Genomic DNA, 51,640 nt, shown 5'->3' on the forward strand with positions numbered 1-51,640 from the left:
CAGTAGTCAAAGGGTAGAAACAACCAAAGTGTCTATCAACAGATGATGAATAAACGCTACGTGGTCCCTCCACGCAGGGGACCATCACTCAGCCATGAAAAGGGGTGAAGCCCTGACACTCGCTACAACGTGGATGGACCTTGAGAACACGATGCTCAGTGACATAAGCTAGATGAAAAATGACAAATACTGTCTGATTCCACTCACAGAGGGTCCCTGGATGAGTCACATCCACAGAGGCAGGAAGTAGATGGTGGGGGCCAGGGGCTGGGGGAGGGGCTGGGGAGTCCAACTGAAACTTCCCAAGTTTCAGTTTGGGAAGATGAGAGAGTTCTGGAGATGATGGTGGGGATGGTTGCACAGCAATGTGAATGTGCTTAATGTCACCAAGCTGTGCATCTATAAAGGGATACGATAACTTGTATGTTACATGTATTTTACCACAATGAAAAAAAAAAGCCAAAACTATATTCTGTGTATTGGGTATGCCTGAACCAACGTTAGGAGTAAATTCAGGAAAGTGTGCACATACCCGTTTTTGTCCCACCGTTTGCCCTGGGGTGGGAGGAAGGAAGTGAACGGGGAGGAGGGAAAAGCAAACTGTCAAGTTCATTTTTTAAAAAAGATCTGAAGCAAACGTGACAAAAACGCTAACATGTGTTCGTTTCAGTGCCAGGTACATAGCTGCTTGTTGTTTTAGCCCTAGTAGGTGTCTGTAATTTTAAAAGTATTTTCTTTCTTTCTTTTTTTTTTTTTTTTGCGGTACGCGAGCCTCTCACTGTTGTGGCCTCTCCCGTTGCGGAGCACAGGCTCCGGACGCGCAGGCTCAGCGGCCATGGCTCACGGGCCCAGCCGCTCCGCGGCATGTGGGATCTTACCGGACTGGGGCACGAACCCGTGTACCCTGCATCGGCAGGCGGACTCGCAACCACTGCACCACCAGGAAGCCCTAAAAGTATTTTCTTTTTAACAGTTTGTGTCTGCCTTCCTTCATTTGACCACATCCTGTGCATGTCATTCACGCCCTTCGTGGTTTATTTATCCTGTCACCAGTGGATGGACATGGGGGTTGCTTCCAATTTTCTGCTATTCTAATAGTGAAGTGTGAGCAACCTAGGGCGTGTCTGTCTGACTGAGCACTTGGGCCGTGCTCCCCCGCCCCCCCCAGTGGGGAGCCAGCCCCCCCACCCCCCGCAAGTGTTACTGGTTTCTTCTGACCAGAAAAACTTCACAGAGCCCCCAGGGGGAAGACAGAACACCTGCCCAATGCCACCTGAGGCCACTCCTTTCCCCTCTGCTGAGCCTCTGCTTCTCACCTGTGAATGGGGACTAATAAGTTACTCTCCTCTGGTGGATCTGATGATGCCAGTGTGCTTTGCAAACTGTAAAGTGGCCAAAGTGAGGTGTATTTTAATGTTTTATGTTATACTGTTTGCCTGTGACCTGGTTCCTTGATTCCTCACATTTGTTTCATTTTATGGTGAATCAGTTATATTGTCAGGCCACCAAGAGGCTGAGAAAGTGAGTGGAAAGTCACGCAGCACAAACCACCATCTGACAACACCATTCAGGTCAGCTTTTATTATGGTCCGTGTAGACCTGGGTTTCTCCACCTTCCGTGTTGACGTGTTGGGCAGATTATTCTTTGCTGGAGAGACTGTCCTGCCCATTGTAGGATATTTAGCAGCATCCCCAGCCTCCACCCACTAGATGCCAGTAGCACCCACCTCCAGTGGTGACAACCAAAACCGTATCTCCAGACATGGCTCATTGTCCCCCGAGGGGAGAAGGAGGCTGAATCACCCTGGGTGAAAACCACCGGTGTGGACAAATGAGGGCAGGACAATCCTTGGCACATGGCAGGGACTCAATGTGTTTTCATAATCATTGCATCTACAGCCAACTGTTGGATTTGATTCCAGTTCTTTCCTTAAGTGACCTTGGGCAGGTGAATGAGCCTCTCTGACCGTCTGTATCGTCTTCTGGGGGCAGCGGGAGCAGTCTAGGCGCAGGAACCGAACGTGGCGCCGAAGCCTCCCGCGGCCCGGCGGGGTGCGGGCGTGGCCTCTTCCCACGGCTGACCCCATGCGTGGCCCCGCCCCGCACTCGAGGCTGAACAAGGAAGCCGCAGCCGCGCCTGCGCCCCGCGGTGCCTAGCCCCGAGCGCCCGGCCGCGCACGCGCCCCGCGCCGCCGCGCACGCACGCACGCTCGCAGCACGCGCACGCACGCGGCTCGATCCGAGCGCTCTCCTCCTCGGGGCGGGGCCGGCGCCGGCGCGCGGGACTCCACTTCCCAACGTGCCCCGCGGCGACGCTTGCTGTCGCCGAGGAGGAAGGCCGTCGCGCGGCGGCCAAGCGGCGGCGGCGCGGGCCCCGCCGCACGCACGCACGCACACGGGGCGCACCCCTGGCTCCGCCCCCGGAGGCCCCGTGCGGGAGCGCGCCCGGGCGAGCGCAGGGCGGCGGCGCGGGCGCGGGGACGCGCGGTGACCGTTGGCGCTGAGGGGAGGAGGCAGCGCGGCCGCCGCCGTTGCGCAGATCCGGGCCGCGGCTGTGGGGAGGGCGCCGGGGCCAGTGACCTTCCGGAGGCGGGAGCGAGCCAGGGGGCCCGGACGCCGAGCGCCTTCGCCGCCGCCGCCGCCATGAACAACTCGGGCGCCGACGAGATCGGGTGAGGACGCGCCGGCCCGCGCCGCCGCCTCGGCCGGCCCCCGCCCAGACCCGCCCGGCCCGTCAAGGTCACGCCGCGGGGCCGTGCCGAGCCGGCGGCCGGGAGCCCGGGGGCGCGATGGGCCGGGGGCCCCTGGGGGGACCTGGGGGTCCGGACGCCCCGCCGCCTCGTGGCCGGGGACCCCGAGCGGGAACCGGGGGTCCGGGGAGTTCTGTGGGTCCGGGCGCCCCGCCGTCTCGTGGCCGGGGACCCCGAGCCTCAACGGGGGGATCCGGGGAGTCCTGTGGGTCCGGGTGTCCCACCGCCTCGTGGTCGGGGACCCCGAACCTCCACCGGGGGATCCGGGGAGTCCTGGAGGTCCGGACGCCCCGTCGCTTCCTGGCCAGGAACCCCGAGCCTCACCTGGGGGGTCCCTGCTGTTTCCTGACTGGGGGAGACCCCGCCGCCGAGCCGGAGTTTACCGCAGGGAGACCCTCGATCGGGAACCCGGGGTGTGGGGGGGTCCGGGGCACCCTGTCTGCCCCCGCGCCTGGATTTCTCGCTGGGCGGGGGGGGGGGGCGGAACCGTCCCCGTGCTCGTGCTTTTCCTCGGGGACCTCGAACAGGAACCTGTGGGGTCCAGGGAGCCCCTAGCCCGTGCACGAACTTGGCGGGTCAGCGCACGTGGCGGCCCGGTCGGTGGGGGGGGGGGTTCCAGTTCTGCCGCCGCCCAGCTTATCCCACTCGGGACTCAGCGAGTGCCCACTCCACCATCTACTCTCCTCCCAAGTGTAGTTTCGCAAACCGAAGGCCCGAGGGCCAAGGTCATGGGGGGCCGTCCCCGGTCTGCAAGCAGCGCACCCCGCAGTGTCCACCATCTCAGCGCCTCCGCGCCACCTGATGGGGTGTCTGCAACTGTTGTTTTTATGTTGCTGGAGCCCCTTCCTGCTCAGCCCCCACCTAACCCCCATGGGCGGGTTTAAGATAAAGAGAAAGAGAAACTTGGGAGGTGGACAGACAGGCTTGCTCCTGAGGTCTTTCTCCTTGGTGCAACTGTTAGGGAGAGAAGGTTTGTTATAGCTAAGTTTCCCTTTTAATTATAGTCTTGCCTAATGCTAAACGAGCTGGAGAGGAGAGTGATCCCACAGGAGCTAGGAAATCCCATTCTGCCCTAGTGTAGGGGTTTGGTCTAGTTTTCTTTGCAGAGACTGGTTTCTACAGCATCAGCGTAATTTTACGGTTAAATTCTTTTTGCGGAGATGGCAAAACAGCCTGGGCTGGGTTTCCGAGGCCTTGTGTACATTTCTCCGTGCACTTAGCGTTGAACAGATGTGGTGTTTACAAAACGCTTGATTTGGTGAGTAAGTCATTGTTGGCTGGTGGGTGGCTGGCCTCACTGAGCCCCTGCCAGGTTCCCGCAGCACGTTACACCATAGGACATAAAGTGTGTTTTGTGGGCTCCCCCTCCAGAACCCCACAGCATTTAGAGGACCAGAAAGAAGGCGTGTAGCTCCTAGCCTGCTTTGTTTAGGAAAGACGTACAGGCACTGGAAGTCTGAGCTGTGTGTCGGGTAAGTGAAAAGTTGCAGCGCTTCCGCTGGGAAACTAGGATGTGGGCAGAAAGAAAGTTGCGGCGAAAGGGGCAGGACCTGAGGGAGCGGCAGCAGGTCTTCCACAGCCACATGGGCCTCTTTTCCTGACAGCCAAGCCTTTTGCGGCCAAGAGGCTGACTTCTTTAGGCCTGGGCTGCCTTTTCTCTCGCCTGGGAAGGCAGGGAGCCTCCAGATCCAAGAGGCCTGCCCCTCGGTGTGCCCTCGAGGAGACGGCCAGAAAGGGGTCCCTGGCGGTTCACCCCTACAGCTTGTACCAACCCCTGGGAGATGGTGGAGCAAGGATCCAAGGCTGGGTCTGAAGGGTCCCACCCTTGGCACCGCAGACCCACCCCAGACCCATAGGCAGCTTGGGGAGGCCGCAGAGCAAGTAGCAGAACCAGGATCAGGATCAGGGACCTGCCTGGCCGCGTTTCCCTCGCCACCCTGGTGAATGCACCCAGGTTACCTGAGTTCTAAAGTTGTAGATGTCAGGTGTCCCAGAAACTTTATTGCTTTGCCCCAAAACATTGGTCAGTTTCTGTTTTCTGTGGGAGGCTTGTTTCCGTTTGCTGTTGGAAGTCCGGGTCCACCTTGACTTCCTTACTCTGTGTGGCTGTTCTAGTTCAGTGCTCGTGACCTCATCCGGCTCCCTGGTGATGGGCCCTCTTGGAGTTTCCCGTGGGGGGGGAACCACCGTTGCCCACTTGGGGTGGTCACCGTGTGGGAGCGTGCGTCATGCTCAGACGAAGTGGTAGCTATGTTATGGGGATGTGACGGTCTCACTGATCGCTGACGACACCCACCCTCCCCTCAGACTTCCTTCGCTTTGGTGTCTGGTCAGCCCCTCCCGAGCGGCTCCCAGGCCAGAGGGGCGGTTCCACTGTCGAAGGTACCTGCATCCTCAGGAAGTGGGTGGATGCCTGGGGTGCCGCCCCATCGGGGATCTGCACTTTTGAGTTTGAGCCTTTGAAGGCAAAGCTTCCCTGCGTCTGGACTGTACAGGGGCTGGTGAGGCCACTGCTTTTAGTTCATGTTTTCGTCATCTTGGTTGTCACAGTGGCCCGAGCAGAGCCGGGGCGGGTCTTGAGGGCAGAGGTCCAATAGGAGCAGCAGGTGTCACGTGTGGCCTCGTGGAGCCAGGTGCCACGGGCGGGCAGATGTCCTCCCTCCTGGGCCGCCCGGCGGGACAGGTGCTCACCTTGCTGAGGGCCGGGGAGCGGTCAGGGTTGTGTCCCGGTCTCCTCCGTGGCCTTGGAGAGTCAGCTTAAAGAGGGGTCCCCGGACTGAGGTTCTGGGGGCTGACGTGTCATGGAGCCGGAGAGGAGTTTGAGGGGGGTTTTATCTGGCAGATGTGGTTCTGCTGGCGTTCCCCCGGGCTGGTGAGACAGGGACCCTTGGATGTGACTGAGGGGAGGGGAGGGTCCCAGGGCGAGGAGGGACCTGGGGGAGGGGAGGGAAAGCAGCACTGGGTCTCTGGAGAGAGGTGTGGGCACGGCTGCTCAGGACAGAAACGCGGGAGGTGGGTGATGGGGGGGGCACATGAGGGCTCAGGTGACTTAGCACTGGAGGGGTCCTGGGGTGGAGCCTGTGGGTCCCTCATGGGCGTGGCTCTTTCTGGAATGGTTACTTGCGGAGGCTTTGAACGCAGAGAGCCTTCTGTTGAGCTCTGGCTGGCCCCGTGGGTGTAGACCGGGAGCACGCAGGGCCGAGCTTCCTGAGGCCTGTGGGCGTGAGCACACTTTGGGGGGGCTGCTGTGTGGTGGGGCAAGAGGTGTCTCCTGCCCTGTAGGGGTGGGGGTGGAGGGCGTTTTCTCTGGGGCTTCTCTCTTGCATTTTGGAGCTGTCTTGGGCTCTGCAGGGTGTGGAACAGCATCCCTGGCCCCCACCCCCTCGATGCCAGAAGCCACAGATGTCCCCAGACGTGGTCCAGTGTCCCCTGGGGGCAGGATTGTCCAGGTGAGACCCCTGTTTGGGAGCATTTGCTCTTTGAGGCCTGGTTCCCAGTGTGTCCATGCCGCTCGCTTCCGTGGGTTAGGACGTGTGTCCCAGGGCTGTTTGGACGCCTGTACAGTTGGCTGTGAAGCTGGGGGTTGCTCTGCTTGACTCCCTTCTGGTTCTGGCCGTTGCAGTGGGCCCAGCACCTGGACCTGGTGGCGTGCTGCCCTCTGTGCGGGGCCCCTCCTCAGAACCCCTGCCCTGGGTTGCGCTGGACCTCTGTAGCTTCAGCTCTGACCCCTCCCTTGGCAGGGCACACCGAGGCTTAGAAGGGTCAGGGGACTCGGCCAAGGTCACTCCCAGGGTGGCCAGGCTAGAATTGGGGGCACCCCTGCAGGGGAGCGCGGCTGTGTTTCGGCAGAGGTCGCTGTCTGGGGGACTCCGGCCGGCGGGGGTTGGTGGGCTGTGGTGTCTTTTGGGAGCTGGCGCGCCTCCCACGTGCTCAGCGAAGGTCAGCCCAGGCTTTCCATGTGTTGTGCGGCCCCATAGTTTGTGAGAGGTGATCTCACCGGCCGGTGGAGGGAAGCCCGGCCTTCGGAGTGAGATCCCTGCCCCGACCACTGTCTTTGGGGTGTCCAGTCTGTCACAGCAGAAGGACTGGAAGTGGGGTGGCTCCCTGGCTGCAGAAAGGCGTGAACACAGGCTGTCGAGGGGAGGGCTGCCTGCCGGACCGTGTGAGGGGTCCCGGCCTTGGCCCCCTGTCCTCCTGGGTGCGGCATGTGGTGCCTGCCATGGGCAGCCTGGGCCGGGGAAGCCACCGGAGCCTGACTTTCTGGTGTACATACCACACAGTTGCCCTAAAGTACCCAGAGCAAGGACAGGGGAGTCATCCAGAGCAGGTTTCCATTCAGCAGCCGGAAGAGGGTGAGTGTTTCCCAGACCCCAGCACCCAGTCACTTGTGCCAAACCCCTTCCTGGAGGAAGGCAGCGATCCCATCCTGGCAGTTGGGGTGCATACCCCGGCAGCCAGCGCTGACTGCAGACCTCCTCTTGGGTCTCCAGGGATGGAAGGGTGTGACAGAGCCAGGAGGTCCCCTGGGGGCGGGGCGGGGTCTGTGGGAGGGCCCCCCAGTTTCCAGCTTCAGCTGAGTGATGACTCTGGCACCCTTCATAGCAGGGAAGGGCTGGAGAGAGGCTGCCACGCAGGGTCAGCTGACCCTTCATCTGCTGAGTTGTGTGTAAACGCCCAGAAAGGCCTGAGGTCATCTGGTGCCAAGCAAGTCTGTCTGGGCCACCCCCCGACGGCAGCAGGGTGGGCAGAGCCCAGCGCCCTGTGCAGGTGTGTTGGCTGTGATACCGGCGATGGCGCCAAGTCTGCCTAGAGCCCCCAAGTCCCTGCCACCGCGAGTCAGCGAGGTCTCCCTGGGCCTTCCGGAACCTTCCATCTGCAGACAGGGAGCAGGAGGAAAGGAAATATATAAAGCACCCAGCACAGCGCTGGCATGGGGTCTCCGGTCACATAGAGCTCTCTCCTGTGCCAGCTGTGCTCCTGGCATCTTCTCAGGGGTGAGCAGCTTTCGCCTCCTAGTTTATATAACTTGGGACTCGCAGAGCAGTGACAGGAGCGGGGGCACAGTCGCCACGATCTCCTCACGCCGGCCCCGCTGCATGCTTTCCATGCCACGTTCCAGCCCTGTGCGCCTCTGGACGCTCCTGTGTGTCCTGTTTTCCAAGAACAGAAACATTTTCTAAATACAGCACAGTGATAAAATCAGGAAGCACATATCAACACCATATCATCATCTAATACACAGGGCAGATTCCGGTTTTGTCAATTTGCACAGGTGATGGCCTTTCTCTCTCTTTTCCCCTTAACATCTGATTTTGAAATTTAAACGAGGGCTGGAACCTGGACTGGTCAGACCGGTTCCTTCCTCCTCAGCGGCATGGGGGTTGGGTTGCTTGGAGGGACTGGCTGACAACCTTCCTGTCCTGATCACATGCAGGCTAAACAGAGGTGGGTATTCCTCTAAGTGAGTTGGCGTTTGTCTCAGGTTTTTTGAGAATGCTCCAGCTCCTTTGTTTCTTCAAGCTGCTTTTCCACAGCAAACCCGTTTGTGCTTGTGCCCAAGGCCTGGGCACAGAGGCGGTCCATTGCCAGCCTCAGGGCCCTTTGGTCATTGCCTGCCTGGGTGCCAGGCCCTGGGGCAGTGGGGCATAGCTGCGGGCTGTACTCCCCAGGGTCTCTGGGAGGCAGGAGGAGCCTGGTCTGACCTCGCAGGGGTGCGTAGGGGACAGGACAGGAAGGTCACGAGGCCCAGGTGTGAGCTGGCCTCCCGATGCAGAAACGCGCTCTGTGTTGGGGGACGGGGGCATGTTGAGGATGGCAGGGGCCACCTGTCTGGGGTGGGGAAATTGTTTCTTCCACACTGATTTTCTCTCCCCCAGGCAGAAAGCCGCAGTGGGAGGGACCCCTGAGTGCGGCTAGGGCCACTGCCCTGCAAGGGTCTGTCCTTGCATCCCGGCTGCCGGTTTTCGGGCGCTCGGGGGCTCAGCGCGCTCAGCCTCGGGGGGCTGTTTTGTCTTCACGCCAAGCAAGGTGGGGTTGGCTGTGGATGGGCACAGTGCCTGGGTGCTGTTCCAAGGGTGACGGTGTCATTCCTTTCCCCATGGCGGCAGGTGGGATGGAGAGCCCCGTCCCCTGCCTGCCCTATCACACCTGCCCCGGATCGGGTTGGGAGCCTGCAGCACAGGACACCTCTCCGTTCACTTAGGCCCAGCCAGCCTGAAAGTGGCGGGCAGTGGAAGGCTCCTGGGTTCTGGACCCGCCCTGGGACTATGTGGACACTAGGCAGGGAGGCCACCGGAAGTTTTCCTCTCAAACATTCTAGGGCACCTGTCCAAAAGGACAGCCCGGGCCACCCTGCCACGTCTGAGCTCCAGGGACCTCCCCAGTGATTTGTGGGTCCTTACTTGTGACCACGTGCTGCATATCCCAGCTTTGTCCTAAAGCCCTCATCCCCGCTGTCGTCTGAGTTTGTTGCGTGGGATCTCAGCTCTGGACTTGGAAACCTTTGGTGTTTGCTGAGCAGTTGGGAAGCTGCCCCGTGATCCTGCTCCCAAACTGGCACGGTAGGGGGTGCCGTCGGTCTCTCTTTTCTTACTGTGGTTGAGGTCAGCGTGTACATGCGACTTGGGATGTTCTAACTCTCACTCCCGCCCCGTGGGCAGATCTTGGAGGCCTCTTTCATGCCTTTGACTGATGAGGCTGGGCCATGGCCGTGCCCCGGGTTACCACCTTAGGGTAGGCCAGATGGTCGGCACCTTGGGCAGAACCCTCTTTTTTTGCGGGGGGCGCTGTGCCATGCAGCCTGCGGGATCTTAGTTCCCCGTCCAGGGCTTGAACCCAGGCCACGACAGTGAGCGCCGAGTCCTAACCACTGGATCACCGGGGAGTTCCCAGGGCAGAACCCTCTTGACCCTGAATGTTTTCTCGTTGCATTGCAGGAAGCTCTTCGTGGGCGGTCTTGACTGGAGCACCACCCAAGGTAGGTGCGAATGGACCTCGGTCTTTGGATTGTGTGAATTGTCTTTAATTCCTGACTTATTTATTGTCTTGGTTTCTGGGAAGGGGCACTTGATCAGGAGTTGATGGGGGCAGAGATGAATGATGGTGGGCTTTGGAACTTGATCTCGTCCTGATGCTTCATGGTCATGGTCATGGTCACAGTCGGGGAGGGTGGCCAGCTCTGAAGGCAGAGGCTGTTGGCGTGTGGAGGTGGAGCCAGGAGGGCTAGGGATCCGCTGGCTCTGCCTACTTAGCTGTGGCCTTTTTTCTTCCCGCGGAGATGGGGTGCACCTTCCCTTCCCTGGCGCCCCGTCCTTCACCCTCTCTGCTGCCCCCATGTCAGTGGATCAGCCAGTTTAAAGGTTACTAGTTGCACACTTTACAGGTCAGGCTGATGGGCTGGGAGTGTGTGACCTGCCTAATGCCCTGCTGTGCATGTGCGTGTGTCTCGATCTTTGAGCAGAGACGCTGCGCAGCTACTTTTCCCAGTATGGAGAGGTCGTGGACTGCGTGATCATGAAAGACAAGACAACCAACCAGTCTCGAGGCTTTGGGTTCGTCAAATTCAAAGACCCAAACTGCGTGGGCACAGTGCTGGCCAGCAGACCACACACCCTCGATGGCCGAAACGTGAGTGCCGGTCCCCGAAGAAAGCTCTCTGTCTTGTTGTGTGTGGCTCCTGGGCGTGCCTCTGTGCCCGAGCTGTGGTGTGTGTGTGTCGAGGACTGCTTTCCCGTGGGGTTGGTTTGAAGGGGTTAAGGCTCTGAGCTTAGACTGGGCGCTGGGCCAGGATGCGGCCCGGGCCACCTGATGGGCCCTGTGCCCCTGGCCCTGCTGCTCACACCTTCTCTCTGGGGGAAGCAAGCCTCCTGTTCACTACTGCTCCTTTGAAACTTCCAACAGATCGACCCAAAGCCCTGTACGCCTCGGGGGATGCAGCCGGAGAGGACGCGGCCGAAGGAAGGCTGGGTAAGGGGCTGGGGGCTCCTGCTGGGTGTCCCGCAGCCGCTGATGCGAGGGGAGCTGTGTCTCCGACCTGGGTCCTTGCTCACTCAGACTGAGCAACAGGAGGGCTTCCAGCATGAGGTTGAGCAGCTGAGAACGGCTCGGGTCGATTCGGTGTTGGAAGTTTTTTATCTTGTAGCCGAGAAGTTTCTTATTAGTCTACCTTGCAAACGACGGCTCACAGCCATCTGTCGTTAGGAACCTTCCGTTGTATCCGCGCCGACTGCTCCTGGCCCCCCACCCCCCACCGCTCAGCGCTCTGCTGACTGCTCCCCTCCAGGGAGGAGGCCTGCTGAGTTCAGAACCCACCTTGGGACTCTGAGCTGCGTGTGCCCCCCGGCGCCAGGCCAGCCGTCACCCAGAGTGCCCTGTCCTCGAGGAAAGCCCTGCTGGACGGGCTGGCCTGGGGGCTGTGCGGGGCTGGGGCCTGGGCACCTGCACTTCCATCAGGGGCCTCAGACCAAGGGCGTATTTTTCCCGCTTTCTGTTAGGAAATATCAAATACAGAAAAAGAGTGGTACAGTGAACACCTAAATAAAACACTGCCCAGATTCATCAGTGGTCAGCATCAGTGATCTACACAGCCGTCCCTCGGTGGGATCTGCGGGGACTGCTTCCAGGACCCCCGAGGTGACCAGAATCCACAGACGCTTAAGTCCCTTATGTAAAATGGCCTGTAACCTACGCACGTCCTCCTGTGCACTTTAAACCATCTCTGGATGACTCATGGTACCTGATACAGTGTAAATAGTTGGCTGGTGTGCGGCAAATTCAAGTTTTGCCTTGTGGAACTTTGTGGAATTTTTTTTTCTGAATATTTTTGATCCACGGTTGGTGGAATCCAAGGACGCAGAACCCGTGGCTGCGGAGGCCGGCCGTGTGTGTACCCACCTCCGCGCCTGCCCCTGCCACTGGCACCCTGCCCCCACGCCCAAAAGTGCAGCCTCTGCGTCCCCAGCTGCTGGTGTCTGGGGGGGTGGGAGGAGGTGGCAGCGCGGGGTGTCCACAGAGAGCAGGGTCCGGGCCAGAAGGCGGAAGAGGTGGCAACTGAGCCTCAGTTACCAGAGCTTTCCCCTCTCCACCGTCTGTGCGTCACCAGCTTACACACTGCCCCTGGAAGCGAGCCTGGTCTGCCAGTTTGGTTTGTGCAGGCCACCCTGGTACTCGTTCTCCCCTCCTAAAGCCCTGGGTTCCACACCGCAGAGCTGGCAGGCGCCATGGGTGGGCGTGCTTGGGGCGCCCCATCCTCTGTCGGCGGGTGGACGCGTTCATTCGTACAGCGGCCGTTGCGGTTTTCTGGACTCACTGGGCTCCTGGGGTGTCTGGTCTGACCTTCAGAGGCCATACCGTGCACAGCAGCGGGGAGTGTTAGGAAGTTTCCCCACGTGAACTAACCATCTTCTCCTCCTTGAAACAGCAGAAAGGACCCAGGAGTGATAACAGTAAATCAAATAAGATATTTGTCGGTGGAATTCCTCACAATTGTGGTGAGACAGAGCTCAGGGAATACTTCAAGAAATTCGGAGTGGTGAGTTCTCCCTGCACCAGCAGCAGGTCGGTCAGGGCGGGAGTGGCGCAGCCCTGTGTCCTGGGGAGGCTGAGCCTGGCACAAAGCAGACCAAAGCCCCATCCATTCCCTGCGTGGCCAGTTACCATCCCAGGAGAGGACTTACTGTAAATGGGGCAGACTGACCTCCTGGAAGGCCCTCGGGTCGGTTGTAGCCACTGTGGTGGGAAGCGCTAGATGGTGTCAGGAAGAAGGGGCTGGGCTTGGGTGAGGCTTCCGCCCCCTCCCCTAGGATGGGGGGCGGGTGGGTTTGTTTTCTGGAAGAGGCTAAAAAACTTTGGGGAGCTGAGTTCTAGCGGGGCAGACAGGACACAGGCAGGACTTAGGGGGCCAGTGGGCTGGGAGGCTGTCCCCTCATCCGAAGCAGAGACACGAAGTCCCCCCAGGCTTCCACCGGCCACGCGTGCCCCGGCTGCAGCGTGGTTGCCTGGTGGTACCTGTTTGTACCCAGGGCCTGGCAGGAACTTGTGCGGAGCAGACGAGGAAGGGAACGTGGTGGCCCAGCCAGGCCAGGGACTCTGATCCCGGGTAGGAGGTCCTGGCTCTCGTCTCCCCACTGGAGCGTGGGGCCTGGGCCCCTGGTGACCCGCCACCTACCCTGCCCCGTGAGCACCCCTCGGCCTGCTCTCGGCCCCGTGGGTCTCAGAGCCCAGGAAGCCGGCCTTTTGCCTCGGAACTTCCTGCACTCGGCAGGCAGTCCCAGGCAGCGGGGGCCGGGAGTGTTGTAGGCAGATGTGCCTGTGCCACCTGCAGACCTGGGCCCTCAGACGCCCATCTCCCTTCCAGGTCACGGAAGTGGTCATGATCTACGACGCGGAAAAGCAGAGGCCTCGAGGTAAAAGAGATGGAGTTTGTCCCTGGCCTTCCCCTCAGATGGCAAACTATCTCACAATTAGGTGGTGGTTGTAGCGAGCCTTGCCTCAGGAGAGGGTGGTTTGGAGACTGAAGTCCATTCCCACGCAGCCCCAGCCTGTCTGCTTCCCAAGGGCAGGCGGTACAACCTTTTTTTTTTTTTTTTTTTTTTTTTTTTTTAAGCTCGTTCTTTTGAAGTTTTTACAACTTGGCATGAATTTCAACATGGTTTATGTTTTTAAGGGTGTCCCGAAAGATTAGTCTTTCTTTTAAATTGTGAACTTCCTCAATTACGACCATCTCCTGTTTTAAGTTCACTCCAGCGAAGTCAGGAGTCTCATTTCATGTCGTCAGGCTAGGTCTGCCCCAGCTCGGCTTGAACGTGGAGTTCCCTTGATCCATCCCATGCTTTTTTCTTCTTTTCTTGTTCTTTTTTCCGTAAGTCCCCTAAGTCGGCGGGGCGGGTGGGAGGAGGGCAAGGAGCCGCCCCAGCGCACCCACACCAGCCTCCCCCAGCCGCCACCTGCACGTCCACTGTGGTTTGCGGGGCTGGGACACTGGGCGCCCAATTTCCGTGCCCTTTGTTTTTCTTTCTTTTTTTTTTTTTTTCCCCCTGGCTGCTGCTATTTGTCCCTGCCTCTGTCCCTGTTTTGGTTCCTGAACCGCTTTTGGGCCGGCCTTGTGAGCTAGGTGCGCCAGGCCCTACGGCCCCTGCCCAGCCCCTCGAGGCATCCAAGCGTGGCCGGCGCCGCCCACAGCATGCGCCCGCCATGCTGGAGAATAGTTTGCCATTTGAACCTCATCCTCCTCTTCCTCCATGATTAAGTAACGTATCCTCACTTCATGTCGATTAAGCTGTTAAGTCTTAGTCTTAATTTTAATGTAGACGTACATGCTTAGTGACATACTTAAGTGTTTCATAGTAAAGTACAGTAATGTTAAGTAAGTTGTTTTTCCTTTTCTCTCTGTGAATTGTTTGTGATTAACGATATCTCTTTAGATTTCTCTTCTCCAGGTGCTAAATTATATCACACAGGTACAGGCCAGTCCCGCAGTCAGAGGAGGGAGCGGGCTTTGCTCCAGTGGGGTGTAAACGAAGTTTCAGTGTGTTTCTGTTCCGCTTCCTCAGCGGTGATGTCGCCTCTTGACAGACAGACGCATCCCTAGAAGCCCCGCCCCGGGGCTCCTTCCCCACGACTCACCGCCTCTTGCACTCTAAGGACCGCGAGCCCTGTGGCTTCAGACACTCCTGCACTTGGAGAAAACGTTCACTTTTTCACATGCCGTTCATCACCCATGTTGTGTTCCACCATTTGCCTCTGATCTTGGGACGCCTTGGGACGCGGGGGTCCCGAGGCTGCTCTTAGTCACCCCGTGGGCCGCCTGTGGTCCTCAGCCCGGGCCCGGGGGCGCCAGGCGGCTGGGGCGGGGTCTGGGCAGGAGGGGCTGCGGGAGAGCGCTCGGGGCTCGCCCCTCGGCCCCGTTCCCGTGTAGCTCCTGCCATCATCCTCCGCCGTGGGGCTTGGCGAGTCCCCGCGCGGCCCCCAGTGCTAGGCGGGTGGAGTGTGGGAGCTGCGCCAGAGCCAGCAGTTGGTCAGCGGGCTCCCCGAGAGCTCGTCCCTACTTTCTCTCCTTCCTGAGTCTTCTCCGAAGCCTCCCTCCCTCCCTCCCTCCCTCCTCCCTCCTTCCCTCCTTCCCTCCTTCCCTCCTTCCCTCCTTCCCTCCTTCCCTCCTTCCCTCCTTCCCTCCTTCTCTCCTCCCTCCTTCCTCCCTCCTCCCTGTCCCTCGGTCCATCTGAGGCTCCCTGTCCCCGCCCCGGGCTCAGTCCCCACACACCTCAGCCGCTGCCTTTGCTCCCTCATGCCCTCCCTCGTGCCTGCCACTGCGGCCTGTCTCCTCCGGTCTGTTCACATTTCCTCCCCACGCCGTGTGCAGGTCCTGTGTGCGTGTGTCACGCTCAGGCACGCGCGTGTGCGGAGAGGGCGCGCCTCCCTGAGAGGCTGCCGCCTACCGTTCTGAGCTGCCTTCCCTCCTCCATCCTTCTCCCACCACAGTCCTGCCAGGAGTCTTTCCACACGGTCCACACAACTGTGCTTCCGCATCCTTCTTTGCTCAGCTTGAGAGGCCTGGAGGCAGCTGCTCCTTCCTGGGCGCTCCCTCCCCTGCCGCCAGGGGCTGCCCCCGCCCCCTGCGTCCACCTCCGCGGTGCTCCGTGCCCCTCCCCCCACACCCATCTTCCGCCCCTTCTGGGCCCTCGTCCTTCCCCTGGCCTGTCCTTTGTTGTTCGGGGTCTTCCGGCAGCTGGCTGCCTGGGGGGCCTGTAGTGCTCAGCACAGATGGGCCCTGGGGAGCCAGAGCAGCAGCCTGAGGGCTGGACACTCCATGCTAGCCAGGCAGCCGCGCTCACCAGACCAGCAAACTTCGTTTATACTGCACTCTCTTGTGTTTGGGAAACGCTAAATTGTTTTTCCCTTTGAAATTGTCCTTTTGATGACATGGTGCCTCTTGCTCTTGCTGCCGACAGCAGTGTTTGACCTGCTGGAACCCACTGTGGCCTGTATCTCTGTGTATTTATGCAGCTACGTATAGATAGACACCTGTATACATACGTACGTTACCTTGGCAGGACTCCTCGGGCTTACCCAACAGCGTTGGGCAAGCTTGGCGAGGCTCTAACTGGTAGAGACGTACCTCTGTTAAGGCGCTAGAACAATGTACGGCTGCTGTCAGCACTAGCTGCAAAGCGACTGCCAGCCGAGGGGGAGGACCCTGGGTTTCAGAAAAGCAGAAGCACACCCACGACACACTTGGGGCTGCCCGCCAGCCGGGCCCTCACCGCCCTGCTGTCCGGGCTGCTGCTAAGATGCGCCCCTGTGGTTCCAAGGTCATCTCTGTGGAGGAAGCGGCGTCTGGGCTGAGACGTGCTCATGCCCCACAGCCTCGCACACTTGCTTCGCTGAAACCTTCGGTCGATCCCTCGGCCCGTCCCTAATACTGTTCATCATCCTGTTTTGTGTCACAACACCCTGCTACCTTGATTCACTCTTCGTCGTTGGCTAGGTTTTGGATTTATTACTTTCGAGGACGAACAATCAGTGGACCAGGCTGTCAACATGCATTTTCACGACATCATGGGCAAAAAAGTGTGTAGTTGTAGTTTTATTTTACCTTAAGACCAAACTAAGTCTTAGGCAACCTAGGGATTTCACTGGAGAGGAAATCCCTTGACAGGAGGAGGGCCGGGCTAGTCATCCCGGGACCCCCAGCTGGGGGTCGGACCCGGTTCTGGGAGCCCCTGGCTCTAGAGCCCCTGGGGGGCAGCCGGCGGGGCGGGCAGGCTGGCGTCCAGTGAAGTCACGGGTTGCCTCAGGCTTGGTTTCAGTGACCACTCCTTCAGATGTGTGTCCCCTCCCCTCCCCTCCCGTCCCACGCCGGCCCCGTAAAGTGCCGGGCCGTGAACCTTTGAGAACAGGTTCCGTGTAAAACTGAAGGCAACGTAAACATCCTGAAGGATTGGTTTCCAAATTGGGTCACTTACTGTGAACTCGGTACCGGCCACATGCTCCTGATAGTTCTTAACTCCATGCAGTCAAGTGACCTCTGGTGTTTCATCTTCATACTGTGTTGCTGCCACGGAGGGAGCCTCTCGGGAGGTGGCCCGACCCCTCATTTTCCGGCCCTGAGCTTGCTGAGAACTCGGCTTTCACCTGAGTAACTGGTGGGGGGCTGTGCAGTCGGCCAGGCTGCCGCCCCTCCCAGGCCCTCGGCTTGTCCTCGTCCCCTCGGCAAGCCCAGCCCTTCTGCCGGAGCCCTGCGTCGGCTGAGACGTGGAGGGAGTCTGGCCCCAGGGGCACCCCCCCCCCCGCCCCTTCGCTTTACAGATGGGCGGCTGACTCAGTTCCACGCGAACCTGACTGTGCAGGAGACACAGTCATGCTCTCAGTTTGAGACGTTCATTGATGCTCCTAGTTTAAGGTTAGCTTGCAGATTCCAAGGGTGTGCGCTGTTATGAACACACGTTCAGAAGAGCCCGTGTCCCATGTTTTAAGGTCCTGTGGCGTTTACAACTGGGGAGAAGTGAGGTCCTCCTTCAGGGACAGAGAGGCCCGCTCAGTGCACGGATCTGCTCCCAGGGGGAGAGTCCAGCTCCAGCCCCGTCTCGAAGGGCTGGGGCCCACCTGTAATTAAAAGCTAAGGGCAGAATAGGAAGACTAAAAGAATATATATACTTCTTAAATCACAGGGCTGCTTTGCTTTGTAAGCAGGAACCAAATTCCCTTAAGGAAAGTGTGAAGACTCATTAATTTGAGTTCTTTGAAATGGGTCCTCTGGTCCTGCTTTCGCACCGCCCTGAGCTACTGGGGATTTTGTTCCTGTCCATGGAGCATCCTCGGGGCATCGGAAGGTGGGGTCTTTGTGCCTCTGTCCCCCGCCTGTCTGTCCTCTCCCAGGAACGCCTTTAGGTAGAATTGATGGGATTCTGAATACAGGATGCTTGGCGCACCAGGCTGTGAGACCCCAAGGACGACTCCAAGTGAATTCATTGTCTCTTTCTCCTTGCTAAAATTTATCCTACAAACAAGAATAACTGGGGATTCTAGAATGCTAACGCAGCCCTGGAATCGGGGGTCTTTGCTGTCAGTCGGCCCACATTGGAAAGGCTGTGTAGGCGGGGCTAGGCCTGGTGGGATGGGTACCTCGGTCCCCTTGTCCCACCCTCCACATGCTGTGGCTCCTGGCACGTCCAAAAGCGGAAGGGTCCTGGGCTGCTGACCTAACACAGTATGAAGATTGCTTACTGATTCAAATGTCCATTTTATTGCATGTTTGTTTACTTTTTTTGTTAGATGTAATGTAAGATTCTCTTATCACATCCATTCCCTCTGACATTATTTTGAGTTAATTGAGATTCTTTAAGCGTTAGCCTGGGGAAGGTAAGTCTTTATCTTCCATTAGACATTTTAAATAAAAAACCTAAGTAAACCAACTGTGTTTCTCAGGTATGAGCTGAAGGGCGAAGGCAGGGCGGGGGCTTTGGAGAGGGCCTGCACGGCTGGCTGGGGGGGCCAAGAGGAGGGCCACGATGGTTGGCCTGAGCCTGACCTGCGTGAGCCTGGGTTGACACTGCCCCTTAACTTGACTGAAAGGCCCCTGTCACGCACAGAACTCTCTGCGGACTCTTGGCCCTCAGCCCTGCTCTGCAGTGGGTGGGGCTTCATGTGACTTACAGTTGGATCTGTTGTACCTGAGAAACATTTTTTAGACAAAAGAATTTTAAAAACTTTTTTAAGAAAAAAAGTTACTGGCCTAAATAAGGTTTATAGTTAAGTATTTAGTTTTAAGTCATAATAAGATGCTAAGTGTAGTTGTAAGTTATCTGAGGGTGTGTCTGAAGGGAAGGGGGTCTGAGACCCTCAGCATCTCCCTAAACCAGAGCTCGATTTGTCTAGGTGGAAGTTAAACGGGCCGAGCCACGGGACAGCAAAAGCCAAGCGCCAGGCCAGCCGGGGGCCAGCCAGTGGGGCAGCCGGGTCGTGCCCAGTGCCGCCAACGGCTGGGCAGGTCAGCCCCCGCCCACGTGGCAGCAGGGGTATGGCCCGCAAGGTAAGGCTGGCGTCCCTCCCGACGGGCCCATCCACAGCTGAGATGCGCCCACTGGCACGCGTGCGGGCTGTGGGGGCCGGAACCTGCGCCAGGGCCCCTCCCTGTCCAGGGCTGGGTGGGTCTGTCCCATCTGCCGCCCACGGGCGCTGGGAGTGCTGGGCTGGTGCCTCCGGCGGAGGTCGGAGATGTGTCTCCAAGGGCAGGTGCCACGAGGCCGGAGTGGGAGATGGACGTGGCTGACTGTCTCGCAGGCTCTGGTCGGAGGCTCTGGGGAGAGCGGGGTTTCCACCCAGCGGGGAGGAAGCATGGAGTCCTGCCTCTTGAGCCCTTTGGGTCTATTCCAGCTCCCTGGGCTGTGGGCCCTCCGTGTGGGGCTGGCAGAGCTTTTACGGACAGCTTTGCGGGGAGGCTTGGGGTGGCCAGGGGCCCCGAGCCAGGATCCAGGAGCCTCCATTCCCTTTAGAAACCTAGAGAAGGAACACTGTACAGGGAAGGGCACCGGGCGCCCCCAAGCTCATAGACCCGTTTCTGCATGGCCCCAGGCTTTATTCCTGGTCTCTCCAGGGCTGGCTTTTAGAATGGTTTTTATTGCAAAACAAGCCACGGCTGTAGGGGACCATCTAGTGAGACCAGATGCCCTCACACCCACAAGCAGGGGAAGAACCAGCGCTTGGCCGGAGGCCGCCCTGGCTTCCTGCCTCCCAGCCTGAGTCCCACACATGCGACTGAGTCCCTGCTCTGTGGGCGTCCCCGCCCTCCCGACCGAGGGGCTGCTTGGAAGGGCTGGGGCCATGCGACCCAAGGAAGGCTCCCCTCTGACGTCTCCCCTGCACCCGTGATGCGTCAGGACACCAGGTCCCGCGGGGGGCGGGGGTCCCCAGTCCACGCCACGGCGCTGACGCAGCACCCACCCCTCTCTGTTTTCCCCGCAGGGATGTGGGTGCCAGCAGGACAGGCGATCGGTGAGTCCCTGTTGGGAGGAGATGGAGAGAACAGGGTGTGAAACTGGTGGATGGGGCTGGGGGCTTCTGCCCGCCCTCATCCTGCTCTCTGTGTTCCAGGTGGCTACGGACCGCCCCCCGCAGGAAGAGGAGCCCCCCCGCCGCCTCCGCCCTTCACCTCTTACATCGTGTCTACCCCTCCTGGAGGGTTCCCTCCTCCCCAGGGCTTCCCCCAGGGCTACGGCGCGCCCCCGCAGTTCAGTAAGTGGCCGCGGGCCCTGTTGGGGGGTGGCGGGGGCGGGGCTGGGAGTTGTCGGGCACAGAGACCCTCCCCCTCCCCCACCCTCTTGCTCACCTTAATCCCTTGGGACCTGCTCTCCGTGCTTCACTTGAGGGGGCTTGATTCACTTGCTTTGTGCCCAGCTGTAATTGAAGAGGCGCCCCTGGAGGGCTGGGGCGGGCCTTCAGTCCCCCAGCACCGTGGGTAGAGGGGGTGTGGCCACACGTGGTGACCGTGTGTCGATCAGGAAAGAGAAGTGCCTCACCTGATCCTGTAGGGCCGACAAGCAGCCACTTGAGTGTGTCGTTTGGCCGGCAGGAAGTGTCTTCTGCCTTCCTTCCCTCGTGTTCCTTGGGGCGGCGTGCTCAGCAGCTCCCTGTGGCCAGGGACCCGGGACCGGGCAGTGCAGCCCTGTAGCCCGGACCAGGGCCTGCGGGCCACCTGATGACCACGCGTCCTTACAGGAGGGGCGCCTGCTCCCGGCCCAGCCCCCGGCCAGTTTCATTTCTGATGAGGAAGAGCGGGGCGCCCTTCATGGACGGCTCACAACTTCCCACCTTCCCAAGGCCACCGGGCCTGCGGCCCCGCCCCGCTAGGCGTGTGCTGCCAGGCTGGCCACTGGTCGGGCTCTGCCCGGTGGGGGTCGTTTCCTCGGCTGTGGGCCCGGCCTGTGGGCGTCCTCGAGGCCTGGCTGCTGGGTGGAGGTGGTCTGGGCGGCTCCCTGAGGGCGAGCACCGCGTCTGTGTCTGTCTTTCCTGTCTGCCTGCAGGTTTTGGCTACGGGCCTCCACCTCCCCCACCGGATCAGTTCGCCCCCCCGGGGGTCCCCCCACCACCGGCCACTCCGGGGGCTGCACCTCTGGCCTTCCCGCCGCCTCCGTCTCAGGCCGCCCCGGACATGAGCAAACCGCCGTCGGCGCAGCCCGACTTCCCGTACAGCCAGTACGGTGAGTGCTTCGCTCCCCGCATCCACGCACCGCGGCTCGAGCGGGCCTGAAGCAGGCGCTTGGTTTCTGGGGTCTCGGCCAGGGCGCTGGTGCGGAGGAGCATCCACGGCTGGCAGGCGTCCGGGGCCTTGTGCCTGGGGGCGCCCCGGTGGGCCCTGCCGCCTTGGGTGTCTGGGTTTGTAGGGCGCAGGGCGGGTGTGAGGGCCGTGCGACGTCAGCATTGTGCGTCCCCAAGGGTGCTTGCCAGGTGGATGCTGGAGCCCGGGGTCCGCACCCATCAGAGGAGCTCCTGTGGGGACAGGGTGGGCCTGGGGCTCTGCTGGCGCTGAACAGACGCCCCCAGCACCCCTACACCGCACGCTCTTGTTCCCCTGGAGGCCTTGCCCGGCCGTGGTCCCTGAGCATGTGGGTTCTCGCCTCACCCGGAGCAGGACGTGGCGGTGGTGGCGGGTGTGGGGTCGCCGGCCCCCGGTGGGGGTGTGCGAGCGACAGCGCGTGTGCCTCTCCCCGCCCCTGCTCCTCTGCCGCGGCCGCCTGGGGCAGTCAGCCTGGTCTCGTCTCTTGCCAGGCCTGGGTACCTCTTCTCCAGAGCCGCCAGGCTTCGGCCCTCACTTTGTTTACACTCTTATGGTCAGGCTGAGCAGTGATGTGGCCTAGGTAGGTGGCGCCTCCTCCTCCACGGTCCCCACTGCCTGCGCCCGGGCCACGATGTCGCCTCCTCTGCCATCCTGGGCGGGGGTGGACTCGGCGGTGCCCTCGGGGACGGGCCCTTGCCGGGGCAAGGATCTCGGCCGGCCACCGCCCGGCTAGCCCCGAGCTCTCCTTCCATGGGGCAGCACGGTGGGCGTTTGGGCCCCCGGGACGGCCCCCTCCACCGCGCATGGTGTGGGTCTGCTCCTGCTTGGAGGAGGGGCTGCCCAACCTGGAGGGGCTGTGCAGGCAGCACCGTCAGGGCCAAGCTCTGTACCTGTACCTCAGGCTGGCCTGTCACGTTTCCTCCCATCCTGAAATCTGTGCTGAGTCCATCCTGTGGTCCACCCTGTGGTCCACCCGAAGACAAACTTTCTAGAAGCCTGTGGTCCACCAAGGCAGGCCAGATCATCTGTGTTTCCAGGCTCAAGGGCCTCTCCAGCCGTGAGGGCAGGGCAGTGAGTGGGGAAAGGGGCTGAGAGCAGACGGGACAGACGAGGGGTCCGAGGGGTCTCAGAGCTGCTTTTCTTTCTGTGCAAGACAGCTGCCCAGGGTCCTGCCAAGGCTCCCAGGTGGGCCCTCCACCCTCCGGGTCCATGCCTTGCCCCGCGCAGGGCCCTGGCCATGGGTGCCAGTGGGAGCGGAAGTGGTCCCAACTCACTGAGCCCTTCCCCGCAGGTTACGGACAGGACTTGGCGGGCTTCGGACAGGGCTTCTCAGACCCCAGCCAGCAGCCCCCCTCCTACGGGGGCCCCTCGGTGCCCGGCTCGGGGGGTCCCCCCGCCGGCGGAAGTGGCTTTGGACGCGGTCAGAACCACAACGTACAAGGATTCCACCCCTACCGACGCTAGCCGCAGCACCTTGAGGATGTCGGGCGGCTGAGGCCAGGATTCAAACTTGTGAACTCGTGACAATCACAAACTTGGGGAAAATACCAACTGGAGCGTGGGGGGCTTCTGGCGGTGGCTGTGGGCATCTGGACCGAAGTTTTTAAACGTATTATTTCTCTAACCCATCAGCTCAATAAAAAAGTCACTGGTTCAACAACAGGGTTAAAAAAATTCTTCAGCTTTAATTCAAAACTTCAGGTTTCTTTTTCTTCCTTTTTTTTTGCAATTATTTTCCTGAGCCTTTATTTTACCGTATATTGTAAACTTTTATGTTAAAGAAAAAAATATACATTTACAAATTGTGAGATTTTTAAGAGAAATTTTCTACAATGTATACTCGCTTATTTTTTAATTTAAAACAGGGTTTCTGTCGGCACTGGTGGAGGTGAGGGGCGTTTTTAGTCCCTCACTCCTGGCTTTGAGGGTTGGGACTCGTTGGTCCAGAAACTCTGGGAGCTTAAAGAAGAAATCTACTGAGTGTGTTTTGTTTTTTGTTTATTCTTTGCTTTTGTCGACTGGCGTGCCTGGCCATGTCTGCAGGTGCGCCGTGGGGCCGCGCTCGCCTGCGTCCGCTCTGGCGTCAAGGACCAGGAGGAGGCCGGGCCAGCCCATCTCCCGCGCTTGGGGCTTTAGGGCGTCCCCGCTGACCGGTTTGAATAAAGAAAGTGCGTTTGGATTAGAAACCCACGCTGTGTCTGTTATTCCCTCTGCTTAGAGGAGCCCCTTTCCGTGTGGGGAGCCCGGGCCCTCTTCAGCAGGTCTGGGGCTTTGGGGGATCTGGTCTGGTGGTGGTGGGGGGCCTGGTCAGAGCTGCAGACGCACTGTGAGGGACCCTGGGTCCCAGGGTTCAGAGGCCACTTGCCAGGCTCCGAGGAAGAGACGTCTGCACACACGTGGGTGGGACTGGCCAGGCCACCCCCGCCCCTGCGGGAGTGACACCTGGACTGTGGCCTTGGGCGGGCCGCTCATCTTTCCATGAAGTGGGCCGTGGACATGGGTTGGGGCTGTCGGCACCCCCAGTTCAGGGCCGGTGGTGTGCAGCTCAGGGAGCTGAAGGTCGTCATGGTGGGCACTTGGTGGGGCCCAGCTGTTGTTCACAGGGCCCGAGAGGCAGGGCCAGGCCTGGGCAGTGGAGCAGCTCGAGTCCTAGCCAAGGGGGATCCCAGAGATGCAGAGGGAACCTTGGGGGCCAGGGAGGCGGGGTGGGACGAGTTCCCACCTGCAGAGTCTCCTCTGCCACGTGAAGTGACAGGGCCGTTCTGTCGTCGTAAAAACAACAATCAAGATTTCAGGACATAAATCCTGGATGGCTCCAGTGTGCCAGGCTTGAGAATGCGGTGAACTAGACAGCCGGAGAGCCCCAGCCCAGTGCACTTTGAGGGGGAAGGGAAGCTTGGCTCAGCCCAGAAAGCCAGTGAAACGGGCATCTTCTCCCCCAGACCCAAGACGACCCTCCAAGACTGCACCCCTCCTCCTCCCATCCCTCCGGTTCACAGAAGCAGCAGGGTCAGGCAGAGTGGGGGGCCTCGTGCCCGCACCCTCCAGTCCCCACCGCGTGTCGTCGCATTGTTAAAAGTTAGCTCCTTACATCAGCAAGATGAATTCTCTGCAAAATTACAGTCTCTTGGCCAAAGGGTGCCGTGCTATCATTTAAGGGCCTTCCAGCCAGCCAGGAGCTCCCAGGACCACGTTTGCCTCCGTAAACTTGGGCAAGCCCGCTTCGCACCTTCACACCCTGATAGACACTTCCTGCGTCCCAAACACAGTGATTGTACCCCACTGGGGCACGGAGGGACGTCCCCTCCGCGTGAAGCCTAATTGGTTACCGCCCCCCCCCGCCCCGCCCCGTTGTGGAAATGGCTGAGGAGGGCTCAGACTTCCCGTCCCCTCCAGGCCAGCCCCAGCTCCCCCCAAAGCCACTTGGTCGGTAGGGGGCCGGAGACAGTCACCTCGTGCCCCACACGCAAACTGAGTGAGGGCAAACTGAGTGAGGCGCGGTGGAGTCATGTGGTGGGGGGAGGGGAGGGCATTGGCCTTTTCTCTTGTTTTATCTTCTCATTCCTACCTCAGGGCCTTTGCACATTCACTCCCTCTTCCAGGACCTCAGCCTCCCTGCAGGGCTGGTTGCATCCTCTATCTATTCATGGGGCTTACTCCTGCCAAATGTTTAACTGTTTTCTATGTATCACGTCTTTTTGTTCTTGTATGCCTCTGTTACGGCTTTCTTTTGCATTCAGTGACTATTTTCTAGTGTAGCTAGAAAATTAATTCTTTTAATTTTTTTCATTGTGCTTTTTGAGTTTTTTAGGGGGTTGTTCTATAGTTTACCACACACATCTGTTGGGTTGCTTTTTACTGTGACAAAATATAAGATTGGTAGGGGACTTCCCTGGTGGTCCAGTGGCTAAGACTCCACACTTTCACTGCAGGGGGCACAGGTTTGATCCCTGGTCAGGGAACTAAGATCCACATGCCACGCAGCCAAAAAAAAAAAAAATTAAAAAAATACAAGATTGGCCATTTTTAACTGCTTTGTAAGTGCACAGCTCAGTGGCATTAAGTACATGCACATTGTTGTGCAACCATCCCCACCATCATCTCCAGAACTTTCTCTTCCCAAACTGAAACTCTTAACTCCCCATCCTCCTCTCCTAGCCCCTGACCCCCACCATCTACTTCCTGCCTCTATGGATTTGGGTCCTCTGGGGACCTCACATGGGTGGGATTATACAGTATTTTGTCCTTCTATGTCTGGATTCTCTCACTGATGTCCTCAAGTTCCATCCACATTGTAGCATGTGTCAAAATTTCCTTCCTTTTTAAGGCTCAATTATATTTCACTGTGTGGGTGGACCTCATTGTGTTTATCCCTCATTCATGGATGGACACTTGGGTTGTTTCCACCTTTTGGCTACTGTGAATCATGCTGCTGTGAACATGGGTGTGCAAATCTGTTGGAGTCCCTGCTTTCAGTTCTTTGGGGTATGCACGCAGGAGTGGGATTGCTGGGCCACATGGTACCACATACATCTTAATGTACCAGAATTGCCTTCAGATGGACACTTGTTCCAGTGACTATTGAAAGCGTACTCCTATATAGCTCTCATCCCTCGGCCCGTCCTTGCTCTTCTTGTTAGACATATTACATGCTTATGTGTTGCAAACCTAGCACTGCAATGTTGCAGTTGTTACTTTATATCGATATAAGTTCGTCTGTTAAAGGCTGGCTGGTCCCTATCAGGGAAGCCGTTTCTGACCATCTGTGCAAAGCCACTGTCCCAACCCCCCGAGTTTCCTTTTGGCTCAGATATCTGTATGACCTTGTTTCTTACGGGTCTGTCTCGCCCACTGGGACGCGAGCTCCCTAGGGGAGGGCCAGCCCCGAACCCAGACAGCGCGCTTACTGCAAACAGGCACTCCATAAACACTTTTTTACGTGGATTTCATTATGGAGATTAAGGAGCACGAATATGAGTTTCCAAAACGGGCGGCGACGCGTCCCACGTCCCCCAGTTGAGGAAGGGGCTCCCAAATACTAGGCGGCCGGCTCCAGCCTGGGGGGTCCGAGCACCCAAGGTTGGCAGAGGCTCCTTTATTCCTCGCAGCCAGCGCTCTGGCCTCCGGACAGCAGAGGGCGCGCGTCCTCCGTTGGGAAAGCGGAAGCGCAAGCGCGCGCAGCCCGGGGGCGGGGCACGTGAGAGGCCGCGAGATAACTGCGCAGGCGCAGAAAGGACGATCTTTTCTGAAGAGCTGACCAGATGGTGAGTGCTGTGGTTAGTGTGTCCGTCCCGGGCCCATCCGGCGCCATCCGAGCTCTGGGCGCGCAGTGGAGGCCGGGGTCAGGCCGCGCGGCTGCGGCAGCCTCCTGCAGGCCTCTGGAACCGCCGCCGGACATGGGGGCGCGGGGCGGGCCTGCTGGGTGTCGGAACGACCCGGGTCAGGGAAGGCCTGTGTCGGCCCGCTTGTCCCAGCCGAGCCCCCGTGGCCCCGGGCCGCCCCAGGACGGGCCCGAGGTGGTGCGTCCCCGTGGGCTTCCGTGCCCGGGAGGGCCGCACGTTTCTCGGTGGGAGCCGCGGGCTCGGTTATGCCGCCGCAGGCTGGGAGATGGGTCTCGGGGTCCCGCTCACCAGTATCCCGGCCCGCGCAGGCGGAAGTGGAGCAGAAGAAGAAGCGGACCTTCCGCAAGTTCACCTACCGCGGCGTGGATCTCGACCAGCTGCTGGACATGTCCTAGTAAGTGGCGGCCGGGCAGGGGAGGGGGATGGCGGCGGCGGGGGTGCCCGAGGGCTGGGGGCTGCAGCCTGACCTGCGGCCGCGGCCGTAGACCGTGTGTAAAGGAGAGGGCGGGGCTGCGTGCGGATAAAACTCCACGTGGAGACGTTGAGGATCGAATTTAAAAGGATTTCTATGCGTCCTCTTTGGACGTGTTTTCGTCCACTCGGAAATGTAAACGCTGTCCTAGCTCGCGAGCCTCTTGAGATCGGGCAGCTGCAGGCTGGGATTTGGTACGTGGGCGGGAGTTTGCCGATCTCTGGTATAAGGTTTGGCTGGAGGAGATGGAAGCTTTTAGGCAGGGTGGGTGCGACGACCTGGCCCCCAGATGGGGAGGGAGGCTTGCGGGCAGCCAGGGACGCCTTTTTTCCTGGAGGTGTACGCGGGTCTGGCTCGGAGGGGCCGGCTTCCTGGGGGCACAGCACAGGGTCCTCGTTGGCTGTGGGTTTCTCAGGGTGGCCCCGCTCCTGGGTTCTTGAGGCCTTCGGGGCAGAGCAGTTTGCCCGTGAAGTTCGGCGGCTTCGCCGCCTCACCTGAGCTATCTCTTTTCCTGGCTCGGCTTCCTCGTTTGTAGACAGCGGGGGCGGGGGGCGGTTCTTGAACCGGAGGGCTTTATCCCGAACATTCGGCGCGGGTGCCGTGGGCCCTGGCAGGGCTGCGAGTGTTGCTTTGGGGGCCCTACGGGAAGCGGGAATGTCAGTGGGCGGGCGGTGAGGGTGAGCCGGGTCTCAGGCCTCCCGCTCTGTGCGCTGTGCCTGCAGTGAGCAGCTGATGCAGCTGTACAGCGCGCGGCAGCGGCGGCGGCTGAACCGCGGCCTCCGGAGGAAGCAGCACTCGCTGCTGAAGCGGCTGCGCAAGGCCAAGAAGGAGGCGCCGCCCATGGAGAAGCCGGAGGTGGTGAAGACGCACCTGCGCGACATGATCATCCTGCCCGAGATGGTGGGCAGCATGGTGGGCGTCTACAATGGCAAGACTTTCAACCAGGTGGAAATCAAGGTGCGTGTGGGCTGTGCTGGGCCGGGGTGGGCGGGGCGTGGCCACCCACGCCCGCCTGACCACCCTGCTCCCTTCTTCCTCAGCCTGAGATGATCGGCCACTACCTAGGCGAGTTCTCCATCACCTACAAGCCTGTGAAGCATGGCCGGCCCGGCATTGGGGCCACCCACTCCTCCCGCTTTATCCCCCTTAAGTAGGCTGCTGGCCAATAAAGGTAGAGACTCGTCTAGTCCCGAGTGCGACCAGTCCTTCCCACGTGTGGTGCTTCCGGTCCACCCCCCAGGGAAGGGGGCTGGGCCTGGTCACAAAACCTGGAGGCTCAGGTGGGTCACGGGCCATTGTTGGACAGCGTGTGGCCCTGGGTTTCCTGCTGTAGACACAGCCCCTCCGGTAGGCTGAGGCTAGGGAACGGGTGGGTTGGGCTCTGTGCTAAGTCCCGGGATGTCCAGGGGCCTGCGCTGCCTGCATCGGTGCCTCCTCTCGGCTCTCCCTGTGCTCCTGATCAGCTTCCGAAAACCACAGTAACCCCGGGGCCCCGAGCCTTGGATTGAGCCTTCCTGGGGTGTCCTGTGGGTGGGGTCTCCACCGTGTTCCCTAAGTCTTCCTGGTCAGATCTTGTTTCCTTCACGATGGGAAAGATGGCAGATGCCCCAGTGGATGGACAGGCACCGTGACTGTCCAAGTAGCAGTGAGGCCCTGAGGGGTCCCTACGACTTGCTGATGGGATGTGGAAGAAAGTGGATGGGACTCCCAGGTTCTGGCCTGATATACTGGAAGGCTGGAGTTGCCATCAGCCAAGGTGGGGAGCAGGGGGGTGTCCTGCAGGTGGCCTTTAGGCACCCAAGTCTGCACCTCAGTTTAGAATGTGAGGGGCGGCCACAGTCCAGCCATGGAGGTGGGGAGGAGATGGTTGAAAGGAGCTTCTCCCCCTGTGACTGCTGCTCTGGGCTCCTTTTCCGGAATTTCAGTTTTAACGTAATTTGCTTGTACTGTTACATCTTGGTCTGGAGTTAAATTGAACAGAAAGCACAGCTCATCGTGTGTAACCTCGAGTGGAGAAGGCAGGACACAGATTGCGTGACAGGATTAAGCACTCGGGTTGGCCCAGTTTGGCAGAAGGACCCAAGTGCTGAGACTAGATTCTCTGCAGTCTGTCTTATGTCCCTGATTCATGGAGGGCTCCTTTAAACCCTTAAGGAGAAGAGAGCAACCCGTTAGGAACAGGGCTGATGTATAAACAGACAGACGTCAAAATGCTGCTGGACCTCTAGTTCCTAACGCGCACATGCCAGGAGCCAGAGCCCTGCAGAAACCATGAGCTTCCGTGGGCTGAGAAAGGACAGGTGGGCCTGACCTACACCTGGCAGGAGGGAAGGATGAGTGGGGAAGGCAGCCCGTGGGTCCAGCGCACTAGATAGGACACCTGGGTGATGGCAAAGGTGAGAAGTGAGGGGCTGGCAGCCCATTCAATGGATAGAACACTGACACACTTGTGGATGGCCCCCTGAACCTGATCGGGCTTCAGAAGAACCAGCTAGAAACTTGAATACATCACGTGAGGCTTGGGTGTCAGGTGAGATTAGCTGTCTGCCTCGCAGTGAGTTTAAAGGCCTTTGTGAGGGCTGCCATGGAAGGTCTCTGGGCAACATGGACCAGATTCACTTCAGTCAGAACAGGACCTGCCTGCCCGGCCCCACAACTGGAAAGGAAGTAGGTAGCCTCCCTCCACTGTAGCCTCAGTTGTCTTTTTGGAAATTCCATAATTTAAAAGAGCAATTGGGCTTTACCTGGTTGCGTAGTGGTTAAGAATCCGCCTGCCAACGCAGGGGACACCGGTTACAGCCCTGGTGGGGAAAGATCCCACATACCGCGGAGCAACTAAGCCCTGTGCCACAACTACTGAGCCCGTGCGCCTAGAGCCCGTGCTCCACAACGAGAGAAGCCACCACAATGAGAAGCCCGTGCACTGCAACGAAGAGTAGCCCCTGCTCGCCACAACTGGAGAAAGCCTGCGCAGTAACAAAGACCCAGCGCAGCCAAAAAAACAAAGGACTTCCCTGGTTGTGCAGTGTTTAAGAACCTGCCTGCCAATGCAGGGGACACGGGTCCGAGCCCTGGTCCAGGAAGATCCCACATGCTGTCGAGCAACTAAGTCCATGTGCCACAACTACTGAGCCTGTGCTCTAGAGCCCATGAGCCACAACTACTGAAGCCTGTGTGCCACAACTACTGAAGTCCGGGAGTCCTAGAGCCTGTGCTCTGCAACGAGAGAAACCACCGCAACGAGAAGCCCATGTGCTGCAACTAGAGAAAGCCCGCGTGCAGCAACAAAGACCAACACAGCCATAAGTAAATCAATAAATATTTTAAAAAGGAAAGATAAAGCAATTGCTGAAGTAAACACGTTTTTTACATTGGATTGGAAGAGTAGAGAGGAATGCCCTGGGCGAATCCGACCCTTCGCAGGGAGGTGGTTTTTGACCCTGAGCACGAAAAGCTGTACAAACGTGCGTAACTTTGGAGCTGCTAGGCCCTCCTGCAGGAGCAAAATGCATGTGCCAGGGGTGTGAGCCCCTCCATCTTGCGGAGTGGAACTGTGCTGGTGGAAGTGGGGATGGGTGCTGCCCGGGGTGTGCAAACATTGCCATCTGTTTGTAAATAAAGTGTTATTGGCACACAGACATACCCATTCATATTCATTCCGGTGCTTTCCTGGCCTGCGGAGTCAAAGTTACTGACTGAACCTTTAGCACAGAGTTTCTTATTTTGTAAAAATGAGCAGGACCCTCCCTGGGACAGCAGCATTGGTGTGACCCCTCATCAGGCCCCCTGTAACCAGGGTCACCTTTTGAGCGTTCACAGGAAGCTTCCAGCCTGGCCACCACAGGTCACCGGGGTGGGCTTAGGGCAGGAGTGGCAATGATCATCACTTTAATTTTCTGCAGTTTGTATAATAGTTACGTAAGATTAGGAGACTGCATATTAGTATTGTATCGAACACCTCGTCTTATCCAGACTGCGGCGCGCACTGTAGCCGCCAGGTGGCGCCTGAATCTTGGAGTACTATCGGGGCGGTACAGGGGGCGAGGCAGGAGTCCTTGTGGACCCGGACGTCCCCGCCCAGCCCTTCTGTCTGGTGGCGGCCCGGGCTCCGCCTTCAGGCCGCGCTACGTTCCTGCTTCTTTGTCCCGTCCCTCCTGAATCTGTCCTGGGCCCCTGAAGCCTGCGCGCCATCTCCACCATCTCAGAGGCAACTCCCTCGCTGGGGCTCGGGGCTCTACACCCCTCTCCCACCCCCGTCGGCCAGCTAGCTTCAGAACCTAACTTGCGTCTGCCGCTTCCCACCGCCCCACTGCTACCACCCTGGCCAGCCCTCCACCATCTCCCACCTGGACGTCAATTTAATGCGTGTCATCCTCCTGGGATCTCCCCAGGCTCCAGAAGAACGCCCAGGGTCCGCCGTGGCCCAGGAAGCCCCGCCCCCCGCTGTTCCTCGGCCTCTCCCAACCAGTTCCCACCTCCCAGCCTTCCCACGGGCTCCACTCTCCGCCGGACGCCCTTCCCGCTGATTCCCGGCACCTGCTTGCGGAGGCCGGCCCTCACCATCCCGGCCACAGTAGCGCCCCTTTCTCTCGCCGCTTGTTCTCTACTCCCCAGGACTTAGCAGAGCTCGTGATAACGCCCCCTCCGCCACTCCCACCGTCCCTTTCCATCCCCCCCCTCCCATCCCTCCCCACCCCACCCCACCCCATCCTCCCCATCTCCCCCACCCCACCCCTCCCGGACGCCCTCAGTCGCCCCGGACCCCGCCTCGTCTCCCGGCACCTCCCACGGCCTGTTCTCCCCGAAGCCGCCAGAGGGCGCGTGTGAGCAGCGAGCGGGGCGCGTCCCTGCTCTGCCCGCCGCCCTGGGGGCTGGCTCCCTCGTCCCCCCACCCCGGCGCTGCACGGCCTGACCCGCCCAGTCCCCTCCTCGTCCTCACCTCCTGCCCCTCCCTTTGCGCTAGCGGTTGATGCTGCCGGGATGCTCTTCTCTCTTGGGTCACCCCTCAGGTCTCCACTCAAGTGCCCTTCCTAGTAGCCCCCCACGCCCCCCACCTCCCCTGCTGTTTCCTCCTCAGCGCCCACTTCTAGCCAACATGTTCTCCTGTTGACTATCGGTCCCTCTCCCCCCAGTGTCAGCTTCCCACGGTCAGGGGCTTTGACTATTTTGTTCACTGCATAGGGCCCAGCACGCAGTAGGTGTTTAAGTGTTTTGTAAATGACTGAAAGTTGGTTTACGTGTGGTGTCGCCCACCAGTCCCCCGCGTGCCCAGCGCCCAGTTCAGAGCCCGGCAAGCAGCAGGCGCGCAGTCAACGTTTGCTGAATGACTAATGAACGGAACGCGCGGCCCCGGCCACTGCAGGGACACTGTCCAAGCGGGCAGCCGACTGAGGCCGAAGGGCGGCGCCCCCCTACGTGCCTTCGAGATCTCCGTCCTCCAGGGGACCCCTCCTACCCCGGGCCCACTTCCCAACACCGGACCGCCTCTCCAGCTCCCGTGAGAGCCCCTCCCTGCTCTTCCCCCGCCCCCAGGGACCCCTCCCGCGCCTCTCTAGGGCTCCCCAACCCCGTTGGACCCCCGCCCCTCCCCCCTCCTTCTCCGCTCACGCTGGTCCCCGTCCCCATCTCCCTCACTCGGTATCTCCTCACGCCGCCCCTCCCAAGTCCTCAGTCCCTCGAGACTCCCTTCCCCCGCCCGGGAGGGCCCCCCAGTTACCCCCTCTTTCGCCCCCTTCGCGTTAGAGTCCCCGCCTGCCCCGCCGTGTGACCCCCTCTCAGTCCCTTGCTCCGCGCAGGCGCAGGCTTCCCGGCCCGTCCCTCCCACCCCCACCCCCGGCGGCCGAGGGGCGGGGCGCAGACTGATTGAGGCGGCCGCGGCTCCATGGGGCTCCTGGGGCTGCTGAGCCTGCTGCACTCGGCCTTCTTCGGGGACCAGGTAGGGCGCGGGGGTCCCGGCCGCGGGGCGTGGGGTCTGGCCGTGGGCGCGGCTGGGGCGGGAGAGCCGCAGCCCGGAATGGGGTGAGGACCGCGGGAACGGTGGTCGCGGCAGCGGGAGGCGCAAGGGCACGCGCAGGGAATCGCCAAGGGTCTGGGGTCTCGCGCAGTCGCTGTGGAGACCGTTGCCAGGGAAACCGCCTCAGGTTGTTCGCAGGGCTGGCAGCCCCTCCCCCGCGCCGCAGCCACAGTCCCCCCCCCCCCACTCCGGGTTTGCGCAGGCGCGGCCACGCCGGGCCCAGCCTTCTGCCTCCGAGACAGACCCCCGGACCCCTCCTCATTGCGCAGACCAGAAGACTGGCTGCGGCGGGGGCGCTGCGGCGAGGACTCGCTCTGCCGAGGCTCCGCCGTGCGCAGGCGGGTGGGGGACCGTGCCACGCCCTACAGCTCTCCAGGCCTCAGTTTCCCCTTCTGGCCGCAGAGCGTAGGGCTGACTTAGATGTTCGCCCACGCGGATGTCCATAGTAATATCCATCCCATCGGGCCCGAGCGCTTTGCTGGCCTCCGAAATCTGAATTCTGGGGCTATAACATCCCCTCTTTAAGAGAAACTGAGGCTGGGAGGGTGCTGCGGGGAGCCCAAGGTCACGCCTCGAGCTGGGCTGGAGCCTGAGCGCGGGGCGGAGGCGCCCGCAGAGGGCACAGCCCAGAGGCCGGCGGGAGCTGTCCGCGGTGCTGAAGGAGCCTCGAGCCCGTCCGCTCCACGCCCGGGAAACTGAGGCCCAGAACCGTGGTCAGGCGACCCATCCCGGGTCGGGATTCGGGGACGCGGCCTGGACCAGCCGGCCCCACCCCTCCCCCACCTCCAGTGGCATTCTCTCCTCACCTGTCAGGGCCCTGCCCAGTCACCCAGCCTGAGCCCGTCTCTGTGATCTCATGACCACCTGCTGCCTTCCTGCTCCCCTGTCCCCCACCCCCATCCAGCTCCGAGTCGGGGGACGCTCCTGGTTCCGCCCCCGTCCCCTGACACGGCGGAGGCTCAGTGGGGAAGGGGGGGGGGCGAATCAAGGGGGCAGAGATGCCCGGGGTCAGGCTCAGAAGGCCCAAGAATGAACCTGGCTGTGTGCCAGGCTCGGGGGGCGTTGTTTTATGGTGGCGATGGGGAGAATCGAGCCCTGTGCGGTAGAGGGAGCAGACGATACCAGGGAGGGAGACTGGGAAGAGGCCCCCCACTAGACCTTGGCACCCCGAGATTGGGCCTGGGGTCCTGGGAGGCTCTGAGGGTTCCGAAGGCTCTTGTCTTTCTAGAATTTACAGTGATGCCCGATTCTGGCTGTGGCTCAAAGATTTACAGGGTCAAGGATTTGGGGTGGTGTCAGGGACGTGATGTTCCAGAGGCTTGCGGACAAGGGCATTTTGCCTTGGGGTCTCAGCCCTCATGTGCTCTCAACCTTCCAGGCCCCAGCCCCACCCAGAGTGTTGAGGAACGCCCAGGGAGGGCCTGGTTGGGCTTGCACATGAACTCAAGCAACGTGCTCCCTGCCCTGAGCGTCAGTTTTCCCCTGTGAATGAGGACAAGACTGGCCATTGGACCCTCCAAGCCCCCTGCCAGCTCTAACGTTCTGGCTGAGAGGGGCCTGGAGAGCAGTGGCATCTAAGACTGGATGGGGGAGCTGAGACTTCGTCCCATGGGTGTTGGGGCAGGGATTCTCTAGCCACCTCCCAGTGAACAAAATGGGAAACTGAGGCCATGCCCCAGGTCATGCAGGGGAGTCAAGGTGGAGCTGAAGTCGGCCCTGGGCTCTGTCCTCTCCCCGCCCCCATTCCAGCTTTGCCCAGTCTGCCCTGCTTTCCCGTGGTCAGCTCAGCCCCAGGACTCCTCCTCCTCTAAACGCCGCATCAGTTCCCTGGTCCAGCCCCACCACCGAAGTCCATATGCCTTGAGTGGGCTCTGATCTCTCCTGGCTCCAGGCATTGTATGTGCTGTTCCCTCAGCCTGGAATGCTTTTCCCCTCCTTGATCCCATGCCCAGCTCTGACTCATGCTGAAGAGGCCCAGCACCGGTGTCCCCTTCTCAGTGCAGCCTTCCCAGCCTCTGGAAAGAGCCCTTCTGCCCATTGCACTCGCTCCCGGGTCCCACAGGCTGGGGGCGGCTGTGTTTGGCTCCGGAGGCTCTGGAACACCCAAGGTCCAAGTTCTTTCGGCGCCTCCAGTGTTTTTGTCCCAGGGTGGGACACAAGGGGCCTCCTGCAGCCGGCCCAACAGGAGACACCATGGTGGCCGTGGTCCTTGTGTCCTTGGCTGCCCCTCCTGTCCTGTCCTTCCCTGCACCAGCCCTTACAAAGGCTGCAGCCACCTCCCGATTTTACAGAGGGAGAAACTGAGGGTCTCCAGGTGAACGACCTGCCCTGGCCCCCCAGCCAAGAGAAGAGAGAGGCAAGCCCCAAAGCCATGTCTTCTTCGTCCTTTGGGCAGCAGGCGGCCTGAGCTGCAGCTGCAGATTCGGCCTCTGGGTGTTAAACCCTCAAGTGGCCTCCGGGGACCTACTGACGATCTGAGACAGCTGGGGACGGGTACTCCTGGGAGCCCAGCCCCCTCCCTCTGCTGGCTTCCCTTGTGCGAGGGTGAATTATGGGTCCCACAGGGGACAGACACAGAGAGTCAGAGATTCAGAGAATGTAGGAAGGGCCATGGAGTCACGGAGGCGCTGACACTCTGCCAGGCAGGGGGACAGGGAGAGATGTAGGGTCCCAGCGTGCCTGCCCATCCCCCACGCTCACCCCCCATGTCAGCCAGGACGCTCGACGGGGTGGTCCAGCTAGATCCCCAACCCTGGCCTGCCCTGACCCATCGGATCCAGGCCAGTCCGTATCCGTGGAGAGGGGCTTCCTGCCCCGCCCCTGGAGCTTCCCTCCCTCCACCCTAAGGTTCTGATGTAACACCCAAAACTGGATGGCTTACACTCATATTCTGCAGATCCAGCCACTGCAAGTTCTGAAACGCCATTTCACCCCGAATGGAGTGGAGGCCTGGAGTGGAGGACACAAGGTCATGGTCATTGGGAGGCTCCCTTCCCTAAGGGGTATTCACCCATACACACACGCACGCGCACACACACACACACACACACCCCGCCGAACCCGCTCGGAGGCCCGAAGCCCCGCACCCGCCGGCGGTCCCAGCCCCGGGCCGCCATTGGCTGTTGCCATGGCACCAGCCCATCTTCCCGTGCCGCCATTGGCCGCCGCGCCTGCATCCCGCATCCTCCCCCGCTCGCGGTGGTCTCGCCCAGCGCCCGGAGTGGCGGCGCCGCCTGGCGAGGCCCGGACTGGGCTTTGTCTAACGCGGAGTCCTCGTCCGCCCCGCCGAAACCCCGGAGCCCTGGAGCCCGCGCCCCGCGGCCGCCCCAGCCCCGGAGGACTGGGAACTTGGGCGGGGCCGGCGTAGCTGCGCGGAGGGAGGAACCCCCAGGCCCTCGGCACCGCAGCCAGCCCAACCCCAGTGAGATAAAGTAAGCGGGCGCCTTCCCTGGGTGGAGGGCAGCGCGGGTGCGGCCTCCGCCTTGCCGGAGTCTCTGTCCTTTTCTCTCTGCCGCGCCTGTAAGCACACAGGCTGGAGCCTCCGTTTCTTCAGGGCGGAGCCAGAGGAGAAACTGTGTCCCAGGGAGGTGGGCGTCTGCGTCGCTGCAGTTGATCCCATGCAAACACCCACTCACAGGTGTCAATACCCAGACCTCCCAGAGTCTTCGGACAAGACACTGTGTGTCTTGGGGAATGGTGCTGCACCTCTCTGTCATTCAGACAGAACCCCTAGCTATTGGTGCTTTCCTATCGGTGCACACATATCGGATGCGGTCCCCCGAGGCAGCCTGGGGGTGAGGGGCAGGCAGGAGGGAGGAGGTGGCCTTGTGACGATGGCGGGAGTTAGGAGAGGTGCTCCGGGCAGGAGAACTGCATGTGAAATGGCCTGGGGGAAAGAGAGCTGCCGGTGGCAGTGATGCGGGCTGTACGCAGAGGGCTCACAGCTTATGCTGAGGGTACTGGGGAGCCGTGGAGGCATTTGCGCAGGGGAGAAATGGACTCCAACTCGCAACTTTCCCTCTGTCCGTGCATGAAAAGGGGATCGTGGGAGGCCGGGAAGAGGCTGGCGAGGCTGCCCTGGGAGGGGCCAGCTGGGTAGAGCTTGAGGAGCTGGTGGGAGTGGGGTGTTGGGGACCCAGGTTGGAATGGGAGGGAGCCTGATGCGTGGCCCTGCTACCAAGTTCAGTCTGATGGGGACGCAGGAGTGACCACTGGGTCACTCCTGTGGGGGGAGTGAAAGGTCTGAGGCTCTGTCTGGGCCATTCCAGAAGAGCCCCTTGGGGGCAGCCTGGGGAGAGGGCCCCAGGAGGGGTCTGGGTTTGCCGAGTGGGAGGGGCATGCACGGGACTAGTGCTTCCCCCTGGCTGGGCATGGCATGGTGGCCTCAGCCAGGACACAGGGCCCCAGTCGGACCCCAGGGATCTTGCTACAGCGCCAGTGGGTCCTGATCCCCAGCTGGGACCCCCGACTGAACCTCGGGCAGGATCAGTATCAGGGTAAGAGAGGGGACTGTGGTCCTCAGGCGCCAGCCTCCCCCACCTGACACACTGTCACCCATGGGACTGTCCTGTCTGCTCCATGACCACCATCCCACCTGGCCCTCTAGTTGGCCCATAAGATAAGCCTGGTAGACCGAGTTCTCCCCATTCCTCAGATGTGCAAACCGAGGCCTGCAGCGGGGGAGGGGCTTGTGTGCTTCCAGCACTGCCTGGACTTGTGACCACTTCCAGGACAGTGTCTGGGTCCCAGTCATGCCTGCTGCGTCCCCCCAGGCTCAGTTTCTCTCTCTGGGAACAGTCGAATGCTGATCCTTGAGGCTCAAGGCTCAGGACTGTGACAAGGTGTCAGATGACAAGGCCAGGCACGCAGTAGGTCCTCTGAGTGGTTAGAATGGACTGACTCCTCCTTGGGGCCGAGCCCCCCCTACCCCTACTCCAGGCCCAGCTGTGCCCACAGTGGGTGGGGGGGCTCCTGAGGGGAAGGAGAGGGAGAATGAGTGAGCGAGTGAAGGAATGGGTGTGCCCCGGTGGTGGAGGGAGAGGGAAGGGGCAGGTGCCCCCCTGTGGGCAGGGGCGGCTGACTGATTTGGGGAGGGGGCTCAGGCGGGCAGGGGGAGGGGGCTCCCAGGGAGGAGCTGGCGGAGGGGATGGGCTGCCATTGGTGCATCTCAGACAAAGGCGGAGGGAGGGGGTGAGGGCTGATGGGAAGGGAACAAAGAGGAAAGGGGGGCCGGTGGTGGGACGGCTCGGTCAAGAGGGCCAAGCCAGGGAGGAGACACCGGCTAGCTGGACAGAGGGAGGAGGCTGGGCTGTAGCAAGAAGGGCAGCCAGACACACAAAGAGCAAGTGGCAGTGGCGGCTCCAGGGGCGGGGGCAGGGGCCTCCGGGGGCTCTAGGGACAGAGGGCTGACCGGAGAGGCATCAGGGCCGAGCAGGTAGCTACTCCGGATCCAGCTGCTGCTGGAGGGGGTGTCCAGGCTGCAGACCCCCAGGATGACTACGGTGGGTTTGTGTCTGGCTGGCTGGCTGTCCAGCTGCTGGGGCCACCATCAGCCCGTCCATCGCTTTCTTAGAACCTTCACGGCGTTCTTATTGGCCAGCATCTGGGCCAGCTGGTAGTCTGTCCACCCAGCCTCTGGGCGGCTGTGCTCATTCAGGAGAGGGTCTTGGCTCTCCGTCCATCTGTCTGTTTGTCTCTCTCTCTCTGGCTGTGTGTCTCTGAGCCTGGTGGCATTGGACTGGTGAGTCCCCCTGCCAGTTTCAACTGTCTGGCTGTCCGTCTGTGTGTCTAAAAGCCCCACAGTGAGGGCCAGTGTCTGTCTGTGTCTTGTCTGTTGGTCAGTTCAGCTGTCTGTCTGAACACCTCTCCGACAGTTCTGTCCCTCTGTCTCCCGTTGTCCCTGCCTATGTCCGTCACTCCACCTGCCAGGCCGTCTGTCCCCCAGATTCCCTGGGCCAGCACCATCCCGCCTGCAGCAGTCCACGCCAGCCACCCCTGCCTGAGACCCAACCCAGGGCTGGAACTTAGGTCGAGGGCCGCCCCCTACCCAGACCCTCAGATCATCCCTCTCTCCTGTGGGCCCAGGCGCTGCAGGAGCTGAAGATGACGAGCTCCGTGGCGCCCTACGAGCAGCTGGTGCGGCAGGTGGAGGCCTTGAAGGCCGAGAACAGTCACCTGAGGCAGGAGCTTCGGGATAACTCAAGCCACTTGTCCAAGCTGGAGACAGAAACGTCGGGCATGAAGGTGCGAGGGGAGGCTGGGCGGAGGACGTGGACCCGGGTCACAGGGACAAACATCAGGGCGCTGGGCCCAGGGATGGGCAGGCAGGACAGGGGCATCTCACAGGGGGCTGGACCACTGACCGCTCTCTTTCCGGCCTCCATGTTCAGGAGGTCCTGAAGCACTTGCAGGGCAAGCTGGAGCAGGAGGCCCGTGTGCTGGTGTCCTCGGGGCAGACCGAGGTGCTGGAGCAGCTGAAAGGTGAGGGGCTGGCCTGGGGACCCCCCCCCCCGCACGTTGGGGCCAACCCTGGTCCGCTTCCTGAGGGAGCTGGGAGGAGGGGGCGCAGGGGGCGTGCTGACGTCAGCCTCTCCCTCTGCGCCCATCCAGCCCTGCAGATGGACATCACCAGCCTGTACAACCTCAAGTTCCAGCCCCCGGCTCTGGTCCCTGAGCCCACTGCCCGGACCCCCGAGGGAAGCCCGGTGCACAGCTCTGGGCCCTCCAAGGACAGCTTTGGGGAGCTGAGCCGGGCCACCATCCAGCTGCTGGAGGAACTGGACCGGGAACGGTGAGATGGTGGGGAACCTTGCCACAGGCAGTGGTCACAAGGCTCCACCCACATCATGAGCCCCCTTGCCCACTCCCTGCCCCATCCCCATGTGGTGCCTCAGCCCCCTTTCCTGGCCCAACTGACCTCAGCTGGAGGACAAGGGCGGGGGGGGGGTGTTCCTGGCAGAGGGGAAGGCTCCTGGGAGACGTCCCCAGGGGTCCTGGACACACAGGCGTCACCAGGGACAGGGCTGTGTCCAGTGCCAGGGCTCACAGTCAGGCCTGGAGCCAGAGAGACTCAAGGCAGCCTTTGTGGAGAAAGGGCTGCGGCCCAAGAAACCTGGGCTTGAGGCCAGAAGGAGGAGGCAGGGTCTGGGTGCCTAGCTCAGCTCAGCTGCGTTGTGTGCGGTCAGACAGGGAAGTTCTGGAGCAGCCTGGAGTTAAGTCCATGCTTTGCTGTCTGACCTCAAGCAAGAACGCTAGCCCCTGCCAGCCTCAGACTTCTGCTCTGTAAAATGGGAATAGCAGTGTCTCCTCACAGGGTGTGAAGAGGGAGACTCTACTGCACCTGGAGCAATCCGAGCCTGAAGTTTGCCCTGTGTAGGCTAGAGGGAGATTAGCCAGTGTTCGAGAGGTGTTAGAACAGCCTCCTCAGAGCCTTTCTCCGAGGACCAAAATTTACAAAGGAGTTACCTTTTTTACTTTCAAATAATTTCTGCACTCCATCCCCACCCCAGTGCCAGGGGCACCACGGGCGAGACTTTGCCACACTACCTATTAAACTTGGCACCCAGTAAGCACCCCAGAAGTGATTACGAAAGTCAGGGTAAACAAACACATGGCAACGTCTCCCGCTCCGTGAGCCCGCGTCCACCGACCGGCCCTCCGCCAGGTGTTTCCTATTGAATGAGATCGAGAAGGAGGAGAAGGAGAAGCTCTGGTATTACTCGCAGCTGCAGGGCCTATCCAAGCGCCTGGACGAACTCCCGCACGTGGAGACGGTGAGCGCGCGGAGCTGCCCGGGATTTTGCAGTGCCCCGCCCCGCCCCGCCCCGCCCATGGCGGGGGGCGGAGTGGAGCGGAGGCCCAGCCCTCGCCCGGGTATCGCCCCCCTCAACTCACCGAGGCCCACCCGCCCCTCCCAGCAGTTCTCGATGCAGATGGATCTGATCCGGCAGCAGCTGGAGTTCGAAGCCCAGCACATCCGCTCGCTGATGGAGGAGCGCTTCGGCACCTCGGACGAGATGGTGCAGCGGGCGCAGGTGCGGCTGGGGCGGAGCCTGGGCGGAGCCATACACCGGCGGGAGGATCAGAGCGCAGATATTGTTGTGGGAGGGGCGCAGATATTGTTAATGGGCGGGGTTATATGCCTGCGGGCGAATCAGAGGACAGAGACTCCTGCGGGTGGGGCCTGACGCAGGAAGCGGAGCCAGAGTTAAGAGCTGAGTGTGAGCGGAGCCGTAGGGGGCTTAGCGCAGACCCCGGCACAGAGAAGAGTCCCAGAACGATAGGGACGGGGCCACCAGTGCGAGGAACCGTGTCTGACCAAGACTTGGGCGTTGACAGTCAAATGGCGGGACCAAGTCAGAAAATAGGTGGGTCCGGAGGGATGGCCTGGGGTTTAAGTTGTGGGCGGGGCCAGAGCCTGGGCTTGAGGGTTGGACCTTGGGTGGGATCAGGAAGTGGAGTCAGATAACTGGGGGTGGGGTGGGGGTGATGAGAGTGGGTGGGCCATATCAAGGAGGAGGCGGGGTCAGAGCCCAGGGTGGGGTTTTGGCAATGGATGGGGCCAAACCAGGGACTGGGTGGAGTCAGCATGGGGCAGGATTTGGACTGGGGACGGGGCCATATTGGGAGTGTGGGCGGAGTCGGAGCCGGGTGGGATTTCCTCAGTGTGCCCTTTCTCCCACGCAGATCCGTGCTTCCCGCCTGGAGCAGATAGACAAGGAATTGCTGTCGGCACAGGACCGGGTGCAACAGACCGAGCCCCAGGTACCAGGAGGGGCGAAGTCAGAGCCCTAGTGCGTGGTGACAGCCCCAGGCAGCAGGGAGACCCCCGGGCCCTGCCCAGGGTTCAGGAATCCGTCTGCGGCCCCCGCCACATCGTCGTGGGGGTAGGGCAGGCATCAGCAGCCTGGGCGCTTTGTGGGGTGCCCCTGGGCGGAACCCGCAGGCCTGGCGTTCTCCCCACAGGCCTTGCTGGCAGTGAAGTCGATGCCGATGGATGAGGACCCAGAGGCCGAGGTCCCCACGCACCCTGAGGATGGTGCCCCTCAGCCGGGCAACAGCAAGGTGAGGGGAGTCTGGGGGGGGATGCTGAGAGGCGGGGTGGGGGCAGTGGCGGCCGGCTGGGTTGGGATACACAGTGAAGTGGGTCCTGCATCCCTGCTGCATTTGAAGGCCCCTCCCTCTCCAGGCCTCCCTAAAGCATCCCCAGGTGTGGGAGGGTCATCCTGAGTTGGAGTGAGTCGGGAGGTTGGGTTGTGGTGCGGAGCCTGGCGTGGGTGTGGATACCTGTTCTGTATATTTGAGGGGCACTCTGCACTTAGATGTAGGGGGCCACCCCTAGGAGTACTGGTGAGGCTGATGGGGTGGACATTTGGCTCTCATGGGCTGGGGGCATCTCTGCAGTGGTGTGTGTGTGTGTGTGTGTGTGTGTGTGTGTGTGTGTGTTGCTCCCCGGGAGGATGCAGGGTGAGGGTAGTGGGGTGAGCAAGAGATTCTCCTGGGCTGAAGTCATAGGACTCTCATCCGTTTAGGGGGAGTGCAGGTGGGCCCGTCTGGGGCCAGGTGAGCCAGGCGGGGCTCCCCACCCTGACATCTCCTGCCCCTCGCAGGTGGAGGTGGTCTTCTGGCTGCTGTCCATGCTGGCGACGCGTGACCAGGAGGACACGGCACGGACGCTGCTCGCCATGTCCAGCTCACCTGAGAGCTGCGTGGCCATGCGCCGCTCGGGCTGCCTGCCGCTGCTGCTGCAGATCCTGCACGGCACCGAGGCGGGGGCTGGGGGTCGCAACGGGACCCCAGGGGCGCCGGGAGCCAAGGATGCGCGCATGCGCGCCAACGCAGCGCTGCACAACATCGTCTTCTCCCAGCCGGACCAGGGTCTGGCACGCAAGGAAATGCGCGTCCTGCACGTGCTCGAGCAGATCCGTGCCTACTGTGAGACCTGCTGGGACTGGCTGCAGGCCCGGGACGGTGGGCCCGAGGGCAGCGGCGCCGGCGGCGGTGAGTGAGTGAGCAGCTTCTGTGCGCTGGGCGGCAGCCTGGGCTCCCCGGGGGCCAGGGCAGCACCACTGGCAGTAACAGCGGCCTCTGGCTTTTGCCGGGCACCTGCTCTGTGCCACGCGCCGGCTGAGGCCTCCTGGGAACCTGTGAAGACAGACTGGCAAAGGGATAGCCACAAGGTGGACGCTCAAGAAACGGTCGTTGATTGAATGGATAGATTGTAGTTAACCCTCGAAAGGCGGGGGCAGAGTTTGAGATTCCTAGCTGTTGGGGCCGCCTGCAAAGTTAGTATCAGATGCTAAGCACCAGGCGGGGTGAGGCAGGCCCCTCCCTGTTCACTTCAGAGGGGCCGATGCTCTGGGGGTGACCCCGTGCGCCCGGCGGGCAGCACTTTGTAAAGCTCCAGGTCTTGGCAGGTCTGCAGGGTGGAGACTGCAGGGAGGGGCGGGGACCCACCAGGCGACATTTCCTGCAGTGGAAGGGCTCTGACCCGGTCCCCTTGCCCACAGCCCCGGTCCCCATCGAGCCACAGATCTGCCAGGCCACCTGCGCCGTGATGAAGCTGTCCTTCGACGAGGAATACCGCCGTGCCATGAACGAGCTGGGTGAGTGCCCCTTGCCGCCCCTGCGAGCTGGAGCTACCCCCGATCTGGACGGCCTCCGGGCCTCACCCGGTGCAGGGCAGATTCTCGGCACTAGTGGTCCTGGGGCTCAGAGAACAGGGGAGAGGCCGGGAAGGCAGGAGAAAAGGTGAATCGGAGCTACTGGGTGGTCGAGGCGGAGCGACCCTGTGAAGTTTTAGGTTTGGGAGTACTGCAGCATCTTTTCCGCATAAAAGTAATCAAAACATGGGGAAAGGAAACATCAAGGGCCAAACGAGGCACTACTTCTCACCCAGCAGATGGTCAAACCACTCAAAGGTTCTGTAAGGTCTCACGTGGTCCGGCCACATAGACTCGGGCGCTCGAAACCCATTGTGGGTGTGGGGGGGAGCGCCCAGGCGCAGCCTTTCCGGGACGGGCATCTGGAGTGGCAGACATTTTACAAGAGGGCACAGGTCTGGAGTCCTTCCTCCGCCAGCCGGTCCAGGGACGGCTGGAGGTTACCAAGCTCCTTCCGAGAGGCCTGCACACTCAGTGCTATGTTGATAATTCCACGAAGATGCGATCTGCCTTTTTCACTCTCGTGCGCATGTGTGTTCAGAGGGGTTTTTCCAGGCACTCCTACTCTGAGGACCGCTGGGCTGTGCGTTCTGGGGTTAAAAGATTTCTCCGTTTTCATTTCTAGTGTGGTAAATATTTTTTGTTTATTGAAGTATAGTTGATTTACAATATTGTGTTAGTTTCAGGTGTAAAGGGATGCAGTTACATATACATTCTTTTTTCATATTCTTTTCCATTGTGGTTTATCACAGGATATTGAATATGGTTCCCTGTGCTCTACAGTAGGACCTTGTTGTGTATCTATCCTATATATAATAGTTTACATTTGCTAACCCCAACCTCCCACTCCATCCCTCCCCCCAACCCCCTCCCCCCGGCAACCATAAGTCTCTTCTCTGTGCCCATGAGTCTGTTTCTGTTTTGTAGATAAGTTCATTTGTGTCATATTTTAGATGCCACATAAAAGTGAGATTATATGGTATTTGTCTGACATACTTCACTTAGTATGATAATCTCTGGGCTCATCCATGTTGCTGCAAATGGCATTATTTCATTCTTTTTTTTAAGGCCGAGTAATATTCCATTGTATCTATATATACCACATCTTCTTTATCCACTCATCTGTCAATGGACATTTAGGTTGCTTCCATGTCCTGGCTATTGTGAATGGTGCTGCTATGAACACAGGGGCGCATGTGTCTTTTCAAATTATAGTTTTGTCCGGGTATATGCTCAGGAGTGGGATTGCAGGATCATATGGTAGCTCTATTTTTAGTTGTTTAAGGATCCTCCATACTGTTCTCCATAATGGCTGCACCAACTTACATCCCCACCAACAGTGTAGGAGGGTTCCCTTTTCTCCACACCCTCTCCAGCATTTGTTATTTGTAGACGTTTTAACGATGGCCATTCTGACGGGTGTGAGGTGGTAGCTCATGGTAGCTTTTTTTGTGTGTGTGGTAAGTGGGCCTCTCACTGTTGTGGCCTCTCCCGTTGCGGAGCACAGGCTCCGGACGCGCAGGCTCAGCGGCCATGGCTCACGGGCCCAGCCGCTCCGCGGCATGTGGGATCCTCCCGGACCGGGGCACGAACCCGTGTCCCCTGCATCGGCAGGCGGACTCTCAACCACTGCGCCACCAGGGAAGCCCTCATGGTAGTTTTGATTTGCCTTTCTCTAAGAATTAGTGATGTCGAGCATCTTTGCACGTGCCTCTTGGCCATCTGTATGTCTTCCTTGGAGAAATGTCTATTTAGGTCTTCTGCCCATTTTTCGATTGGGATGTTTGTTTTGTTGTTGGTGGCAGTATGATAAATATTGAGCTGTAACCCAAGTGAACTCTCTGGGGTCCTCAAAAAAATGTTCAGCGTGTACAGGGGTCCCGAGATGGAAATGCTGGCATGTCACTGGTGTCTGTCAGTCAGGCAAGGGATGCGTGATGAGCTGAGTGGCTCATCCAGTGAACGTGCCCCACGCACAGTTCAGTTCAACCTCTTTTTCCCTATTGTTATTTTTTTCCTTTGTGTGGGTTCCCGGGAGTGGAGTTTCCAGATTAAGAAGCAAAAAGGCTTTGGAAGCTCCCCACTCCGACTTATAATTACGTATTTAAACATTTTTAAATTTTAATTTTTTTTGGCCACGCTGCAGAGCTTATGGGATCTTAGTTCCCCAATCAGGGATTGAACCTGGGCCCTCAGCAGTGAAAGCACCGAGTCCTAACCACTGGACCGCCAGGGAATTCCCTAAACATTTTTTTAAACTGTGGTAAATTATATGTAACATAAAATTTACTGTCTTAACCATTTTTAATCTTTTCTTCCCAAACTGAAACCCTGTCCCCATTAACCACTCAGCCCCCCAGCCCCCTCCCCAGCCCCTGGCAACCACGAACCCATGCTGTGTGTCTGTGGTTCTGCCTGTTCTGGATGTTTCCCATCAATGGAATCACACACTCTGTGTCTGGCTTCTCTCTCTGAGCATTGTGTTCTCCGGGTCCGTCCATGTGGTAGCGAGGGTCAGGGCTTCACCCCTTTTCGTGGCTGAGGGACGTCCCCGTGTGTGGAGGGACACGGTGTGTTCCTCCGTCATCTGGTGATGGACACTCAGGCCGTTTCCACCTTCTGGCTGTTGTGGCTCGTGCTGCTGTGCACACACACGTACAGGTTCGCTTTGGAAGTTTGTAGGTTTGTGTTGCTAAGCCCCTTCCCCAGGGTGGTCCCCACTGGCGTGCTCTTCAGCAAAACTGCCTCACCGGTCCTGGGTCCTGAGGACGATCCTGTTGCCGAACGAGGGGGAAGGGCTGCGTGTGTTTGGGTTCCTGCAGGTTTTTTCCCTTCTGCTCCCGCTGACCATTTACTCTTTAAAAAAAATTATTTATTTGGCTGCACCAGGTCTTAGTTGCAGCATGCAGAATCTTTTTTTTTAACTAAAAAATTTTTTTTGGCTGCGTTGGGGTCTTCGTTGCTGCGCGTGGGCTTTCTCTAGTGCGGCAAGCAGGGGCTGCTCTTCGTTGTGGTGCACGGGCTGCTTCTCATTGCGGTGGCTTCTCTTGTTGCGGAGCACGGGCTCTAGGCGCACGGGCTTCAGTAGTTGTGGCACATGGGCTCAGTGGTTGTGGCTCGCGGGCTCTAGAGCGCAGGCTCAATAGTTGTGGCGTACGGGCTTAGTTCCTCCGCGGCATGTGGGATCTTCCCGGACCAGGGCTCGAACCCGTGTCCCCTGCATTGGCAGGTGGATTCTTAACCACTGCGCCACCAGGTAAGTCCCCATGCAGAATCTTTTAGTTGGGGCATGCAGGCTTTTAGTTGCAGCATGTGGGATCTAGTTCCCTGACCAGGAATCGAACCCCGGGCACCCCTTGCTTTGGAAGCATGGAATCTTAACCGCTGGACCACCAGGGAAGTCCCGACCATTTACTCTTTGTAAAGTGAGAACCCAGTTGTCCTAGTGAGTAAAGAACTGTGTGTGCAGGAACCTCCCTGGCGGTCCAGTGGTTAAGACTCCGTGCTTCCACTGCAGGGGCCGCGGGTCTGATCCCGGGTCGGGGAACTAAGATCCCACATGCTGCGTGGATGGCCAAAAAATTAAAAAAGAAAAAAAAAGGAAAAAAAAGTCGCGTGTGTGGGCCATCAGCAGTGGCTCCTGAGCACACGCCGTCTGGTCCGTCCTGGGGACGCAGCGGGGCAGCCACCAGCCCTGCCCTCAGCGGCTTGCTGGCTAATGCTTTGGGAACTTCTCATCTGGGGAGTTGGGGGCTTCCCTGAGGAAGTCACTCTTGAGCAGAAGGGGACTCAGGAAACTGGGCGAACAGTGGGGAAGAGCATCCCGGGCAGAGGGAACAGCATGTGCAAAGGCCCGGCAGCCGGACAAAGTGTGACTGGGGGCTGAGGGCAGAAAAGAGGCGGGCGTGAAGGCGCAGGGCACGCAGGGGGCTGGGCCAGCCAGGCTGCCTGGAGGAGGTGTCCTCAGAGTTGGGCTTCAAAGGTGGGCTTGAGGAGAGCAGATCGGAGGGAGGGGAGGGCGTATGGGTAGAGTGAGCTGCGCGGGCAGAGGCTGGGAGGTGGGCAGGCGGGGTGGTGAGGGGCGCCCCCCTGCCCCCAGCCCTGCCGTGTCCGCACAGGTGGGCTGCAGGCCGTGGCGGAGTTACTGCAGGTCGACTATGAGATGCACAAGATGACCCGGGACCCTCTCAACCTGGCCCTGCGCCGATACGCCGGCATGACCCTCACCAACCTAACCTTCGGGGACGTCGCCAACAAGGTGCCTGGGTGGGCCGGCGGGCGGGCCAGCATCCCCCAGGCCAAGCCCTGCTGGCCTCCTCCCCGCCTCGAAGCAGCACTGAGAGGCGGGGACAGGCGGGGAGACTGAGGCCTGGGGTCCAGGCCACCATCCTCTTGGCCCCTTTGCTGCCGCCCCTGTGGAGTGGGGGCCTCTGGGCCTGGGCAGGGTGTCTGCGCCTGCCGGAGCCTCAGTCTTCTCATCAGAGCAACAGGGCGAGTGCTCTCCCTCCGCTGTGGTGGTGAAGATGGGGTGGGGGTTGGGGTTCGAGCTCCAGCACAGAGTAGGTGCTCAGTCAACGCGGTAGGTGCCCCTGCCCCACCCCCCGCCACGGCATGACTCCCGTGTCACCCCACAGGCTGCACTGTGCGCCCGCCGGGGCTGCATGGAGGCCATCGTGGCCCAGCTGGCGTCCGAGAGTGAGGAGCTGCACCAGGTACCCGGGGGGCTGCGGTGCTGCCGGGGGTTGGGGGCAACCCTGGGCTCTGCCACCTGCCACCGTGGGGCTTGCGGGTGGGCCCTGTGAGCCACCCTGAAGCCTGGCCCGGGCCCAGACAGCCTGCCCTGCACTCGCCCAGGTGGTGTCCAGCATCCTGCGCAACCTGTCCTGGAGGGCGGACATCAACAGCAAGAAGGTGCTGAGGGAGGTGGGCAGCATGACGGCCCTGATGCAGTGCGTCCTGCGAGCCTCCAAGGTGGGCACTGGGCGGGGTGGCGGGGGCCACGGCTGCGGGGTGCCAGCCACGTGGCTGGGAGGCACCAGCAGCAGGTGGTGAGTTCGCCACCTTGGGGGGAAGTCAAGCCAGATGGACAGCCCGCCGCCTGGCAGCGGGTCCAGGCCGGGGGCTTCCAACCCAAAAGATCTTGCTGTGGCCGGTTGTGTTACTTTTTTTTTTTTTTTTTGCGGTACGCGGGCCTCTCACTGTTGTGGCCTCTCCCGTTGCGGAGCACAGGCTCCAGACGCGCAGGCTCAGCGGCCATGGCTCACGGGCCCAGCCGCTCCGCGGCATGTGGGATCTTCCCGGACCGGGGCACGAACCCGCGTCCCCTGCATTGGCAGGCGGACTCTCAACCACTGCGCCACCAGGGAAGCCCCTGGTTGTGTTACTTTTGACTTCTACTCGAAGAGGCGTTTGGGTGCCTTGTGCCGGCGCCTCGAGGGAGAGGGTGCGGGGGTGGGTGGGGCTGGGGACCCGCTGCTGACCCCCTCCTGCTCCTGCCCTGTGCCCAGGAGTCCACCCTGAAGAGCGTGCTCAGCGCCCTGTGGAACCTCTCAGCGCACAGCACGGAGAACAAGGCCGCCATCTGCCAGGTGGACGGCGCCCTGGGCTTCCTGGTCAGCACACTGACCTACAAGTGCCAGAGCAACTCGCTGGCCATCATCGAGAGTGGAGGCGGCATCCTGCGCAACGTGTCCAGCCTCATCGCCACCCGTGAGGACTACAGGTCAGCAGGGGCACGGGGGAGGGTGCTGGGCAGGTGGAGCCCAGGAGCAGCTGGCATGGGGCTGGCGGCTCCCCCTCGGCGCTGAACCACGGGGAGCCTCACCTCGTCCACCTGCGAATGGGTCGGCACGATGCATGCCCGGTCGCTGACTGTTTTTAGTATAAATACATCCCCAATATTGCCTGGGATATACTCGTACCACATTTTAAATTAACTTAGTAAAAATATACGTAGCATTCTAAGTCATATTAATAATGCTTGTTCTTTTTCAAACTATTATGCGCTAAGTAGTAAACAAAGATTATTCTTCATTAACATACATATTAACTTCTTGCTAGGTAACGTTAACACTAAGTAATACTTCTAACGTATGAAAATACGTAACCATTAAAAAGTATAAATACATCCCAAATAATGCATGGGATATACTTGCGCTAAAGACTGTACCAATTAAAATAAAACAGTATTTATTAATAATGCTAATAACAAACAATATTTAGATTTCAGTTTACTTTAAAAGTACTATCTTTAGTATAAATACATCCCAAACACTGCACGGGATATACTTGTACTAAATTGTAAATTAACATAGTAAACATATACATAATTTTCTAAATAATAATTAATAATTACTGGTTCTTTATTAAAATGTTATTCACTAAGCAACATTAATAAATAAAACAATGCTTATTCTTCATTAGCATAACTATTTATTACCTACTAGGTAACATTAATAATAAGTAATACTTCTAATGTATGAAAATACATAGCTATTAAAAAGTATAAGAATATCGCAAATATTGCGTGGGATATACTGAATTTTAAATTAAATTATTAAAAATAAAAATGCAGGGCTTCCCTGGTGGCGCAGTGATTGAGAGTCCGCCTGCCAATGCAGGGGGACGCGGGTTCATCCCCCGTTCCGGGAAGATCCCACATGCCACGGAGTGGTTGGGCCCGTGAGCCATGGCCGCTGAGCCTGTGTGTTCGGAGTCTGTGCGCTGCAACAGGAGAGGCCACAACAGTGAGAGGCCGGCAAACTGCAAAAAAAAAAAAAAAAGCAGCATTATTTTCTAAATAATAGTAAAAATGTGTTCTTTATTAAAATAAATAAAATTATTTGTAAATACTACTAATAAATAATGCTTCACATGTAGGAAAACACATAACGTTTAAAAAGCATATCCTAAATACTGCTTGTGCTAAAGACTTTATAAATTAAAATAAAACAATTTACTAATTACGCTAATAATTAACAAACAATACTTAGATTTATGTTTTCTTTTAAAAACACTATCGTTAGTATATTCCCGAATGTTGCATGGGAGACACTTGTGCTAAAGATCTTACCAAGTAAAATAAAACATTTATTTACTAGTAATGCCAATAATTAAGAAACAATACTTAGTATTTTTAAAAGCAAACAGAAATATGTCTTTACTATATCCCAAGTACCACAAGATTTAGGTGCCCTAAAATGAGTTATACTATACACTACTATACATAAAATAGGTAATCAACAGGACCTACTGTGTAGCACAGGGAACTCCAATCAAAGGTCTGTAATAACCTAAATGGGAAAAGAATCTGAAAAAGAACAGATATATGTACATGTATAATTGAATCACTTACCTGTACACCTGAAAGTAACACAACACTGTAAATCAGCTGTACTCCAATGTAAAATAAAAAGTAAAGAAATAAAATGAGATGGTTTTAATGAAATTTCATTTTAAATAATAAGTAATAGGGGCTTCCCTGGTGGCGCAGTGGTTGAGAGTCCGCCTGCCGATGCAGGGGACACAGGTTCGTGTCCCGGTCCGGGAAGATCCCACATGCCGCTGAGTGGCTGAGCCCGTGATCCATGGCCGCTGAACCTGTGTGTCTGGAGCCTGTGCTCCGCAATGGGAGAGGCCACAACAGTGAGAGGCCCGCGTACCGCAAAAAAACAAAACAAAACAAAACAAATTACTTTCTAAATAATAGTAAAAATGTGTTCTTTATTAAAATGAATAATTTGTTAATACTACTAATAAATAATGCTTCAGATGTATGAAAACACATAACTTTTAAAAAGCATATCCTAAACACTGCATGGGATGTGCTTGTGCTAAAGACTTTATCAATTAAATTAAAACAGTAATTTACTAATTATGCTAATAATTAACAAACAATACTTAGATTTTTGTTTTCTTTTAAAAACACTACCTTTAGTATATTCCCGAACGTCGCATGGGAGATACTTGTGCTAAAGATCTTACCAAGTAAAATAAAACATTTATTTACTAGTAATGCCAATAATTAAGAAACAATACTTAGTATTTTTAAAAGCAAACAGAAATGTGTCTTTAGTATACCCCAAATATCACAAGATTTAGATGCCCTAAAATGAGTTATACTATACACTACTAT

The 51,640-nt window shown here is 59.1% G+C and overlaps 3 protein-coding genes across 14 annotated transcripts in view; all 3 read left to right on the forward strand.

Annotated features, from left to right (window-relative positions):
* The first annotated feature begins 2,488 nt into the window (after positions 1–2,488).
* On the forward strand, positions 2,489–23,204 carry DAZAP1 (DAZ associated protein 1). 10 transcript variants are annotated; one of them, XM_029218480.1, is made up of 13 exons: positions 7,323–7,744; positions 9,070–9,310; positions 9,686–9,726; positions 10,210–10,376; positions 10,650–10,715; positions 12,169–12,279; positions 13,105–13,153; positions 16,231–16,313; positions 18,621–18,774; positions 19,707–19,736; positions 19,836–19,976; positions 20,765–20,941; positions 22,310–23,204. In XM_029218480.1, the coding sequence occupies exons 4-13, from the start codon at positions 10,263–10,265 to the stop codon at positions 22,480–22,482; spliced, it is 1,098 nt and encodes a 365-aa protein (XP_029074313.1). In that variant the 5' UTR covers positions 7,323–7,744; positions 9,070–9,310; positions 9,686–9,726; positions 10,210–10,262; the 3' UTR covers positions 22,483–23,204. The 10 variants fall into 10 exon arrangements, with proteins under 10 accessions (XP_029074310.1, XP_029074308.1, XP_029074307.1 ...); XM_029218479.1 differs by lacking the exon at positions 7,323–7,744 and adding an exon at positions 8,616–8,777; XM_029218477.1 differs by lacking the exons at positions 7,323–7,744; positions 9,070–9,310; positions 22,310–23,204 and adding exons at positions 2,489–2,672; positions 21,510–21,598.
* A 3,019-nt stretch (positions 23,205–26,223) lies between these two features.
* RPS15 (ribosomal protein S15) lies at positions 26,224–28,037 on the forward strand. Its single transcript, XM_029218507.1, has 4 exons — positions 26,224–26,282; positions 26,669–26,754; positions 27,555–27,789; positions 27,873–28,037. The coding sequence occupies exons 1-4, from the start codon at positions 26,280–26,282 to the stop codon at positions 27,984–27,986; spliced, it is 438 nt and encodes a 145-aa protein (XP_029074340.1). The 5' UTR covers positions 26,224–26,279; the 3' UTR covers positions 27,987–28,037.
* Positions 28,038–38,947: 10,910 nt separating this feature from the next.
* Positions 38,948–51,640, forward strand: part of APC2 (APC regulator of WNT signaling pathway 2) — a 19,307-nt gene continuing 6,614 nt past the window's right edge. The window contains exons 1-13 of one of the 3 annotated variants that reach the window (XM_029218419.1): positions 38,948–39,088; positions 39,235–39,325; positions 39,455–39,635; positions 40,509–40,617; positions 40,762–40,878; positions 41,531–41,608; positions 41,810–41,908; positions 42,454–42,844; positions 43,354–43,449; positions 47,625–47,764; positions 48,141–48,218; positions 48,361–48,477; positions 49,014–49,228. In XM_029218419.1, the coding sequence (XP_029074252.1) occupies positions 38,948–39,088; positions 39,235–39,325; positions 39,455–39,635; positions 40,509–40,617; positions 40,762–40,878; positions 41,531–41,608; positions 41,810–41,908; positions 42,454–42,844; positions 43,354–43,449; positions 47,625–47,764; positions 48,141–48,218; positions 48,361–48,477; positions 49,014–49,228 (1,853 nt within the window). Of the gene's footprint in view, positions 39,089–39,234; positions 39,326–39,454; positions 39,636–40,508; positions 40,618–40,761; positions 40,879–41,027; positions 41,212–41,530; positions 41,609–41,809; positions 41,909–42,453; positions 42,845–43,353; positions 43,450–47,624; positions 47,765–48,140; positions 48,219–48,360; positions 48,478–49,013; positions 49,229–51,640 lie in introns of those variants that run through there. The other 2 variants (XM_029218420.1, XM_029218421.1) reach the window with 2 other exon arrangements.

Source organism: Monodon monoceros, unplaced genomic scaffold (genome assembly GCF_005190385.1).
Source record: "Monodon monoceros isolate NGI ecotype Baffin Bay Population unplaced genomic scaffold, NGI_Narwhal_1 Super_Scaffold_12, whole genome shotgun sequence".
In the NCBI taxonomy this organism is placed as follows: Eukaryota; Metazoa; Chordata; class Mammalia; order Artiodactyla; family Monodontidae; genus Monodon; species Monodon monoceros.

Coding starts and splice junctions, on each gene's coding strand:
- DAZAP1 (XM_029218472.1), top strand. CDS start 6,153: ATGTCCCCAGACGTGGTCCAGTGTCCCCTGGGGGCAGGATTGTCCAG. Junction 10,716..12,168: donor CGCGGCCGAAGGAAGGCTGG/GTAAGGGGCTGG, acceptor TCCTTGAAACAG/CAGAAAGGACCCAGGAGTGA. Junction 19,737..19,835: donor GCCAGCAGGACAGGCGATCG/GTGAGTCCCTGT, acceptor TCTGTGTTCCAG/GTGGCTACGGACCGCCCCCC.
- RPS15 (XM_029218507.1), top strand. Junction 26,755..27,554: donor CAGCTGCTGGACATGTCCTA/GTAAGTGGCGGC, acceptor CTGTGCCTGCAG/TGAGCAGCTGATGCAGCTGT. Junction 27,790..27,872: donor TCAACCAGGTGGAAATCAAG/GTGCGTGTGGGC, acceptor CTTCTTCCTCAG/CCTGAGATGATCGGCCACTA.